This window comes from Aegilops tauschii, chromosome 7, assembly GCF_002575655.3.
Source record: "Aegilops tauschii subsp. strangulata cultivar AL8/78 chromosome 7, Aet v6.0, whole genome shotgun sequence".
NCBI lineage: Eukaryota > Viridiplantae > Streptophyta > Magnoliopsida > Poales > Poaceae > Aegilops > Aegilops tauschii.
Genome location: NC_053041.3, coordinates 529,561,012 through 529,633,100, shown reverse-complemented (window position 1 = coordinate 529,633,100; position 72,089 = coordinate 529,561,012). Strand labels below are relative to the sequence as shown.

Below are 72,089 nucleotides of genomic sequence, written 5' to 3'. Positions count from 1 at the left end.
CACCATACCGAGGATGAAGCCACCTGGGAACGAGAGCAAGACCTACGGAAAGACCACCCACACCTATTTTCTAGCCAAACCGAATCTCGAGGGTGAGATTCATCTTAAGGGGGGTAGGTTTGTAACATCCCAATTTTCAATTTGGATGTCATACTTAGGTCATCATATGCATATCATATTTTTATTTGCATTTTGTTTGTGATCCTAGAAATCTTAAGCAACTCAAGGACCCAAGGAGAGAGTTGGAGATTTCATAAATTTTCATATTTGAATTTTTCCTCAAATTTGAAAGGAGGATCAATTTGGTTTTAATATTTTTCTCTCCGAATATTTCCAATATTACAAATAAAGAGAGGAGTATTGGGGGAAATTTTTAAAATCAAATAAATATTTTATTTGGATTTTATTTGTTATTTTATTCGAATTAGAAAAATATGCATTTTTTCAAAATTGCATTTTTAGGCCAGAAAAATGTTCACTTTGTTCTAAATATTTTATTTAGACGGCGAAAATTGTTTATGGCATTTTTAGATTTTTTTTTATTTTATTAGGATTTTTCTTCAGTGGAACTTATTTTTTTTAAAGGTTTCCCGCCCGACTGGGCCGAAGGCCTAGCCGAGCAGGCCGCGGCCCAACTCCCGCGCCGCCTCCCTTGCCGACTCGGGACGGGAGTCCCGAGGTTCGCCGCTTGCCGCAGACGCCACCGCCTCCCCCCGCAAGGCAAGCCCCCACCCCCCCCCCCCCCCCCCGAGGCCTTTAAATATCGCCGCCGCCCCGCCGTCTCTCCCCACCTTGCCCCGAGCCGCCCACCACCGCAACCACTGCCGCCGAGCCGCGCCGCCGCCACCTGCTGCCGCTGTTGTTGTCCGCCGGAGCCGCCCCGCCTCGTCGTTGCTCGACGCCGCCGCCGGATCTCGTCGGATCCCGCCGCCGCCGGTTTTTTCGTTGAACCGGTAAAACCGACAAAACCGTCCTCGGCTTTTTTTCTCGATTAGATCGGTTTGGTTTGTTTTTTTTTGGTTTCGCTAGTTAGCAAACGTTCACCCGAACGCCTCTATTCGCGAACGTTTTCGTTCGTTTGTCTCTGATAACGAACGTTCGTTCGTTAGTGTTTTTCTTTTTATTTTATTTTTTCGGCCAGGGACCTATCGGCGATTATTTTTATCACAGATTAGCCCCTGATCTTCAATCCCTCGCAACTTTTTAACCGTTTGTCCAAATCCAGTGAAACCAACACCAAAACCTTCGTCTCGAACCCCTCTTTCCAGTTAATCAACTTGAACATGGTTTTGACAAATTAAAATTTGGTTTCAAGCAGATTTGAATTCGAATTTCTTTTGACGTAGTTTGAGTTTCGTAGCTCCGATTTGATTGATTCTTTTTGCAAATCGAAGCACTTCAGTTGAACTTTCAGTTTGGACTTTCTCATCTGAGTTTTACCCTTGTATCTATGCTTGAGTGCTTATATATGCTATTGTTTGTTCGCGATAGAGTTTCCAGAGTGCGAAGCGTGCTACTACGAGTCTCTAGGGTTTGCAGATCGTCAGCAAGGCAAGTAACACTTTGAACATACCCCTTTTATTACCCAGTTTTTATTGCATTAGTTTCAACCCTCAAACACTGCATGAGTAGGATATGATTAACATGTGGGTTGGGAAGTAGTTGATGAGGTAGAACCTATTGTCCTTTATGTAAACCTTGGGAGTTACTTCTACGTTATGCTTATACTGCTATGCTATGCTCGTAGACGTGGATTGGTTGAGTGTATCCATGAAAGATGTGAGAGTTATTAATAATGGTTAACTTAAGGTGACTACTTTAATACACATCTGGTGGATTGGTTGAGGCACCCTGGAGCACCCAGTGGTTGCCTGGGCACTTGGAGCAATCCAGCGCTGTCCTGGGATATCCCGGAGTACCCGTGTGATCATCCTATGGTTCGCCACCCAGGCTCAAAGGGATCATAAGATTATTCATGCTAGAAACTTACGTGTGCAGCCCCTAGCCATTATGGGCTCTGGCATAGTTGAGTATGTTGTGTGACCTCTTTCAGTGGTAGGCTAGCAGATGTAGGGGATGTAGGTGGTACTGTCTACCCAGAGTAAAGAGTTAATGCTTATGAAAGACTGTGTCTCGGTCATCCATTTCTCAAACACTATGTAGTGTGAGAAACAAAATGGAGGAGATCGAGTCTTGTGGGGAAAAGTGCGCAAACCTCGGCAGAGTGTACAAACTAATCATGGTTAGCCGTGTCCCCGGTTATGGACATTTTGAGTATCTGGTTCTTGAATTATTGATTTGATCTCATCACTCTTTTAATTAACTTGTTGGGTTATTAATTACTATTTAATTGGGATTGAGTTGGAGGAACCTTCTCAATGTTTATCAACCAACTTTGTAGTTAAATAAATTATATTCCTTTGAAGTAGGGAAAATTTGGCTTTATGCAAAAATAAACCTAGAGCTTTCCACCAGCCATATATGCATGTAGATATAGTTGTTATCTTGTTCATTACTCTACAGTGTTATTTTGCCAGCATATTCCATGTGCTGACCCGTTTCGGGCTGCAACGTATTATGTTGCAGACTTTTCAGACAAAGAGTAAGGTGCGCTAGGTCGTTGTCGTGCACTCAGCTATGCCGTTGGAGTTGATGGACTCATTTACCTTCGATGCTTCCGCAGTTATCTTATTTAGATGGCCTTAAGCCATATTATTGTAATAAGTTATCTTTTGAGACATTCGATTTAATAACTGTGTGATTGCACTCTGTTATAAATCCTTCAAGTATTGTGTGTGTCAGCATTACTGATCCAGGGATGGCACTTATGCACATAGATTTGACCGTTTGAGGTCGGATCGCTACAGCACACAGACACAAATTCGAAATCGAGTTCGCGTCACTGGACAACCGCCACCGCGTTCGCCAACCGCCCTCCAATTCGACATACAGACAGCCAAACACTGCCCGCGACAACACCAATAACCCCGCCGGCCGCGGCGACCGACGACGAGGACTTCAACAGCGGCGGTGGAAATCGCAACAAAAAAAGAGCAACGACACAATAAGCGGATGGAAGCGAAGAACACCACACAAGTAATTGAAGGTAAATATCATTCTATCCCATTCCATTCCACCGGGTAGATCGTAGCGGTTTTTCCACTTCCAGGGACAGCAACCCTAGCCACCGCTACCAAGAAGTTTTCCAATACCCTAAATCAATTTGTCTAACAAATTGAACAAGAGTAGAGATGCGATTTAATATAAATGCTACTGCTCTCCGCCCTAGAATTTTCGCCAGACAATAAGTGCTCAAAGTTACTATACCTGCAACATCACTAACTAGAATATGTCGGTAAATCCAAACCCCGCAAGCATCCTGAGAGGCCAAACCTGATAACCACACAAGATTTTCTACATCCCTTGTCCCTTGATTGTAACCGTTTTTCAAATTAAGCGCCTCTAGTGTGAAAAAACGTGAACAAAGAATAGGTTTACCCTATGCTTCTAGGGTGAAACAACCCGTGCCTCTCTATCCATACAAATTTGTTTTCACACCACGCAGTTATTTTTCTGTGACACTCAACTATGCTTCTAACACCTGACCATTTTTTATGCAGCAATGAGAAACCCTCACGAAGAAGCTAACACACAGCAAAGTACTGACGAAGACCCTACTAAAGAGCATGCAATACAGCAAGCTCCTGTCAAAGGTTTGAGCAAAGTGTCGACTGTCGACCTACCAAAAACTATATAGAGAAATTAATAACTTAACTGCTCTCCTTGACAACAATAACTTAATTATGTCTACAAATAAAACCACCTGCCCCTTTTTATATATTTCTTTATAGAAAACATTAAAAATGTCCACACACTATCTTATTTTTAATTCAAAAATAGTCTATCTTACCCAGTAAATCTTTGACTCTACTTGATGATATTCCTCCCATTATGAAATATCACCTCGAGTGTGCATTTTTGTCTCAGAAAATACTTCACCGTAACTTCACTTCCTCACCTGCACTTATAACCATAATTAATATATTTTTTCTATCGCCTGATTAGCTCAATCGGTAACAGTAATAATAACCTTTTTTAACCCAAAAAAAGAAACTAAAAATCCACTTTGGGAGTTTCACATTCCTTATGCATAATCGTGGAAGATATATATTTTAAATCTGTATCAATTATTTTCGGACAAAACTATATCCTTTTTTGTTACCTGGTCATTATGCAGGACACGAAGATGGTGATATTGAAATATCAGAAACACACAGCATGTCTCCTCATTCGTCAGAAAAGGACACACAACAAAACATGAAGAACAAAGCACCTGCGGCAGAAATGGTAACTTACACCAAGCTCAACAGGAGTAAACATCTAGCAACAAGCAAAAAAAGAGAAAATCAGATATCAGCACTGTTTTTACTCCTGGAGCAAAAAGGCAAAAGCAAAAGGACAATGCTGAAAACATTGTCGACACTAGTACCTTGCAGCATCAGCCATTACCTCTAATGGTACTCCTGCCAACAGCACCAACCGCCAGAAGAAACAAGGTGAAAGCAAGAGGAAAAACAAATGACAAAGGGTAGAAGAAGAACAAGACGATGCTGCAAGGGTAGAAGAAGAACAAGACAATGCCAATAGCGAAGGTTCAGATACCGATGATGCCGACAATGACAGACAACATGATGCAGATTTCATCCCTACAGTCTGGGATGATGCGGAAGAGCACGACAGTGACGCAGAACAGGACGACGATGTAAAAACGCACTTATGTACTCATTTTCAATACCACTATTCAGCACTCTAGATCTAACGATCCTTTCTAACAAAACCTTTTTTCTTCTGAAACAGCCCAAATCAAGCAAGAAAGGCGGGAAGAGGAGAAAGACTAGCGGAGAAGAATTGGCAGCACCAACAGTTGACGAAGAACAGGAAGCAACAAACGAAGACAAATGCCAAATCAAGGCAGGGGCAGCATTCGCTCATGTCAAGAAGGCATGGAAATTACTCAAAGAACGTCACAAGCAAGATATTAGGACGGCAGGATTTGGCAGCATAGAGAACTGCAAAATAACGGGCTCCATCTGCAGACCGCTTGCAGCACACATCTACGACAACCTGGACACAGAAAGCATGACAATAACCTTCGGTGATGGTACCGAAGACAAAAAAATCAAGATTACCAAAGAAGCTATCCACAAGGTCTTTGGATACCCAAACGGCACGCAAATGTCAGCACCAAGGCCAGGGAGTTGCCAAAGTTCAATGAAAGAACTGATGTCAGACCTTGGCTTCAAAAGTACAGATTTCACGCCAAAACAACTGTTCAAGGAGCTAGAAAAATTGGTGGAAATAGATGACAAAGAATCAAACAGGAAATTGGTTAAAATATTTTTCCTTATTTTTTTCCACAACGTTGTCTGCGGGTCAACCGCCGCTATATTCAGCCAACAAGCTATAATGGTCAAGAACATGAATTATGAACAAATGGCACAGATGGATTTCTGCGAGCTAATCATCGAAAGGATTAAGGAAGGAGCCAAGAAATGGCAGGAGCACATGACATTGGATCAAGAAAGCAAGAACAAAAAGCACCTCAATGGTTTGGTACAGGGACCAGTAATCATGTACCTCGACTCCCTGCTGCTACCAACCGACACCAAAGAAATGCGGAAGATTGCAAAGACAATGGACAAGACCTCATTACCACGAGCAAACCATCTCAAAGAGAGTCACCTAGCGAAAATAGCTAGAGCAGACATGAAAACGGGCGGAAAAGCACGACCGGATGACTATGAATTTGGCAAGATACAGGTATAGCTCTGTTGTACATAAATCAATCCATCCTTTTTAAAAACTATTTCCATTCTAATCAACTCCATTCTACCGAAACGATGCAGACATGGAAGGGAACAGCAAAGAGGATCTTCTATGCCAACACAGCATCAACTTCATCTTCAATTCAGCAGATACCAGGAGAACATCGTAGACAACGGCAACACCAGCACACGACCGAACTGCTACTGCCTCCACCCAAGCGCCGACGCGAACCACGTGTCGGCACCAGTGGAAGCAGGGAACCAAACACAAGCATCAGCACAGGACCAGAAGAAAGATTCCAAAGGATAAAGAAATTGTTGGAAAAAGTGCTCCATTAAGCAGAACGGTTACCCGGAGTAAGCACCAGGGCTGAACACCAATGCAGCGAAAAAGAGGAGAGATTGGATCAGAAAAACAAGAACTTAATCGTGCAACAAACAATTTCCCCGATCGAAGCTGTCGAACAACTCAGAGAATTTCAGGACATAGTTTGCACAAGGTACCTAACAGACGAGGCGACCCTGCATATACTAGAGCAAGCAGATCCAGCAGCCACAAGTACACCAGCCGATGGCAACCGCACGAATGAAATCGTAGCCACAACAGAACCAGGAGAAAGGAGAAAAAGAAAGAAAGAAGAAGAAGACGAAGAGAGGAAGAGAAGAACAAAATCAAGGGACATGGGAATTGACAAGAAGAAGATAAAGTGGCAAAAACTGGTAAATAAATAGTAATGCATGGTGCCATCCGCCCCCTAAAGCAAACCCCTGTTTTCATACCTCAACTGAAAAGAACTGTCTCAATGCTTTCAGGAACGTACCAATAGCACGCCAGGCCAAGACGAACTCCAACAGCAGGATGATGTCAACAACCCCAAAAACAAGAATGAACACAACAAACAAAGCAACCTCACAATAGACAATGCTACAACAACAACTACCCCAACACAAGCACAAGATACGATCGACGTCAGAACCAGTGAAGAGGTTAGTATGAACATCCATTTTTCCTTTCAAAACTGGATAGAGTTATAAGTTAACTGAAAAACCTCCAACAAAATATAGGCTCGGCTGGACAACAATCAAGTCAGCAGTCCCGCCAACCAAGTGCAAGAAGCTAACCCACAATCAACCGTTAGCATAACAAATGACAAAGAAGAAGAAAACAACGAAGAGGAGCTAAACTTCCACAGCCCACTACACCCCACACTGGAAACTCATAATGGCAGGAAAGAAAATGAACTCATATTGTTTGATCTCTAGGTATCACAAGCACTGCAAGACCAAGAGACGACCCGTTTTGAAATTGAACCCAATGGTGAACCTCAAACAGACGAAGGCGTCACAAAACGGGAAGTTTGTGTACAAGAGATTTCCAGTGCCACAACAATGCATATCACCATCATGAATACAAAGGAGAAAGCTTAAGACATCCCAGCCGATGAGAAACTCGAGACTGTTATACCTGACAAAGAAACAGTCGATGCAGGCACGAATAACCCAGTCATCAACACAGAGGTAAAAATTCAACAACACAACCCTTTTTCAAAACATTTATGATGTCTGAACTACCTAATACACCCCGCCACCGCAATACAAGGATTATAAGGGATGACCCACCCTTTTCTCTGAACAAATGCAAGAAACAAACGAGTACGTTGATCTCAAAGATCAAGAAGCAGCACAACCAAAGGAAACTCGAAAACACACAGAACTTCAAACAACAATATCTGAAGAGGTGAGGTTACAAAGCTCATACACAAATAAAGTTCAATCTATAACTTCAATTTCTATTAAAGAGGAAGAGGAAGCAAGCAAAAGGACTGGCATAGACATTCAACAAGAAAAACAAGAGGACAACACGAAACAAGGAGAAGCCGTATTTCCAGTAGTAGACAGTCCTGCCACTGCAGAGAAAGAGGTCTTATAAAAAAATTGCAACTGAACAGTCAGAGATGCACCCATTTCTTAATTATTTTTTGTGTTGGAACAGGCACAAGAAGCTCAAGAGAGCACTAACAATCAAGACCATCAAACACAACCAGAGGAGCCCAATGAACAAGCGGAACATGTTCTTCAAACGGTAGACAGCAATGCCACTGAAGACCAAGGGACAAAAATTCACTCACCGAACAACAGGTACCAGAGACGGCAGCAGCGTCAATGATTGAAAAGGTAAAGTTACGAAACCTGCAACTATGAAATTATAAAATTGCTGCGTGCACACTCAAATAAAATCCAACCTACCACATCTGTATTCACTCAAATGCACTCTCACTTTGCCACCTCTATGTTTGAACAGCTGCAAGAAAAAAACAAGGACAGTGACGATGAACAGCAAAATAAAGAGCAAGAGAAGGACCCAAAACCACCACTCAACGAAGAACACGTAGAACAATCAGCAGTAACAACAACAAATACAGAGGTGAAAGCACATGATACCTCTTCACGATCTTATAGTTCAAAAATACGGATTTGACATTTCACTACTTTCCTGCATCGCAAACAGAGGAGACCAATGAGCAAAAGGAGGCCACTGAAGAAGGGCAACATGTTCTTGAAACGGCAGACATCAACGTCACAAAAGACCAAGCCCCAAAATATTCACTCACCGAAAACACACGCAGCAGAGACGGCAGCAGCGACAACGACTGAAAAGGTAAAGTTACACAAGTTGATCCTATGAAAGTATAGAATAGCTCTGTGGAACCTCAAATGCACTGCCACTTAGCCACCTGTGTGTTTCAAAAGCTACAAGACAAAAACGATGGCAACAGCGATGAACTCCAAAAGAAAGAACAAGAAGATGCCCAAAAACCTCACTCAACGAAGAACAGGCAGAACAGTCAGCAGCAGCAATGAGAACAGTAGCAGAGACAACAGAAGCAGCAAGGACTGAGGAGGTAAATTTACGTAAGCTGATTCTACGAAAATATAAAGTAGTTCCATGAAAACTCAAATGCACTCCAACTTAGCCACCTTTATGATTGAACAACTGCAAGACAAAAACCATGACAGTGACGATGAACACCAAAAGAAAGAACAAGAGGATCCCCAAGAAACTACACTCAACGAAGAACGGGTGGAACATTCAGCAGCACCAACGACAGCTCAACAGGTGAAGTTGCACAAAATGTTTCCACAAAATTACAACTTAATCACAATCAAAATAGCTCAAAGCACGCACCGAACGCTTTGCTATTTTCCTATAACAGCTGCTATAATTAAAATAAAGTAGCAAGTTAAATTATTTCAATGCTTTTTCAATGAAAACGCAGAAACACGAAGAAGGCAACCACGGAGATACAACCAATGAAGCAAACACACAGATTGTTCCAGAGAAAGAACCAGAAACTATTGAAGAAAATCCTACACCGTCGTACGATGGTGATTCCCCAGGCAGAGAGATCAGTGCCAACCAGGTCGAGATTGAAAAACAAGACGGAAAAGACCACCAGCAAGACATGACGGTTGACAAGGAAAAACATGATGCTAAGAAAAGCATGGACGACTCAAATGAGGATGGAGCAGAAACTGGACAAAAGGGTACAACGCAAAAAGGAGAACATAACATGCCGCAAGAAGCAGAAGGAGAACAAGAAAGGAACAACACTAGACAGGACATATCTTCTAGCATCGAAGCAAACAAGACAATAGAAACTTAATTGCTAACTTGTGACTTGGAATTATTTAAATTAAATTCAAAACCATCGCAGGCACAATGGAGAAAGGGGGCAAAGATAGTGATTCCGTCAACAAAGCCATCGAAGACCTGTACAACGCTGTATGCAAGTCATGGACAAAGAAAGAAAGGTAAGTTCATGCAACTAACACAAAACACATTCTTACACACGATCATTTTAACTCTATCATGTGTAAACTAAAACATTTTTGTAAATATACTTTGCAGGGATGAGCTTTTCATTACAACGGACAAGTTTGATGTCAATCTAGGCCATGTCGCCGAAAGCTTCAAGGTCGGTAAACCAGTAAGCAGTGAAGCAATCGAGCCCATGCTAACGATCTTGAGAAAACAACTCAATGACACAGGGAGCAAGATTCTGTCGTTAAGCAACACTGTAAGTAAAGATCACGGCAAAAGAATCACGTTTAAAATGATAAATATGACTTTATAAATAGATAAACTTCCCCTATAACTGAATTGACAAATTCCCTTTGTGTATCTGTGACAAAACAAGCAGCACTCGATAAAGGAAGCCGACGACGAAGATCCAATGTGCTACAAAAATAATGATCAAGAACACATTAGAAAAAAATTACTACCTGCCAGGCTTAGAGCATTTTTCAACATACAAGAAGAAGAAAAACTTCAAGATTATAACATGGTAAGAAGATTAGTTGTTTCAAAAACAAAATACAATTGCGTATATGTTATGCAAAGTTCTCTTTTTTATTTTATGTTTCTAAATATAAGAAGATTTCCAAATGTTTTTTTATTTTGTGTTTTGCAGTTCCTTCTACCATGTTCGTTGCGCGGGTTTGAGCAAGACGAAACTATAAGTCATTACTTCACCATTATAGTTAACATGCAAAACAGCACTTTGAACTCCTTGACTCTTCAACTCCATATCCAGGCACAATAGAATTCTTCAAGAATGTAACCAGCAAATTAATGAAAATCTGGAAGCACGTAAGCACAGAGCTACAACTTTCACAAAAAAGCACCGACCATTTAAAAAAGGTCAAACTGCAGGTGCCACTTCAAGGAGAAGACACGTAAGCACTTCCAACATTTCTCTTCTTTCTTTTTTTCAATGCAAGATTCACTACTACCATTACTGAAATAATTATGTTCTTTCGTCTTTTCAATGCAACAATTACCACTACCATTGCTCCAACATTTCTCTTCTTTCCATTTCTTGAATGCAACAATTTTACTAGTACCATTCCTCTACATGCAGAATGGACTGCGCATTCTATATGTACATGAACCTGAAGCACTACTCCAAAGATGGAACAATAGCAACCTTAGAGCCAGAACAAGTACCAGAGTTGAGGAAAAAAAATTCTATATCAACTAATCAGTCAACACAGATGGAATACTAAACTGTCATTAATCAAGTGTACAACAGGTTAGTCTTTTCAGAAACAAAACCTTACAATTTTTTGACACTACAAGAAGTAATAATTTTTTTAATTATTGTTTTTTGATTCTAACAGATATGCTGAAGTATGAAGTCGATATGGGAGACAAAGAAATGCAACAAGTAGAATGTTGCGTCCTAGAAGAGTTTCCGCCAAATCCCGAGCCAAAAGAACATATTATGCATGCGACAACCATACAAGAGCATGAAGTTATTGATATATCCAGTAAACGCAAAGAGCTTATGCATGTCAGCAGCCACGCCGTCGCCCAAGAATCTTGCACGGACCACAAAGAAAAGGATCCACCAATAGAACCAGATCAACCACCACTAGACGACAAGATACCACATCACCCTGAAGAGTAAATGGACACCACTATCGAGTAAAATATCAACAGCAATATCCCAAGCACAGAGCAACTTGAACAAACAGGCACTGCTTTAAAAGAGGATGACAGAAGCAACGGCGTACCAAATACACAAGAACAGGTTTCCGAGTAGAATAAACAACATGTTCTTCTTCAAGAAGAAACAGGCTCGACAAGCAATCAGCAAGGCACCTCCAGCACCATCTCTTTAGACTTCCTAAAACCCAAAACAACGAAAAAGCATGAAGAAGTTGATGAATTTTTTTAAGCCTTAACCCGCTCCAACTAAAGGAATACCATGAGTTTGTACAGATGGGCACTGAATTCGATGTAATCAAAACATGGGTGAATGACCATGAAAATTATGAATTCGGCAAAGATGTCACGCCATATCTGACAATCTTGCAGCAAGAATCGGGAGAACATTCAATGCCTCAATCATCTGAGAACAGCTCAGACAAGAAAATATCGGTCAAGAAGAGGCCGGTAAAGCCTTCAAGCAGGCTCCATGGAAAAATCATGATTCCTACTTTTGTCCTAGGAGATTTCAAATTTATGAACAAAGCCAGAGCACTTCATGAATACCTATTCAGCGAAGAAGGACGGGAAGAATGCGGAAAGTAAGTACTTTCTCTTGTCACAACAAAGAAACAAAGAAATGTTGCTCCTTTTTAAACCCACCTAACTAATGTATAAAAATTTTCTGCTTGCTGACTAAACGTATATATTAGCTCGAAGCGACCTGATTGGATTACAGGAAAACAAATAATGGAGCAGCTACAAAAAGGAGATAGAGGACAGATGGAGGGCTCCATCGCAAACGCATTGTTCGAAGAATGGACAGGGCAACAACAATACAACACAACTGATAAAGCCATACTTCCCGTAGAATTTGCAAACGTATGAAGTCCAATTTCAAAAAACACTTGTATCATTTCAGTGATTACAAGATTGAACTAAAAAGTAGAAAACTTTTTTGTCGCAGACTGTGCTCGGTGTTAATACTGGAGAAGAAGGAGGACTAGTAGAATTCAGTGAGGATGAAGCATTGAAACAGTTTGCACCCCTTGCAACAGGGAAAGAACTTTTAAAGAAAAAGCTGGTAAGTTAATAGAAATATACAAACATAATTCATTCTTCCTGTAGATTGCACATTTACATGTCATTTAATTCTCCTGACAAGAATGAACTTTAACTCACTCTGTCTCCAAACACTGCAGATTATGATACCTCACAACACAGCTAAACACTTCACATTGTACGTGCTCAACAAGTACACGAGCTCCATCGACATACTTGACTCATTGAATTACAGACACAGAGGAGGAAAAAATACATGGAAAAAACACCATAAGGATCACCCAGAACTGGTACGTCAATTCAACCTTGGTTTTCTAATTGGTTTTCCAATTCTTGCATTCCCTTTCTTAATGGCAAAATCCAACAATAAAACCAAACCGTGATCACAGATTAAAATGATGCACGCACTCATGAAGAAGCATTACGACGAAGCGGAACTACGAGCCAACAGTGAACCAAACTGGTCGAGGATAGCAGAAACACCTAACAGAGTTTGCGTGCCAAAACAACACGGTACCCAATGCGGACACTTCATGGTTCAATTTGCAAAAGACTGGAATGGCATTGATCTCATAAAAGATGATGAGGATTTCCATGTAAGTGAATAGTACGAGAGCAACAATTTTATTTTTAGAAGCAGCACTCCTTGAATACTTCAATTATCTCATCAAAGAAAAATAAAAGAATATCTGATGACCTTCATACAACATAGCAAGGTAGATGCCGAGTGGAAACCAGAGTTCCTTTTTACAGCCATATTTGGTGAAACAAACCAAGTAAAGTGCGAGCAACTACCTGGAAGAATCAAAGAATTCAAGCCAGAAACTTCAAAGTTCTTTTCCACCAACAAAGGTAAGAAAAATGTTTCTGATTATCTTCTTCTTTTTGCCCATGGTTGACCAATGTCTTTGGTATCACGAGAGCTTACATATTACATATCTGCTTTCACTGACAGAAACAGATGAAACAAAAAGGAAAAAAGGACGAAGCACCAATCCATACCCAAAACATTCACATTGCTTCCAACACACAAAGGAGGCGTCTGACCTCTTCCAACTAGTCATGAGCGACAGCTGGCAGGAGGAATTCAAAAATGAGTTGTTTTCTATTGCACCTCAAAATAGTTGGACCGAGGCCAAAAATAATGTAAAAATCTGTTTCTCACTGACCCTGACCTCCAAAATTATTTTATCTCCCTGTCGCAGCAAAACTATATTTAGACGCATCCGTAGAGAGAGTGAAAGCACGCAACTTACTGGAGCCCGACTGAAGGCAGTATTTGGTCCAAGACCAGCACAGACGAACATATCACATCATATGGAAAAGAGGGTGCTCGATGATATAGCAGAAATCTGGGAAAGCAGACAAGATTCAAAAGAGAGTGACAGAGTAATATTAGGCCCAAACTTTGCAGAGGTAAATCTTTTAAAAAGCAAAATCTTGTCTATATTGCAACACCTACTCTTTTTATATTGTTACACAGCTCTTTTTTCTAACAGTTTTTTTCATCATAATTATTGTTTGCAGCATATACTGAAATTAAAGAAACACAAAACTACTATTCCAAAATTTAAAAGTGAATTGCAAAAAACAAAGAATCAGCTGGTTCCCATGTATCTCAAAGAAAATCAATGAAAAAAGCTCTCAACAGCAAACATGGTAACATCCCTTTCCTCCACGACAAAATCACAAAATATGTGTTCTATCAAATTACTTTATATTAAACTGTCAGGAAAGCAACAAGTATTTTGTACGCGGATATTCATTCCAATGGAGAAGGATGACCGCTACGTACTATATATGCTGGACAAATATAAACACAAAGTTCACATTATTGATCCTCGAGAAGCGACTCCAGAGGAATTTGAGAAAGAAAAGATAGACCTGGATGAATTGGATCCACATGAAGCATATCGAGTTCTTCAGGAACATGAAGACGCTGAAAAAGAAAAAGAAACACAGTTTCAGGAATATCACGCTCATAAGTTGGCAATCGTAAGCATTTGTACATAACAATTTTTTTAAGTTTTACAAGTTGCAGTATTAAAACAATTACAAAATGCAATTCCCAGGTACCTAAGATTAAAGAAGTCTTCAACACCATACTTGGACAAATAATGAATCCAAAGAATACAAGATGGCAGATTCATACCATGCAAGATGTTCCAGTGGTAGAAAAGGGCGAATCACCATTTGATGTTTTAAAGCTTGCATTCCTCTACAATGGTGAAAAGTTCATCGAAGACCTGGAAGATTTGACAGTAAGTCTATATATATATGTACTTATATACAACTTTTATGCACCAACTCTAATAATATACTTCTCTTCTCGGTAAAATTTCATAGGATGAGGTCGAAGACTGGAGGGCAGAGGCAATGTACATTCTTTTACGTAGCGAGATGAATCAAGTCAAAGCTAGTGAAATGGGTGACGAGATTAGCAAGACCTTCAGAAAGAATGAAGACTAAAACTTTTGATTTAGCCCACGAGGCTAATTCTATCAAGACGTGACAAAACAGTTTATCAATAACTCACATTTGTATGTAATGCAGTTAGAAATTGCGTGTTCATGTTGAAAAGAGAACATCATCAGAGAGTGCCAGTACACTATAAACAACAGTGCCTCTTCTTATTTGTACGACAGCAGTGACTCCCAAAACGAACTCCTACACATGACTCTGGAGACCACCCTCCCATGCCTCCAGAGGCGACATGGCCCTGTGCCACCAAAGCCTGGGTCACCATGGCCCCGGACAATATCCACACACACACATACCAAGAGCGCCTCAACCGTGGCTAGCTGCTACGCACACGTGACTGCAGATGATTCACACACGCGCCTCCGGAAGCGACAAAGGCCCCATGCCTCCGGACAATACACACATGTGCATGCACGCACATACCTCTAGAGCCTCAACCATGGCTAGCTCCTATGCACACGTGACTGCACATGCTTCAAACCCGTGCCTCCGGAGGCAACATACAAATGCCTTCGTAGGATCCACACATGTGCATGCACGCACATACCTGTGGAGCCTCAACCATGGCTAGCTCTTACGCAGACGTGACTGCACATGCTTCAAACCCGTGCCTTTCCAAGCAAAGGAGCTTGCCTTTTGCATGACCTGCTGTATAAAAATTAAACGAGCCAAAAGCGAGCAGGGCGTTCCCAAGCGCCGGAGGCGCCGTGTCACAGCACGACGGACAACGCGTCGCACGAACCAGCACGTCGCACGAACATCACAGCATGACGGACAACGCGCCGCACGAACCAGCACGCTGCACGACCGAAACACACTTCGACCTATGCCCCTCTTTCAAGATGTTTATGAAAATTAAACGAGCCGAAGGCGAGCAGGAGGTTCCCTTGCGTCGGAGGCGCCGTGTGACAGCACGACGGACAACGCGCCGCACGAACCAGCACGATGCACGACCGAAACACACTTCGACCTATGCTCCCCTTCAAGATGTTTATGAAAATTAAACGAGCCAAAGGCGAGCAAGAGGTTCCCTCATGCCGGAGGCGCCGTGTCACAGCACGACGGACAACGCGCCGCACGAACCAGCACGCTGCACGACCGAAACACACTTCGACCTATGCCCCCCTTCAAGATGTTTATGAAAATTAAATGAGCCGAAGGCGAGCAGGAGGTTCCCTCGCGCCGGAGGCGCCGTGTCACAGCACGACGGACAACGCGCCGCACGAACCAGCACGCTGCACGACCGAAACACACTTCAACCTATGCCCCCCTTCAAGATGTTTATGAAAATTAAACGAGCCGAAGGCGAGTAGGAGGTTCCCTCGCGCCGGAGGTGTCGTGTCACAGCACAACGGACAATTTAGTAAAGTTATAGACCTGTGCCTCTGCTAGTATACACCTGAGCCTATACAGAATTCACAAGATTGAACGATTCTCAAGACTGCCATTTTGCATGAAAAAGTTGCTGTTTTTTCCTTACTTGAAAGGTCACATTTGATAGTGTTGGCAGTCCCCGCCCGTAACTACCCCATAAATCTCCATTACCCAGAAATATAATGGGAACAAAAAGGGAAACGAAAAAGGAAAACAGGGAACCAATCATGCCAGCTGGTATTTTCTTTGTGTTATCGCGCGGAAAGGGAAAACGAAAAATTCTGGTAATTCGAGGGTCAAACTGCAATACGCACGAAACCACAAACTGGAATGGGAAAACCAGGAACCAACCGCGCTAGCTGGTTTTCCCTTGCGGGAACGCTCCGCGCGCGACACTTGTCACGCGCGGAACGCTCCTGAACCGCTCGTTACAAGCGCTCGTTAACTAGTTGCTCTCCCAACCAACTCACACCATTATTAGCTCTTTTTTTTTTAGAATCACACCATTTTAGCTTTGGGGAGAAAGAAACCCAGTCCTAATCGAATCAGCCCAAGACCCCCAAATTGGGCCTATCAAACTCTAGCGTGGCCCATATTTCTTGTCCCCTTTCATCGCCTGCGCCGCCGCGCGTCATTGCCGCGACAGCGACCAGCGCGCCCCGTCAGCGTCTTCCCCTCCCTTCAGCTCGTCAAAGCTCAAAGGCCAGCGTGGGTGGAATGGGCGGACGAGGCGAGGCGAGCTCGGCAGCCATGACGGCCTCCTCAGCGCCTCTCCTCCTCCCCCGCGCTCCGGCGCCGGCGGCGCGGAACGAGGTGCGGCGGCAGGTGGGGCTCGCGGCGCCGCTGGTGGCGTGCAGCCTGCTGCAGTACAGCCTGCAGGTGGTTTCCGTCATGTTCGCCGGCCACCTCGGCGAGCTCCCCCTCTCCGCCGCCTCCGTCGCCTCCTCCTTCGCCAACGTCACCGGCTTCAGCGTCCTGGTAAAGCCCGTGTCCTACTTGTGAAGCATGACAAAATTGTTTCCAGAGCTGAAATTGTTTCCGAAGTTGAAAGGAAGAGCGAGTGGATATGAAATGCAAAGCGAGCATCTAGGAGCTAGTAGTTTTTAATGCATTGTGAGCAAAATTATCAGAAAATTAGTATGCTTATGTGACCAGCAGGCATAAAATTTTTCTTCTAACACTATCAGATGATGCCTACTTTCAGTTGCAATTAGATTTGATGAAAATTTTCACCTGTTCATGTCGTTGCAATGCGCCAGCTGGGAATGGGAAGCGCACTCGACACATTGTGCGGACAATCATATGGGGCAAAACAATATGATATGCTGGGGACGCATGCTCAGAGGGCTATCTTCGTCCTTATGCTTTCAAGCGTTCCTCTGGCCTTTGTATTGGCTTTCACTGGCCAAATTCTTACTGCTCTTGGTCAAAATCCAGAGATATCATATGGAGCTGGAACCTATGCCCGGTTGTTGATTCCTGGTCTTTTCGCATACGGCTTGCTCCGGTGCCTTACCAAGTTCCTGCAGGCCCAAAATATTGTCCACCCACTGGTAGTTTGTTCTGGGGTGACGCTGATATTCCACATTCTGCTGTGCTGGTTCCTTGTTCAAAATTCCGGTCTTGGCTACAGAGGTGCAGCCCTGGCAACCTCGGTATCTTACTGGTTCAATGTGATATTGCTAGCACTGTATGTTAAATTCTCTGAAACTGGCAGAAGGAGTTGGCATGGATGGTCAAGGGCGGTGTTAAAGGATGTGAACTTGTTTTTAAGCCTGGCCATTCCATCGACATTTATGACTTGGTAAGCCTGATATGAGCAACGGCCAAAAAACTGTCTTACTGATAAGTATCTCCGCAATAGCATGTCTTTACAGCTGGGTGAAAAATGATATGTGGTTTACCACCTTTTTTTCTTCGTGGAACTTGTTGTTTGCATTGCAATATAGTTCAGCTTGGAGTACTGGGCATTCGAGATGGTGGTTCTCCTTGCAGGTTTTCTTCCAAATCCAAAACTGGAAACTTCAATTTTATCCATCAGGTAAGGAAGCAGGACTAGAAACACTCTCTTGCATTACAGTACTCAGAATTTTGGACAACCAGATGATTTTTGGTATATCCAACATTGTTGTTCTGTAACAAGACTAGTTACCTGCCTGATATACTCAAATCACGTGGCAGTACTGCAGTAGCATGGTGTTATACACCTTCCCTTTCCCATTTCTTGTGATAATCACGAAGTACAGTACAATGGTAGCTAGCTTGACATATCATGCTTTCAGATGCTTGATCATGTAAACCACTAACTATGTTTAATTTTTCTAGCCTAAACACAATGTGGATGGTTTATACAATTCCAAGCGGCCTCAGCAGTGCAATAAGGTCAGAGGAACACAAATTCAGAATTCCACTCTGTTCCTTTCATTTTGTAAGAATTAACATCTCAAACTTGTACTTAACCAGTTTGAATTCATGATTTATGTTTGTACGCAGTATTAGAGTGTCCAATGAATTAGGCGCCGGGAATTCACAAGCAGCACGTCTATCAGTTCTTATTTCAGGAATCATGTGCCTAGCAGAAGGCCTTCTTGTAGTTATCATCACAGTTTCTGTACGAGATGTGTGGGGTTATTTGTACAGCAATGAAGAAGAGATAGTAAAGTATGTATCCATAATGATGCCAATTCTCGCCACTTCTAACTTCATGGATGGCATACAATGCACACTATCAGGTATGACCTAAATACACATCCTAATATTAATTTTATGTGTCTAAAATACAGCAGTTTTCTCCGTTCTGAGGAAGCCTGAAGCCTCATGTGTAAACAAAATATCATATTGCATAGTCTCTTGACCATTTTCTGTCAATATTAATGCTGTTTGGTTTGCCTCAAGCATGTTACCTTCGAATAGTAGCCATCATATTGAACTTCAATCATGAACAGACATTGAACATAAATTGCTAACAACTGTTTAGAAACAGAATATTTGAGGATAGGTTGAAGTTTTTTACTTGCTTGTACTATTTCAGAAATAATCTCAGAATGTTTTCATATATACACTGATTGTACAAGAAAGCATCAATTTCCCTGCAAGAAATTGCAGTTGATATTTCTAGTTTTGCTCAAACTCTCACAAATAGTCCGTTATTTTTGTTTTTTCTTCCTTTTCCTTCTTTGGATGAAGCTAAATCGCCCTAATTTTCTATCCTAATGTATTGAAGTGCAAATTCCCTCCACGGTCTAACAAAAAGTATAAACATTTCTGAAGTACTCCTAAACATAATGTCCACACTAACTAAACAGGCAACTGTATTCAAGCTTGCTTGGAGATCTCTTCGATCACCAAAAGTCTAGCTCTATGGATTGTAGCAAGGCACAGGCCCACGTGCTCTTCTAGCTCCATGGCCAATCTCCTAGAGCTAGAACAACTCCTCCTCAGCTCCACCACCATCTCCTGCACCGGATACTTCTCATCCACCATCTCCATGCAATATGTTGCCATTGCATTCTCCCGCTCAATACCGTCAGAGAGGCGCACGGCAAGTTGGCTCACCGTATCGAAGTCCCTGCCAAGAACATATGTGCCCTTTGCGGCAGTATCGAGTTGCTCCTGCAACTGCTGCAAAGACTTTGTCTTGGAACGTTTCAGCCTTGTGACCCTTCTCTTGAGCGCAATAGGGCAGAGCCCCATGAGCGCAGATCCAACCAGAAGGCTAAAGACCAGCAGGTGTGCTGCAATCCCGATGGCAACCGCACCACCGGCAATGACGAGGCAAGTCCTTGAGAGCTTCTTGATGATTTTCACTATCTTGAGCTTCTTTGCCACTTTCCTGTGACTTGATTTGATGGTCTGGAGCACGGAGGAGTACCTGTCATGAATCTGTCTGAAATTGCTCCTTGTGGTGGTGCTGAAAGGGTTGCTTCTACCCGGGATTGTTTCCAGTGCAAGGGAGGTACTACTAGTGGCAGTAGTACAGCCTATGCTTGCAAGGAAGCTGTCCATTGATTGGTAGTTGCTTTCAGTGTTCTTGATGTTCCTCAGTAGCTGCTTGCAGATCTCTGAGGCCTCGGCACTGGCATCAAAGTAACCAGTCATTGCGAGCTCAATTTCAGCAGATTTTCTCCGCCTCATGTTGTGAAGCATTGGAAGGATGAGATCTTGCTGAGGCTGAAGAAGGGCTTCCATCTCTTCCTTGTTTGATAAGAAGCGCATGTTAGACTGCGTGCGCATCGCATTGACATACTCTTGCTCTATGTTCAGGCCGTCTTGCACGCCCGCCAGCATCTCCATACCTGAATACGCAGAATTTCAGCTTGCAAACTCTAAATTCAACAGAACTGCATGCCATCGAAATTGTTTTGGGAAGAGAAAACAGAAAACAAGCACATGTAGAGAAGCTCGATCTTACCTGTGGATGCACGCGTTGATTCTTCAAGGCCCCCCAAGCTCCTTCAAGTTCTTGATCCTTCTGAGACAGACTGTTTTCCTCTTATCCAGGCGCACCAATTGGCAACTGCACTAGCGCCTGCCTTGGCTTTAAATGTTCCTCTCCTCAGGCTTCATATACAAGCACGCGCCTGAGGCGATAAAGATCTCGTGCTCTGTCTTGTATTGCGCCCCAAGAGCTTGTGCGGCTTAAGGCTTAAGTTTGGCACTCCCCGACCCTCCTGGATATCTCCTGATCCTGAGGCTGTGGCAGTTCCACGGTGTATTCTTTTCTGGCCAACTCGTGCACTCCACATCACTGTAGCAGCCCCCAACAGTGTACATCTTCATCATCTGTGTCCTTTACCAGCCGCCATACATGCTGGGGCGTTTAGATTGTGTGCAAGAATTCCTGGTGGTTGCTGCTCTAAAAAGCCGTAGAGACACTAGGTATGCTTCAGGTGCTCAAGTTGCCTGAAGTAGCTTCCTTTCTTATGGCTACTTGCCTGCGCCAAGACACATCATTTTCTTTGAAATGTGTATCCAACATCTTCAACAGTCTGCCATGAAGTAAAAACTAAACAATTGAGTGCATTGTGGGCATGCCGTCACATTTTAGAACATGCACTTGTGCAAAGAAACAAACTGGTGGTTTAGATGTTCAGAACATATTAACAGATCAAATGGATGCAAGCCACCAGATCAATTTAAACAGATCAATTGGTAACAGCTTGCTTAAACTACTGGACAAAAAGGAACAGTGACTTAACAAAAATGGGAGGACAATCTCTGTATTTTCAATTTATTCCTATAGTACGGTTGGCACTTTGCCACAGAAATGCACTGCTCTTGCCTCTTGCTTGCACAGGAGGACATCTGTGTCTGATCACATCACCTGAACACGGTATCCCAAACAGAAAGCTTTTAGATGTGAATCACCTCATCACATTACACGTCAATGACATCATATGTGTATATATCATACGCGCCAGCTCTACGATGGTCCTTTTTGGCACATGTAGAAGCTGAATTAAAATTGGTCCTCATCACGTAGTAGGATCGCACGTGCACAGTGCCAACACGGGATCATAAATTAATCCTCAGGTAGTACAGTGTCATTTGCGCAGTGCCAACATGGGCTCTTTCCTCTTAAACTTCGGGCCTTGAACAGCACTACTTCTTCCCTCTTAAACGCTGGGCTTAAACAGGAGACTTTTTACAATACATCATACTACTAAAAATATAAAAAACCGAGTTGATAATAATGGTGTACCTGCCAATAGACCGTCCGATCTATATCTGACGGATAGAAAGCAAATTATGACAATTTTATAAAAGATACCCACACCTCTCTTCATATTTACAGATAAGGCTTTGCCTCGTTCATCCTTATCTCCCACAACTTCATTGCTGAGCAATTAAAAAAGGAAATCTCTGAAACAATCTGGTATGGTGGCCGCTGCCGGCGCCATCCATTCCCATGCCTCCGCCCAGTCCAACCACCAGTCACCACCACGCCCCACTCCTCCTCACCTTATCTCTCATCTTTCTCGAGATATCATTTTTTTCGATGAAATTCTCGAGATACCATTTTTCCGATAAAATTCTCGAGATATCATTAGTTTTTACACATGGGATTACTCCTGCATGGGTCAATCATAAAAGGTGTTTTGTAAAAAATGCATCTTAATGTTCCATGAAATGCACAGGCATCTTGCTAGTCATACTACTAAAAATAGTGGGTAGTATATAATTGATCCAATGGTCATTATTGATCCCTGATTTTTTTTCTTTAGGATATTTTGTTGATAGAGGGTAGTAATGGTCATTATATAATTGGTTTGTCCTTTCTTGATGTTATAACTGTAATGATTCATAGCATCAAATTCAAGCCCCGTATCAGAATTGTTCGTCATTGTTTGGACGCAGCCGCCCAGCAGCCCGACGTCGGCTGCCCGCTCCGTCTCATTGTTTCTTGGACGCAGCCGCCACAGCAGTCTGGCGACCGTCCGCTCGTCTCATTCTTCCTTGGACGTAGCCGCCCCAGCAGCCCGGCCGCCGTCCGCTTCGTCTCATTGTTCCTTGGACGTAGCCGCCCCAGCAGCCCGGCCGCCGTCCGCTCGTCTCATTCCTCGTTGGAAACAGCCGCCCCAGCAGTTCGGCGGCCGTCCGCTCCGGCGCTCCGTCTCCCGGCCATCTGTCGCCGCCCCTGTATCTTCGACGGCGCAGCCGCCCCGCACCGCCGGCCATCCAAACACATAAATAGACGGTCAATATTGATCTGATGTACTGTAAAAGATCTCTTAAACAGTACCAACACGGGCCATGGTCCTTGTAGCTTTTTTCCACTTAAAAATTAGTAGGTTTATCTTTTATTTAATATATGCTTCAGATGGCCACCTCTTTAATATTTTCTTTTTATGAGAAATGGTATATCCCTGTAGCTCGTCGGAAACATTAGTAGTTTGGGGTTATTTTTAGTTGAATATGCTTCAAATGCCCACCCCTTTAACATTAGCTTTGCCTTCATATGTGGAATAATCTACCCTGTGTAGCTCTTTGCGAGCATTATTACTGATCTTGGGTAACATTTGCCAAATTTATTTGTTTATTGTTTATTGCTCTGAAGGTGCCGCTAGAGGGTGTGGCTGGCAGAAAGTATGCTCATTCATCAACCTATGTGCTTACTATGCTTTCGGTATCCCTTCAGCTGTTATTTTTGCATTTGTTCTGAAGATCGGTGGTAAGGTAAGTTGTACTGTATGTTTTATGCAATTCTGGGAGGATACGTTGTGCGGGTTCTGCCTGAATTCTAGCATGAGCCTCCTTTCTGTGGCAGGGGCTTTGGCTGGGAATCATATGTGCCATGGTAGTGCAAATAATAGCTCTGCTTGTGATGATGCTTCATACCAACTGGGATAAAGAGGTAGGCCCGTGGTCTCTGTTGATGAAATTGGATGGTATGGTAGTATTATCTACTACTCCCTCCGTTCCGAAATATAAGTCTTTTTAGACATTTCAAATGGAGTACAACATACGGATGTATGTAGACATATTTTAGAGTGTTGATTCATTCATTTTGCTCCGTATGTAGTCATCTATTGAAATCTCTAGAAAGACTTATATTTTGAAACGGAGGGAGTAAAATTTAAGCTTCATAAAATTGCTCCTGGGAAGCACCAGCTTAGAGCCTTAGACAGCAGGGCAGGGCATAGCCGTAGCAGTGTGGGACCAACGGGAAAAGGGATGCACCGATGGATGCAGCATTAGTAGTCTTTGTAAATTACTGCCTTTTATGCTCTGTGACAAGATAAATGAAATGCAGTTCTTGTTTCCGCTGAACTTACTTTCCACGGACATATCCATATCGATCATTAGCCTTTTAGATTGCTTGGTAAAGTTGGTATGATAACAAAGTCTGGTATGACTGAATCTGCATCACCACCACCATACATGGCCTTGCTTGCCTCACCAGCCCGTCATGCTGTGCTGGGATGATGTGTATGCTCTGTCTATATCTCATCTAGATGTGAAATAATATCTCACATCTAAGTAGCATCTTTTTTTTATGTGGCCACTTTTGTTTGTTTTTTCCTTTTTTGTTTCTCTCGGGCATGTTTGTTTGTCTCAGCTTTTTTGTTAGGTTGTGCAGCTGCTGGGAGATGTGTTTGACTGTCACGCGGCGCACGATGGTGGATAGTGCAACTTACAAAATTCAAAAAAAAAAAGTGATCACTCACAATCGAACACAAGACCTTTGACAAAGGCACTTCTGTAGTTAGCCACTAGACCTATAGCGCGTTAGTTACTCCTTCCCACCGTGAAATACTAAAGACTATTCCGCCGCAGATTGAACAATTCAAAAATTCAAACATTTCATGAAATTGTGATTTTTAATTGAGTCGAACAATTTTCAAATTTGAGATATGTTTTTGCAAAAAAGAGAACAAAAATTTAAAAATTGAGAAACATTTTTTAGAAAGAAGAATACTTTTGCAAAGCTTCAAACGTTTTAAAAAAATGTGATTTAAAAAAATGCGTACACTTTTCAAACAGTTTTTGAAAATTGCAAACAATTTTTTGTTTCAAACTTTTTTATAACTTGTGAACAATTTTTGAAAAATATGAATGCATTTTAGAATTTCCAAAAAAAAATTGATAGACACGAACAATTCTGGAAACTTGAACAAATTTACGAATTTGGAACATTTTGTGAAACTTTTAAATTTACGAAAAAACAAAAAAAAGAATCAGAAAAAGAAAAGATAAAATAAAAATGACAAAAGAGATCAACTTTTGAAAAATAGTAAAACTAAAAAGAAAGGAAAACTAGTGAAGACAAAATGATAAAAGAAAAAAGAAAAAACATGAAGAAAAAAAAGTATCCTAACTACTTGGGTCAACTCGTCTGCGGTTTGCTCGCTGTCGAGGATAGGCTTGCAACTGGGATAGAAAAATGTCGGACCCCTAGTTGCGAGTTGACGGCGGACTCAGAATTGGGACTAAAAAAGGCCGAGCCCCAGTTGCGAGTCGTGTTGGACTTGCAACTACTAAAAAAACGTTGGCCCGCCGTTGCGAGCCGATGATGGACTTGCAACTGGGACAAAAAAATGTCGGGGCCTAGTTACGAGTCGAGAGTGGACTTGCATCTGGGACCAAAAAGGTCTGACCTCAGTTGCGAGTCGAGGATGGACTTGCAGTTGGAAGTAAAAAACCTCGGTCCAAGTTGCAAGTCGATGGTGGATTTGCAACTCTGACAAGAAAGGTTGGGTCCCAGTTGCGAGTCGAGGGTGGACTTGCAACTGGGACAAAAAAGGTCAGACCCTAGTTGTGAGTGGAGAGTGGACTTGCCACTAGGACAAAAAAGTCGTACCCTAGTTGCGAGTTGAGGATGGACTTGTAACTAGGACAAAAAAAGTCTTGTCCCAGTTACAAGTTGAGGGTGGGTTGCAACTGGAACAAAACAATGTTGGGGCCCAGTTGCGAGTCGAGGCTGGACTTGCAACTGGAAGAAAAAAAGGCCGGGCCCCAGTTGCGAGTTGATGGTGGACTTGCAACTGGGACAAAAAAAGGTCGAACCTCAGTTGCGAGTCGAGCGTGGAGTTGCAACTGGACAAAAAAAATCTGGACCCGAGTTGCGAGTCAAAGGTGGACATGCAATTGGTACAAAAAAAGGATGAGCCACAATTACGAGTCGAGGGTGGAATTGCGACTGAGACAAAAAAAAGATCGAGCCCCAGTTGCGAGTCGAGGGTGAACTTACAACTGAGAAAAAAAGTTTAGGCCACAGTTGCGAGTCAAGGGTGGATTTGCAACTGAAACGAAAAACAAATTGGGATGGCAAATATTTTCGAATTTAGATTTTTTCACATACTTAAACTTTTTCCAAAATTTATAAAAAATATTCACACTAATCTTATTCATGAATTTGAAAAGGGAAAAATAAAAGATAAAATGAAAAAATAAAAAGGAATAAAATGAACTCGCACAAAAAGAAAAGTTATATAGAGACAATAGAGCAAAAAAAATGATAATAAAGAAAGGAGAACGGTAGATGAAAGAGAGAGTAATGATAGATAGTGAGAGGAGAGTCGATCAGCCAACTCTTCATTTGTGAAACAAACGAATGAAAAAACAAATCTTTGCCAAGCCCCATAAACAAACAAACGAAAAAAGGGGCCGAGCCTATCCTTCTCATGACCAGACAACGTGCAACTAAGATGAAACAAACTACAGTCCCAATTGCGAGTCAAGGCTAGACTTGCAACTGGGATGAAAAACAAAACAGATGGCTGGTTGCAAGTCAAGGGTGAGCTTGCAACTAGGAGAACTATGAGCCCAATTGCGAGTCAAAGGTGAACTTGCAACTAGGATAACTATGAAACTACAAGTTCAGTTGCGAGTCAAGGGTCGACTTGCAACTAGGACGAAACAAACTACAGTCCCAGATGTGAGTCAATGGTGGACTTGCAAATGAGATGAAAGACAAAACACATGCCCAGTTACGGGTCAAAGGGTGCGCTTGCAACTCAGAGGGTGGACTTGCAACTCGGACAAGTACGAGACCAATTGCGAGTCAAGGGTGGACCTGCAACTGGGACAACTACGAAACTACAAGCCCAGTTGCGAGTTAAAGGTTGACTCGCAACTGGGAGGAAACAAGCTATGAGGAAGTTGCAATCAAAAGGTAGACTTGCAACTGGGATAAAAAAACAAAACACATGCTCTAGTTGTGAGTAGAGGGTGGGCTTGCAACTTGGACAACTACGAGCCCAGTTGTGAGTCAAGATGGACTTGCACCTGGGACAACTACGAAACTACGAGCCAGTTGCGAGTCAAGGGTCGACTTGCAACCGGGATGAAACAAGCTATGGCCTAGTTGTGAGTCAAGGATCGACTTGCAACTAGGATGAAAAAACAAAATACATGCTCCAGTTGCGGGTCGAGGGTGGGCTCTACAAGTCTGACAACTACGAGCCCAATTACGAGTCAAGAGTGGACTTGCAAATGAGACAACTACGAAACTATGAGCCTAGTTACGAGTCAAGGGTCGACTTGCAACTAGGATGAGACAAACTACATGTCCGATTGCATGTCAATGGTGGACCTGCAACTGAGATGAAAAACAAAAACACATGCTTCAGTTGCGAGAGTTGCACTTGAGACAACTATGAAACTACGAGCCTAGTTGCGAGTCAATGGTCGACTTGTAACTAGGATGAAACAAACTACATGCCAGTTGTATGTCAAGGATGGACCTATAACTGAATGAAAATAAAACACATGCAAAATAACCGGGGTCAAATGTCGGTCAGTGAGAAGATGGGGGATAAGCTTCATAGTCGAGCCCCCCAAATGACAACATATATACGCCCCTGTGAAAAATAAATGCGAGAACATGACGACACAAAACAAATGGGATAAGAGGACGCGTGACAAAAAAGAACAAGCTGACACGGACGTACATGATTCAATTTGTGCAAACATTAAATTTAGATGAGCTAAATTTTATCTAGATTAGATTTAGCAGATCCGAAAACGAAAAATCTAGTTACACTCCACTCTAGCTACACGGTCAAACAAAAAATAATAGAAAACAGAGAATGAAAACACACATGTCCCTACACAAAAAAGCTAAGCCCATAAAAAAACAATACACAAAACATAATAACGGTTCAGTAGAAAAATGTCATATCGGCTCTCACTACTTCACGAGGGACAAACCAAAAAAATATGACGCAAGGACGACGAGCATGACTCGAAAGTATGTGTATCTTAGTTAGATGAAACATTGTTAACTCGCATTTAGATGATAATTAGCAAACCAATCCAAAACGGGACCTCTGACCGCGTGGCAAAAAACGGTCCAACAAAGGACACGCGCGCGAACCGGTTGACAAGTAGACACCAAACACAGATTCGACACAAAGCGCACGTGAAAAAATAACCCGCAATCAAGATTTGCACGACATTTCAAACGAACATATGACAGAGTAAAAACAAGTTCATGAATTTAAACGAATAAATAAAGAATAAAGGGAAAAAGAAAAATGGAAATAGAAAATATAAATAAAACAAAAAAATCATGAATATAAAATACTTTATAATTTAAAACAAACAATAAAATAGAAAAAGGAAAACAAAAAAGGAAAATAAAATGAAAACAAATACTAGGTATCAAATAAGAGTGTAGAAAAATGAGAAGAACTAGGACTGAGTGTAGCACAGACTTGTGAAAGAAATGAAAAAAAAGGCAATCAACCTCGCAGTAGCAACGACCTTGAGTAGCATAGACTTGGAAAAACCAACAACGCCCGACCTAGCACTAGCAAGGACCTGGACACATGCAACGCCTGAGACAACGCGCCGCCGAGCGAGCGCAGCATCCAGATCATGGCCTTTTGCACGAATATTAAAGACATACTCCTTCCGTTCCTAAATACTTGTCTTTTTAGGCATTTCAAATGAATATCACATACGGATGTATGTAGACATATTAAAGTGTAGATTCACTCATTTTACTCCGTATGTAGTCACTTGTTGAAATGCCTAGAAAGACAAGTATTTAGGAACGGAGGGAGTATAATCTAATGGCTCTAGACTTAGATGTGAGATAGCTATTTTACATCTAGATGTGAAATAGCAAACCTGATTTTACTATGTTGTCCACGATGAACTCGGAGTGAACTCATCTTTGATACTCACTTTTTGTTTCCTTTCCTTGTAGGCTGAAACAGCCCGGGCTAGGACTATTGTTCAGGAATCAGATGACACCGTAACATTTGCGTGAATGTTGTCATTTCTGATATTTAGAGAAAAGTCCTATGGCCCAGCTTTTCATCCAAGGCCGCGCTTGGAATCGATGTAAATAAATATAGATCTATTTTTTTTACGGGTGTATCTTACCGGCCAGGAACGATTTGCGGGCGGAAACGAAAACGACGGACAGTGGCCTGTATTTTTTACAAGGGTATTCAAAGAAGAAACGACATTCCAAACTGGGCCCAAAGCTTTTCCGGAGTTGAAGAGGAAACAAAGGCCAGGGGTAGCCTGGTAATTAACCATATCACTACAAGTCTGCAGCCAAGAAAAAAAAGGAGATAAACCAGGTCATCATTTCTGATTGTTCCGCCATTAAGGTAGATGCTCCATTGTACTTCATAGTTCAAACTTAGTACCATCTTGAATGTCATCATTTCTCGCTATACCACCAATAAGCTACTCCCTCCGTTCTTAAATATTTGTCTTTGTAGAGATTTCAAATGGACTACCACATACGGATGTATATAGACATATTTTAGAGTGTAGATTCACTCATTTTGCTCCGTATGTAGTCACTTGTTGAAATCTCTAGAAAGACAAATATTTAGGAACGGAGGGAGTAGATGCTATATTTTACCGCGCAGTTCATTCATACCGCGTCGATGCATGGTTGATGTACTTATATTTTATTTTAGTTTCCGAGGCAAATGTATATTTGATATGCTCAAGTGATTGAACATGTTTAGTAACCTTTATATCTGCGAATGAAATTCTATAACTGTGCACATTCACCTGCACAGTTTCCATACTCGTCCTATAATCGCTCCAGCGACAGTAGTACTACAATTAGTCCTGTAGTAGGCGACACTAAACCATCCGAAACGCAAATGGTGGTAGGCATACCGGTAGGTAAGCGAAAGCTGCAAGAGACCATATTATAGTGGTTGGTAAGTAAAAGCTGTGGTTGAGCTTTGCCGGATGAGACGTGCCACCTGTACAGTCTTGCCGGTCATGTCCACGTCCACCTACCGTGCGCCTTCATCTTGAACCCCATGCATGCATACATGAACACTTGAGCACCTGCAGTGCTTGCATATCGAACGCAACAATGCACCTCGTCGCCATGGATATCCCTCTCCCGTTGCTCCTCTCCACCTTGGCCGTTGCCGTGACCATATGCTATGTCCTCTTCTTCCGTGCTGACAAGGGGCGCGCGCCGCTGCCGCCCGGGCCGAGGGGCTGGCCGGTGCTGGGGAACCTCCCGCAGCTCGGCGGCAAGACGCACCAGACCATGCACGAGATGTCCAAGGTGTACGGGCCCGTGCTCCGGCTCCGGTTCGGCAGCTCCGTCGTGGTGGTGGCCGGGTCGGCCGCCGTGGCCGAGCAGTTCCTCCGCACCCACGACGCCAAGTTCAGCAGCCGGCCGCCCAACTCCGGCGGCGAGCACATGGCGTACAACTACCAGGACGTGGTGTTCGCGCCCTACGGCCCCCGGTGGCGCGCGATGAGGAAGGTGTGCGCCGTGAACCTCTTCTCGGCCCGCGCGCTCGACGACCTCCGCGGGTTCCGCGAGCGGGAGGCCGCGTTCATGGTGAGGTCCCTCGCTGACGCTGCTTCCGGCGGCGGGTTGGTGGCGGTCGGCAAGGCGGCGAACGTGTGCACGACCAACGCGCTCTCGCGGGCGGCGGTGGGGCTCCGGGTGTTCGCCGCGGCCGGCACCGAGCTTGGCGCCAAGGAGTTCAAGGAGATCGTGCTGGAGGTGATGGAGGTGGGCGGCGTGCTCAACGTCGGGGACTTCGTGCCGGCGCTCCGGTGGCTCGACCCGCAGGGGGTCGTTGCCAGGCTGAAGAAACTGCACCGCCGGTTCGACGACATGATGAACGGGATCATCGCCGAGAGAAGGGCCGGAGCTGGCACGGCCGGCGAGGAGAAGGAAGGTAAGGACCTGCTCGGCTTGCTGCTCGCAATGGTGCAGGAAGACAAGTCCCTCACCGGCGGCGAGGAGGACAGGATCACAGACACGGACGTCAAGGCGCTCATACTGGTAACAATCTACTTCGTTGCCGGCCGTGGCTGTGACCGCTGACCGGCATGGCAAATCCACAACCTCAGTCGTCGAATGTGCCTGACTAACTCTGCTTGCATGCATGCAGAACTTGTTCGTGGCGGGCACGGAGACGACGTCGACGATAGTGGAGTGGGCGGTGGCGGAGCTGATCCGCCACCCGGACATGCTGAAGCGGGCGCAGGAGGAGATGGACGCCGTCGTGGGCCGGGGCAGGCTCGTCGCGGAGTCCGACCTGCCGCGCCTCACGTTCCTGAACGCGGTCATCAAGGAGACGTTCCGGCTGCACCCGTCGACGCCGCTCTCGCTGCCGCGGATGGCCTCCGAGGAGTGCGAGGTCGCCGGCTACCGCATCCCCAAGGGCACGGAGCTGCTGGTCAACGTGTGGGGCATCGCCCGCGACCCGGCCCTGTGGCCCGACCCGCTGGAGTTCCGGCCCGCCCGGTTCCTCCCGGGAGGGACCCACGCCGACGTCGACGTCAAGGGAGGCGACTTCGGGCTGATCCCGTTCGGGGCCGGCCGGAGGATCTGCGCGGGCCTCAGCTGGGGCCTGCGGGTGGTCACCGTGACGGCGGCCACGCTGGTGCACTCGTTCGACTGGGAGCTGCCGACGGGCCAGACGCCCGACAAGCTCAACATGGAGGAGGCCTTCTCTCTGCTGCTGCAGCGGGCCGTGCCGCTGATGGTCCACCCGGTGCCCAGGCTGCTCCCGTCGGCATACGAAATTGCATAAAAACAGAGGGAAGCGCGCCACTGATTTGTCGTGATGATCTAATGGAGGAGAAAGTCCAGTTGTGCTATGTATTGTTGTCGATGGGGTGTTCCTCACCGTATTCAACTAAAATAGTTCCACCTGTTACTTGTGTACTGTTTTCAGATAACATGGAAAATAACATATTATGTATCAAGGAAATATTGCTTTGCTGTCACAAATTAGAGATCGTTTCACGCAAAAGAGAATAAGGCAATGCAAAAGGTTAAAAAAATGATAAGTGCCACACGTCAGATGCGTAGCACTCCTGCCCTGACATTTTCCATGACAATTCCAGTCACGCAAGGATGGCAAATTCCAGTGACACATAGCGAGTTTCTGTCAAAAATAAACTGAAGCACAAAAGTTGCCATGCTTGACAATTAAAGTTGTCATCCTTGCGTCACTAAACTTGTCATAAAAAACGTTTGGAGCTGTCATGTGCTCGTGCCACTCGTTTGGTATTTATCAGGGTCCTAAAAAGTTATACACCATGTATATTGTTATGCTACTATGTTCTCTACAACCAAATAGTCTTTGTTTTCTCTCCTTGTATGTTGAAATAAGGAAGGCCATTTCCCGCAAAAAAAATATAGAAATAACCTAGGCCATGACTACAATATGGCATTATAAGGGCATATACCGTTGTTTATAAAACAATCTTATCTTGAGCAGTTTTGATAAATAAGAGATGGCAATAAAAACATATGTACAGTTGTTTTTTTCATAGTCTTATATTCAACCAGTAACCAGTTATTCCTAAATATGTGGTGAGACATTCTAAGATATTATCTCTTAATTAAGAGAAGGCAAGCCTTTTTTTCTTCTTATTTCTCTTTCCTCCACCTCCGCATTTATCCTATTTGGCACTCGTAAGATAAAATCATTGTACACGGCCTAACATTTTCCCAAATGCCACCGTTCCTTGTTACGGTGCCTGTTGCTAGAAGGACACTTTTTTGGTGACCATGCTCACAAGCGTAAGAGCAACTCTAGCAAAGTCAACCATATCATTTCGATCGCCATAATAACCACCATTATAGTGATTTTGTTTGAGAATGTCACTCTAGCAGAGTCGCCAGCTCGCTCTCGACCGCCATAATTTTTGGAGGGCGCTACAAACCGAGACCTCGAGCCTCCACATTTGGAGGTTTGGTGAGGCAATGTAGCGCGCTCTCTATCTATACAAATGTTGGCACCATGGACATTTTAGGGCACATGCTCCCTTGCGTTGCCGTCCACATCCTCATGCCGCCTTCATTGGTGGCCACCTCCAAAGCCTGGACCATCGTGATTTGGCCCATGTCACCTCCGCTGGCCCGAGCCATTCATGGACCTCCCACACTTTTTCGTAGCCCCGCCACCTTTTTCTTGTCGTCCGCCTGCCCTTCCACCGTGCGACCTCAAAGTGTTCAATGACTTGTCAAGAGGCAAATTTCCCCAATATTTTCTTGTTGATTTCGCTTAGCATCTCATAGATTCATACTAATGATATAGGATTCACATTATGTGTAGATGGACCCGAGGTTAGAGCTAACGTCTTTGATGATTCACCATCGAATTCGAGCTACTAGTCTGACAGTAAAATCATGGACGCTGAAGAAGACGAGGTAATATTGATGGTCGCTGAATGGATGGCATCAATGGGAATGAAGAGGACGTGTCTGAGATCGCAGGTTGGTCGTGCGACATTTGGCCGGAACAAATTCCAAGGCCACGGGTGGCTCGTGCTCGACTACTTTGTTCTGGTTCCAGCGGGTTACTCCCAGAATAGTTGCTCCCATATGTGCGCTTCACGTCATAATGCCAATAAAAGCACAGGTTTGCTTGACTAGGACGTCCCATTTGCTTTCCATGTTGTAGCATGTTGTTCCTTTTTCGGGGTTTTCAGTCGGTTTTTATGTTGATTTTAAATCCTGATTTTTTTCAAAAAGTGATCCATTTCTAAAATGAGTACTTTTTGAAATAGGCGAACACTTTTTTGAAAAATTGAAAAAACGCAAACGATGTTTTGAATTTTTTTTGTTGAATCTAAAAAAGGAAATAAACAGTAAATAAACAAGCATAAAAAGAAAAGAAAAAATAGATCTGAAACCTTCCAAAACAATATCTCACTCTAGCACTTCTAGATGGGCAGGCTCAGTCACTTGCTCGCTTGGCCAGATTGTGAGATTATCCGAAGGAGGAAGTCCTCATGGTCAACACCAACATGGACAGAGGTGTCGGACTAAAGCCACCGACAGAGGAGATGAACGATCATAACATAGCTCCGCCATTGGTCTTTCCCAAAACCTCACCACGACCAATGCTTTGGTCGACATGAAGAAAATATGCCCTAAAGGCAATAATAAAGTTATTATTTATTTCCTTATTTCATGATAAATGTTTATTATTCATGTTAGAATTGTATTAACCGGAAACTTAGTAGATGTGTGAATACATAGATAAAACAAAGTGTCCCTAGTATGCCTCTACTTGACTAGCCCGTTTATCAAAGATGGTTATGTTTCCTAACCATAGACATGTGTTGTCATTTGATGAACGGGATCAGATCATTAGGAGAATGATGTGATGGACAAGACCCATTCGTTAGCTTAGCATTATGATCGTAACAGTTTCATTGCTACTGCTTTCTTCATGACTTATACATGTTCCTCAGACTATGAGATTATGCAACTCCCGAATACTGGAGGAACACCTTGTGTGCTATCAAACATCACAATGTAACTGGGTGATTATAAAGATGCTCTACAGGTGTCTCCGATGGCATTTGTTGAGTTGGCATAGATCGAGATTAGGATTTGTCACTCCGTGTATCGGAGAGGTATCTCTGGGCCCTCTCGGTAATGCACATCACTATAAGCCTTGCAAGCATTGTGACTAATGAGTTAGTTGCGGGATGATGCATTACGGAACGAGTAAAGAGACTTGCCGGTAACGAGATTGAACTAGGTATGAGGATACCGATGATCGAATCTCGGGCAAGTAACATACCGATGACAAAGGGAACAACGTGTGTTGTTATGCGGTTTGACCGATAAAGATCTTCGTAGAATATGTAGGAGCCAATATGAGCATCCAGGTTCCGCTATTGGTTATTGACCGGAGATGTGTCTCGGTCATGTCTACATAGTTCTCGAACCCGTAGGGTCCGCACGCTTAACTTTCGATGATGATTTGTATTATGAGTTATGTGATTTGATGACCGAAGTTTGTTCGGAGTCCCGGATGAGACCGGGGACATGGCGAGGAGTCTCGAATGGTCGAGAGGTAAAGATCGATATATTGGAAGGCTATATTCGGACATCGGAAAGGTTCTGAGTGATTCGGGTATTTTTCGGAGTACCGGAGAGTTACGGGAATTCGCCGGGAGAAGTATTGGGCCTTATTGGGCCATACAGGAATAGAGGAGGCAGGCCAAAGGAAGGAGGCGCGCGCCCCACCATGGGTCCGAATTGGACTAGGGGAAAGGGGGCGGCGCCCCCCTTGCCCTTTCCTACTCCCTCTCTCTTTCCCTCTTTCTTCTCTCCTACTCCGGGAAGGAAAAGGGGAATCCTACTAGGACTTGGGAGTCCTAGTAGGACTCCCCACACTTGGCGCGCCCCCTCTAGGGCCGGCCTCCTCCTCCTCCCTCCTTTATATACGTGAGCAGGGGACACCCCGAAGGCACAACAGACAATCTCTTAGCCGTGTGCGGTGCCCCCCTCCACAGTTACACACCTCGGTCATATCGTCGTAGTGCTTAGGTGAAGCCTTGCGCCGGTAACTTCATCATCACCGTCACCACACCGTCGTGTTGATGAAGCTCTCCGTCGACACTCAGCTGGATCGAGAGTTCGTGGGACGTCACCGAGCTGAACGTGTGCAGATCGCGGAGGTGCCGTACTTTTGGTACTAGGATCGGTCGGATCGTGAAGACGTACGACTACATCAACCGCGTTGTCATAATGCTTCCGCTTTCGGTCTACGAGGGTACGTAGACAACACTCTCCCCTCTCCTTGCTATGCATCACCATGATCTTGCGTGTGCGTATGATTTTTTTTCAAATTACTGCGTTCCCCAACACGACACCCCTGAGGCATAAGGCCTCCACATGGTGCAAGTCTTTATGAGGGAGGTCGTATAGCCTACAGGCCCTTGACAAATGATCAAGGGTCCAAGGCTATCCTTGAAAAAAAGGAGATGCGAGAGTAAATCTAGGTAATCTTGGGTCCATGAGTCTATGGGCTTCCAATTGGGCTAGGACGAGAGTTGTGAACATGAAAGATATCTCCTGCACCATATGAAGGCTTTCTTGCTTGGCTTGAGATTCTTTGCTCATTCACCTCCAACTTTTACTTGTTTTTTGGGTGCTCTTCGCATTTTGACTTGTTGATCGTGAAAATTTGTTTGGACTTTGGTTAACCGAAATGGCTTGCTCGGACCCACGATGGGTTGCTGGGACTGTTGTTGGCCTTTTTGACTTGTGTTGACTTCCTTTGATTTTTTTTGTCAATTCATATTGATTACCGCGCAGGACTCAGATGGAATTATGGTATAATTTTGGCTATTCCCTCAACAATTTTTGAGCCATATATGTAGTATATTATATATTTGATTACAAACTGTTAGGTATAAACAAAACTATATGATATGTATTTTGTTTATAATATGCATATATCCGGTTGAACTTGGAATCATAGAAAAAAATCCATCATTTTTTCTGAAAGAAGACCTAGGCTCGGCGTTAAATTGATGATGCCCTGATAAACATGAAAAGCGAAAGAACACGGTAAAGGGTACAATGCACTGAATGAAGAACTTACAATACATAAAACAAACCAAGCAAACTAAAAATCCACAAGAAGTATCGCTTGATCGTCGAGGTCCTCAGCCACCAAGCGAAAACACCAAGGCAGATGATGAACACATAGCGAGCACAGTGATGGGGGGACATCACACTCGTCTACCACAATATGGTTGAACTGAGTTGAATTGGCTTCCGCCCCTATCGCTGAAAAGGGCTCACTTGCCCTCTCGCCCTGGATCAAAGGGCGTCGCACCATCGATCGGTACAGTCACTCACCCTGAGGTCGAGTGGAAGCAATCGATAGTCGTCGAGGAAGAAACCCAGCAGAACTACCCACCCAAGATGAGCTCTCCATAGGATCAACACCACCGTCGCCCGGAGAGGCCACTTGGGATGACGTAAGGGACAGTAGTGTCACTTCGGAATGAGTGGTGGCGCGGGAGGGGTGCACCGCAGAAGCAAAGCCCCAAGCCACCACCAAATATTCGTCGCTGACAACTAAACAAACCCGCAACACCAACTTCCCACAACATCACCTCCAAGAAGGGGAGATCACAAGAACGTTGTCGCCGCCAAATCCAAAAAGGATTGTGTCGGGGGAATTACCCACGGCTAGACCCGGCGGCCCAAGACATGACCCGGCTAGACCAGAAGGCCCACGACTGGGTTATCCATGAAATAATTTTGGCCGGCTCACCATGGGTTGGGAGACTGGAAGTAACCCGGCCAGGAATATGAAGACCCGACCGGTGGACCTGAAAATGGATCTGAGTCCTAGCACTAGAAGGGGTCCATCTACCTTGGAAGACATGGAAGGTTTACAAGACTTAGAGTAGGACTCCGACTGTGAGTAGAACTCGGAAACCTATTGTAAACCCCAGGGACCCGACTATTATATAAAGTGGGTTCCTCGGTCGTCCAAAGGACAAGTTTGGGAGACAGACAAGTTAGAAACTCCCGAAAGCTAGGTGGCGAAAGCCATCCTTGTAATCGAGATCATCTTCAATATCAATCAAGCAGGAGTAGGTTTTTACCACCACCGTGAGGGGCCGAACCTAGGTAAATTTGCGTCCCTCGCTTCCGATCAACTCCGTTCAAGTCACTACCTAGTTGCGATGGCCTCACGATTTAGTTCTCTCGCGAGGACATCTGCCGTGACAAAACCACGACAATTGGCGCCCACCGTGGGGTTCGCGCACGGTGGTGTTGTGTTCTTGGAGGGAGCTCTCCAGGGATCGAGAATCTTGCAATTGGCCGGATGAAGACGAGCTGGCGTGGAAGGATCTACGTCGACTACGAGTTCATCAGTTGAGATTGAAAAAGGTTTAGAGGCAGTCAACATCAAGATCTCGCCAAAAATCCGAATATCGGTGCGCGTCCGCAAGGTTAGAGGGTGTTGTGCGTGATGCTAAATGACGAGGAAACAGATCAGTTCATAACGTGCAGTGTGGAGCGCTAGGGGGGTGACTTGTCGAAGCACTAGGGCACTACCTAGTTGCGATGGCCTCACGATTTAGTTCTCTCGCGAGGACATCTGCCGTGACAAAACCACAACAGTTGGCATACTACCTCCATCCAGGTTTACAGGGCCCAAGAGCCAAAGCGCTAAGACCAAGGCATCTACAGTAATTCCCATAAATTTCTCATGCTATGCATCGCATGGCTGTTTCGCTCCTGTAATTAACTGTAATAGTTAAAGAAAGGTGTCCGTTGCGACGTGCATGCCTCGCATGCATCGATGCTCGCTCCTAATTTCAAGGGCTATCGAATTCTCTTCCGTTAATTATTCATTCAACGGATTTACTTCCCTCGAGCGACGCATAAACAAGAGGGATATCGAGAAAAAAAGTTGTGCTTTCAACGTAGCGGCCTTGTAAATATGGACGTCTATTTCACTAGTAGAAGAAGGGTCTAATGTGAAGCACATTAGTCCCGGTTTATAACTGAACCAACACTAATGTGCTCATTAGTGCCGGTTCCAACGGCTATGCGGGCGGCGATCATTAGTACCGGTTCGTGCCATGAACCGGTACTAAAGACGTAATGGCAGGCTTGTGTCAGGCCGGGGCCCCACCAACACCTTTAGTACCGATTGGTTATATGAACCGGGACTAGAGATGCACCTTTAGTCCCGGTTCGTATAACCAACCGGTACTAAAGGTCATCCTATATAAACCCCTTCGTCGAGCCCGAGCGCTCTGTTTTTTCCCTTTTCCCTCTCCTCTGTTTTCTTCCTCTTCCTCTCGAGCTCACACTCCATTTTTGCCAAAATTTATGAAGATTTGAAGCATCCAAGTGATCACAAAGGTTAGCAACTTTGTCCTTTCATCTCTCATTGCTAGATTAGCTCTTGCAATGCTCGATAAGTATAGTGATTTGTGGGTTTTATTTTGGGAGGAATTATATGTGGTAGTATTTGATTTATATGCAATTTGAGGTCAAAATAGCTCTTAGTTTGCATATGTAGGTGTGGTTTACTTGTGGTGAGCCTGTTGTTCTTATCTTTTTTATATTAAAAAATCATGTTTGTGTGATATAGATATATAGTTACTCGTATAATTATCATACCCGTACGTTGTTTGTTATACATAGTGCCATGGTTTTCATATCCATCCCCGTCGGCCCTCGTCCGGGTTATGATTCGGATGTTGTATATTCTCTTTTATAACTATTTGTTGCATTTCGTGTTTATGACAAACTATGCCCATCAAGTTGACATAGTTATTTTTATTTAGGAGGTATGTAAGCCAAAAATTCCAACCGACCCTGTTGTCGAGAGGTTAAATTTAGTTGAAAGAGAAACGAGTATTTGAAAGAAAAAATGAAAAGAATTGAGGGGTAGAAGATGGAATTGGAGTTGCATGTTGCTGATGTCGTCGATGATCACAAGATCAAGATGGAGAAAATGCACTTGAGGATTATAAAGATTAGAAAATATGCCATTGATAGTGAGGCATGGTATCATTATGCTGTTGGATCAATTGTTACCTTAGTTGCGATCTTGATCGCATTTGTTGTTGCATTTAAATGCTTTAGCTAGAGAGTTATTTGTATGTTGCATTTAAGTGTTGTATGAACTTTATGTATGAACTTGTATTAATTTGGTCTATTCGGTGTTGTGTAATGAAGATGAGCCGGCAATGGATGTACGATGACCGATGCTCTCCCCAGTTCGTTAATGGCATGCAAACTTTTCTACTTGCGGCAGAGGCAAACAAGCGGGCAGATGGTTTTATGCCTTATCCATGTGCTGGCTGTAAGAATGATCAGAATTACTCTAAGTCAAGAACCATTCACGTCCGCCTGTTTGAGTCCGGTTTCATGCCTCACTATAATGTTTGGACCAAGCACGGAGAAAGAGGGGTTATGATGGAAGACAATGAAGAAGAAGAGGACGGCGACAGCTATCCTGGCCATGGGTTCCTTGAATACGATGGTACAACAATGGGGGAAGAAGCTGAGCAGGCAATGTGGGAAGAAGTTGAAGAAGAGGCATTAGATGAGCCCGCTGATGATCTAGGTCGGGCCATTGCCGATGCAAAGAGAAACTGCACAAGTGAAAAGGAGAAGAAGAAGTTGCAGTGCATGTTAGAGGATCACAAGAAATTGTTGTACCCGAATTGCGAAGCTGACAAGAAAAAGCCGGGCACCACATTGGAATTGCTGCAATGGAAGGCAGAGAATGGTGTATCTGACAAGGGATTTGGAAAGTTGCTGATAATGTTAAAGAAGATGCTTCCAAATGACAACGAATTGCCCGAGAGTACGTACGAAGCAAAGAAGGTTGTCTACCCTCTAGGATTAGAGGTGCAGAAGATACATGCATGCCCTAATGACTGCATCCTCTACCACGGTAAGTACGAGGATTTGAACGCGTGCCCGGTATGCGGTGCATTGCGCTATAAGATCAGCCGTGATGACCCTGGTGGTGTCGAGGGCGAGCGCCCCAGGAAGAAGATTCCTGCCAAGGTGATGTGGTATGCTCCTATAATACCACGGTTGAAACATTTGTTCCAAAACAAAGAGCATGCCAAGTCGATGAGATGGCACAGAGAAGACCGTAGGAAAGACAGGAAGTTGAGAGTACCCACTGACAAGTCGCAGTGGAGAAAAATCGAGAGGAAGTACCAGGAGGACTTTGCAGTTGACGCAAGGAACGTATGGTTTGGTCTAGCGCAGATGGCATTAATCCTTTTGGGGAGCAGACCTGCAACCATAGCACCTGGCGTGTGACTCTATGTATGATGCCAGTGCTCATCCAAGGCCCTAAGCAAACCGGCAACGACATTGATGTGTACCTAAGGCCATTAGTTGAAGAACTCTTACAGTTGGGGAATGGAAAAGGTGTACGTGCGTGGGATGAGCACAAACAGGAAGAATTTGACCTACATGCGTTGCTATTTGTGACCATCAATGATTGGCCTGCTCTCAGTAACCTTTCAGGACAGACAAACAAGGGATACCGCGCCTGCACCCACTGTTTGGATGATACCGACAGTATATATTTGAATAATTGTAGGAAGAATGTGTACCTGGGACATCATCGATTTCTTGCGAGTAGGCATCCCGTAAGAAAGAAAGGTAAGCATTTCAAAGGTGAGGCAGATCACCGGACGAAGCCTCACCACCGTATAGGTGATGATGTACATGATATGGTCAAAGGATTTGAAGGTAATCTTTGGAAAGGGTCCTGGCGGACAATCTGTTCCGAATGACGCTGACGGATGCGCACCCATGTGGAAGAAGAAATCTATATTTTAGGACCTGCCCTATTGGAAAGACCTAGAGGTCCGCTCTACAATCGACGTGATGCACGTGACGAAGAATCTTTGCGTGACCCTGCTTGGCTTCTTGGGCGTGTATGGGAAGACAAAAGATACACCGGAGGCACGGGAGGACCAGCAACATATGCGCGGAAAAGACGGCATACATCAGGGTCATGCCAGCTATGCTCTTACCAAAGAAGAGAAGGAAATCTTCTTTGATTGCCTGCTCAGTATGAAGGTCCCGTCTAGCTTCTCGTCGAATATAAAGGGAATAATAAATATGGCAGAGAAAAAGTTCCAGAACCTAAAGTCTCATGACTGCCACGTGATTATGACGCAACTGCTTCCGGTTGCATTGTGGGGGCTTCTACCGGAAAACGTTCGATTAGCCATTGTGAATCTATGTGCATTCCTCAATGCAATCTCTCAGAAGGTAATCGATCCAGAAATCATACCAATGTTAGAGAATGATTTGGTGCAATGTCTTGTCAGTTTCGAGTTGGTGTTCCCACCATCCTTCTTCAACATCATGACACACGTCCTAGTTCACCTATGCGAAAAGATTAACGTTCTGGGTCCTATATTTCTACACAATATGTTCCCCTTTGAGAGGTTCATGGGAGTCTTAAAGAAATATGTTCATAACCGTGCTAGGCCAGAAGGAAGCATCTCCAAGGGCCATGAAAATGAGGAGGTCATTGTGTTTTGTATTGACTTTATTCCTGATCTTAAGCCGATTGGTGTTCCTGAATCGCGGCATAAGGACAGACTGGGTGAAAATGGCACGCTAGGACCGGAACAAATAATATGTATGGACGGGCATTCTCTCACTCAAGAACACTACATAGTTCTACAAAATTCCGCCTTGGTGGCTCCGTATATGGAGGAACACAGGAATTTTCTACGCTCCAAACACCCGGAGCAGTCTGACGACTGGATTACACGTGAACAAACGGGGACTTTCGTCGGTTGGTTGCAGACACGTGCCATGCATGACGCCACTATTGAAGATGACATGTACTTGCTGTCCTAGTTACCATCTTCGAATATAATGACTTTCAAAAGGTACGAGATAAATGGGAATACATTTTACACAATCGCCCAAGATAAGAAGAGCACCAACCAAAACAGTGGTGTCCGCTTTGATGCAGCAATCAAGAGGGGAAATGCCACATATTATGGTTACATAGAGGACATATGGGAACGTGACTATGGACGTGGTTTGAAGGTCCCTTTGTTTCGGTGCAAGTGGGTCAATATGACACGAGGCGGGTGACGGTGTCCTGGACTAGGGGGTACTCACCACCTCGTCTCCCATCAGTTGGATTGGGCCGAGGACCCCCATGGCCGTTTACTCATGGGCCAGTTCGGATAACCAATGTATACCCGAGGAAGATTCCATAAGACTTGGTTATCAAGACAAGGACTCCTCTCCACCGACGTATTCGACTAGGACTCTTGTTATCCTAGGCCTCTAGGACATTATATAAGCCGCGGCCGCGCTAGTCGATAGGGATATGCTAGATCATTATGACATCAATCATCATACCCCTAGGATTTATACCACAACATATGATCTCGAGGCAAATCAAATCTTGTAATCTCTATATTCATCAAGATCAATCAAGCAGGAAGTAGGGTATTACCTCCATTAAGAGGGCCCGAACCTGGGTAAACATCGTGTCCCCTGTCTGCTGTTACCCATCGATCCATGACACACAGCTTGGGACCCCCTACCCAAGATCTACCGGTTTTGACACCGACAATGGTGCTTTCATTGAGAGTTCCGCTGTGTGATCGGCAAAAGATCAATGGCTCGCCTGCAGATCAACTGCGACGTCGACGTCTTCGTCGCCGGCTCAACTGGTCACCTTGGCTTGACCAAGGACTATGCCCTGCCTCCAATTGTCATGTTCGGACGAGGGCCTTCATCAACATAAACTCCGATCTCTATCATGATCATGGAGAAATCATCCATGGAGCTCGGGGGCTCAACGTCAACATTGCCCTCGGGTGACCGTGCTGGTTTTTTCAAACATCGAACTTGTAACTGCTACCACCACCTCCTCGAGCATTGCTTTGACAATTCCTTCGGTGGAATTGTGCGGAATTGAGTCTACAACAACACTGTAAAATTTCGTTGCGTTCCGATGGAGCAATCTACGCCGATCTCCGATACACCAGAGCCCTGTCGAATCTGGACGGGAATCTGGATGAGTTTGAAGCATGGTGTCCAGCATCTAGCTCGGACGTCCTTTGGAAGATCCAACCATTGATCGGCTGCGGAATTCCTATATCTACCACCCCTCAAAATTTCAGCTCAATCCGACCGTCCAAACTCCGGGACCCTTCCGATTAGTGCGTCACTTTTCGGATCTGTTTTCTGCGCGAATACGAATCCGACCTGAGTTCATCTTTCTTCATGAACGGGATATTGGACAACCTTTTTGGAATAATCTCTTTGTAGGGTATTGTGTTTTGTTTCCGAACACATGCTCACAAATTTTGCTCCTTGTCGGGGGAAATCAACACCTATGGAATCACTGGGATCCCTTCTACGGTTGGCGGGCGCGGGCTTGTGCAAAGAGCGGGTCTGACAGGAAGCACACCGATCGTTTACCCAGGTTCGGGCCGCGGAGATGCGTAATACCCTAGTCCTGCTTTGGTGGATGTATTTGAGTGTTCTTGTGTTCTTGAGCTAGCTACAGGGTGTAACTTGCCCAAAAGATCCAAATCCTCCTCCTAGTCGCCTCGGGCCTCCTTTTATAGACAAAAGGGGTTGCCACAGTGGCACACAGGAGGTGGAAAGGTGTATAGTGGATGAGTCTATCCTCTGGTACCGTCAGACAAACGCATTTAATGCGCTGCCGACGTGCCCCTCTTGCTTTATCGGGGACGGCAAGGAAGCACGTCCCAGCTGTCGCCGCCTCGCCTGGCTTCGACACGCATCCGAGCTGACGAGGCGTCATGGTGCCACTTTGGCTGGCTGCTGGGCTGGCGCGGTGGTGGAGCCTTCACGAAGATCTGCATGCCACCACGCAGGTGCTTGCTGGATCGGTCGTGGAGGCCGCTCGTCGCCACGCAGGTGCCTGCTCAGCTAGTTGAGCTGGCAGCTGCATGGGGACGGCGGTGGTGTCTTGCAGGCGTGGGCCTGGCTGTGGTCCCGCTGATGCCCTTGGCAAGGGCCTTGCCGGGGGCCCGACAAGGGTCTTGCCGTGGCGTCGCGGTCATCCCCGGCAAGGCGCTGCCGGGGGTCTCATGGATTTCCTCGGCTAGGATCCCGCCAAGGGTCGTCGTCTTCTGGTCCTCATCTGATCTTGTGTGTTTATGATCTTGACGAAGATCTGCATGCCACCACAGAGGTGCTTCCCGAGCCTTGGTTCCAATGTGGTTTGTTGGTGGTGTTGGAACCCGTGGGCTCAAGGGTGGCACACTCTGCTGGCGTCGGGCAAGTTGCCCCGGCAAGGGTCTTGCCAGGGCCGCGGAGGCCACCTCGCCCTTTTGCTCTTTTTGGTCTCTGGGTCTTGGCGTTGCTCTGGTTGCCTTGTGCTCTGGCTTCCCTCCTCTGCCCTGTTCAGTGTGGTCGTGGGGACGGCTCTAACTGCCCGTGCAGAAGTAAAGGGGTCAAAAGGAGAGCCCCTACTTTTGAACACCGACAAGAGCCCCCGGGCCTGGGCCACACATAAGCACGACGCGTTGTTGGGCTGGGCCCAAAATGGTGCGCGGGCATGTGGGGCAGATCTTTTTACCGTAGTAACTTTTCCGTCCGCTGCGCTTCCCCACGACCCGCGTTGAACGCGCGACGTGGAGGGTCGTGTGTGACGTGGGGGTCATGCATGGGGCGGTCTCCACACGCATGTGTCACATCGCGGTAAAGAGGCGGCCTGCGCCTTCCCCATAAAGAGAGGGAGACACAGAGGCGCGACTCATTTACTGAGTGGACTCGGGTCGTGGTCTTCAAGGCGTCCGCGCCCCACGATCACGGGGTGGGGTACGGTCGCCTCACCCGTCCCCTCGATTCTGCTTGCTCGCCACGTGTCCCCCATGCAGGTGGCAGGCGGTGGAGGCGGGAAACTGGGCCGTCGCTGATTGGGGCAGCGGGTCGGTCTCGATTCCCTGCGCCCCCGATGGCCGGATTGGTCGAGTGGGGCGGCCGAGCCCCGACCCCACCCCTTTATAAGAAGGGGAAGGGGGATGGTATCCACCATCTTTTCATCATCCGCCTCCATTCACTTCGGCTTCTTTCTTCTATCTGCCATGGCGAGAGGAGGCGCCGGCCCTTCGACGGTGGCGGCGAGGGTCGCTGCTCGACAGCGCGTCCCTCCACCCCAAGAGCTCGCGGCAGCGGAGCCGGCAACGAGAGGAAGGGGGAGGGGCGAGGCCGAGGTCGCCATGGCGCTCCGGGAAGAGGGGGACGGGGCGGCGCACCGGCCTTGCCTCCGCCGGCGATGCCTCTCCCAGTGGAGGGCCACGTTGGGGACCAGCCTCGCGAGTTATTCATCAGGCTGCGCCGGCCACCGCGCCATCGTCTTCGTCTCCCTACCCCGTTTTCTCGGGAGATGGAGCTCGATCCGCCCCAGACCCTCAGGCTGCACATGAGGGGCTGCGGGAACGGCGGCACGCAGGTCGACGTTGACTTCCCTGCTCCCCACGTCATGTACCCCTATTGTGGCACCCCGATCCGCATGGAGCAGGGGGCCTTCGCACGTCAGCCCAGGATAACACCTGACGCACGACAGGTCCATAATACAGCATTCCAGGTACAAAAATATTCATCAAATACATGTATATGAGATTACATCATTGATGAATACAATTATCTGGCATAGCCCTAAGGCTATTAAATGACAGCAGAAGTCTGATAAAAATGGCGGCGGAAGTCTTGGTTTGGCAGCATAACAACTCTGGCTGGGCTCCACAACTCACAGGACTGGCAAGATTACGGCCTAGCACGACGGATCAAGCGAGCAATACGGGTATGACCTACAAAACTGGCATGACATGCCAGGTCAGTACATTGAATGTACTTGCAAGACAACCAAATACATAGCATCCAAACAAGCTGCAGACAAAGCAGAACCAAGCGCATGCAACACCCTATCTCATATCAATTACTAAACATGGCATGATAAAAATCAACTAAGCATGAACAAAATCATAACATCTACTAACATGGCAATGACATGGCATATCAGAACATGATTATAACATTGTAATAGCAAAACATAGAATTTTATCTCAATCATGGCATAACTTAACATGTCAATCAAAGCATAGCATGGCATCAAGAAACTATGCTGAAAATAAACTACCAATAATATCCAATGCAGACATAGCATGTTAACATTATGCAATCATCTTCTGTTCTATCATGGTTTTTTAAATGCAAATAATGATATATTATTCCAGCAATGTAACCAAACTTGTGCACCGAGTCCCTCGGACTCTCTTATCAATTGTGATCATCTCTGGATCACAAACACACCACCAAAGTGGTCTTTCTCAAGAACAACTCGTGATCCTTACGGCGATCACAACCACGACCAATATTTGGCCCGTGATCCTTACGGCGATCACAACCACTTATCTCATCATCAAAATATCGTCGTGACTCCTCACGACTATCTCATAGTTCAAGTTACCATATTCTTGTTATCACATATTTATTTACCAACTTAATTATTTCGGTTTGTCCTCCATTTCGACCAAGACCTGATAGTGGGACCTACTACGAACTGTTTCTATCGATAGACTTTATACACTCTGGAGAGGTAGCACACTGTACCCACACCACGGAACCCATGGCCTCGTCATCCCATTCGGGTGGACCAACGGCATTCCGACGAAACCAACCTACTGCCATGACGCTCTCCCGGCCACTCCGACCCAATCCCCAACGGGCTGGTCCTGGGTGGCCCCGTGTCTACCAAAGACACCCCGACCACCGTCGTGGTCAACTCCCACTCGGGGACACTCCCACTCGAGGACTGGTACCAAAAATCTCAAAAACGAGCACACAAGGTTATGTCCGCTTACCTGATCAGGGTAAGCACACCCATAACTTTCCTTAGTGGGAGGCACCGGCGAGAGGTCACGACAATAGCTCGCATTAAGGCCTCCCATAAGGCAAATTTGGCTGCACTGAAAAAGTTCGGTTTGGCGGCACTATGACTCGATCCCATCGATGACGGAGGAGGTTTGTTATTATTAAGTCATTTTATTTCCTTCTCCATCATCATGAACATATTTAACATGAGTGCAACATGCCGCATACAAATGCACGAACAAAATATTGAACTCCTCAAGTGCACAACTATAACATAAAGGAAACGACAATAGTATATCAACGGTGCATTACAATCCTCATAACAGTTTATAACGATGACATGTAAATAAAGTAGAGTAGTGGCATGGAATTATTCATAATAACATTCTAATTAACATGGCAAAGGTATCATGAAACACAAGCATGCAAGATAGGCATAAAGAAATAACTGCCGATGAAAACGATAAAAAACAACTGCAACTACACACACACAAGGTGCAAGAAAAGTCAACATTCAAGTTCGGGGCTCATGATAAGAGGTTGGCTTGCCTGGGGGTCGACAAATACTCCGGGAAGAAGTGCGAATGATCGCGAAAAGATTTGCTGGAACAGTTCCTTCTCGGAGGGGGCTGTTTACGGGCAAGGGAAAAAAGGTCATTTTCACTGTGTGAAAATATTATGAAAATGACATCAACGGAACGGGCTCGACGAAACGAAGACGTGGGCTTTGGATTCACCTCATTTGGAGTTGTGGGTAAAAAGATATGACCGTTTAACTATCAGGGACCAATCTGTAAAGAAAATCATTACAAACGGGGCCCTATCAGAAAAGCAGATCGCGTCTTTCTCAGAAATACGCTTTCCAGAAAGGAAAGCGCATTCTAACCCGAAGAAGAGGAAGAATACGCTTTCGGTGATTGAAATCACATTATCCAGCAATACGCGTGGGGAAAACGACTTCGCGCCTGGGGTGCGTCCACTTATCCAACGTGGCGCTCCCCGTCTCGCCGACAGGTGGGGCCCAGAGGCAGGGTCAACGCGGGCGGGGCCCGCCTGGCCTTCTTCTTCCTCACGCTCGGGGTCGAGCGAGGCAGCGGGAGGGGATCGCCCCGACGGCGATCGCCGGTGCGTCCGGCCACCTCTTGCGACGGCCGACCTACCCACGAGCTCAGGAGAACGAGGCGCATCTCCTGGTGGGCTCGGTTGCCGGTGAGGAGCGCGGGAGAAGAAGCAGCAGGGCACGCGGCGGAGAGGGGCTTCAGGCTCTGGTGGGCATGGGGTTCTGGTGGGGGAAGCGGAGGGGCGGCAAGCCAGGGAGGATCGACGGGGAGTGGCGCGTCCATCCATGGGCTCAGACTGGGCAGGGGACGACCGGAGAGAGAGAATGGCCGAGGGGGATCGGCGGCGGCCATTCGGAGGGGGATGTGGAGCTCCGAGGCGAGTGGGGAGGCTTTGAGAGGCATTGTGGCTGCGGAAGAGCTCGAGGGCTCTACTTATAGCCGCAGGAGAGCTCGGGAAGGGGGGGCGAGGTGGCACGTAGCGTGCAACGTGTCCGTGCGCCTGCGAGGGCGCAGGCGTGGCCAAGGCTCACGGGGAGGCACGGGAAGGCGACGAGGGGGATCAAGACGAACGCCAGAGGGTCACGGAGACGAGGAAGGCGTGCGGACGAACGGAGGAAGAAGACATCGGCGAGGAAGACGACGATGCACAGGAGCGCACTATTCCGGTCGTTGGCATGGCTCTCTGGAGAAGAAAATGAAGGGGGCAGCGGTCCAGAGGGAAGACGACGACGAGGGGGGCTACTGGACATTAATGGCGAGGCCAGAGGCGGTCGGGGCAGCAATGCCGACGACCACAGTGGCTAGACCACCGTTTTGGCTGGTTACACGCGTGGTCACCACTGACATGGCACGCTCTGGGGTTTTAACTGATGTAAATTCATGTCTACCGCGTAGTCCTTCCAGCGTGGAGTGTTACCATGGTGAAAGATCGGGCAGAGACAAATGGAGATGAGTGAAACAAGCTCCACAAGTTTGCTGTTGCAAACTTGGCAACATCCTAGAGATTAAACCAGAGAGGGTAAATGGTAAACTTGATGTCCGGGAGGCTTGGGGTAGAAAGGACTACGGTCCTGGGAGTTTTGAGGTAAAATGGACAACTATTTACCATAGTTGCTGTACAACCACCAAAACTGACCCAGAAACTTAATCATGATGAAACACTCACTAGGAGTGATGGATTGGGCTATAACTTGGCAAAGCCTGATGATTTGAACATATCATGATGCTGTAAAAAGTTCATACCAAATGGACTCACCAAAATGGTACCTCCTTCACAGCTATCATTTCTATCCAAAAACTTTAGAAAAATCCTTTGGGCAATTAGTCAAGTGAAATGAGCCACAATCTTGTGGAGATAGGTTATATGAGCAGGAGAAGGCCTGGAAAAATTATCAGCCATAATGGAGCAAGATAAAAATACACTTGCTTCACAAACTGAAAATTTGGACAGAAAACAAGAATTGCTCCTGTGCTCACATAGTTCAATGAAATGAACTGAATTTGGGTGGACGATAATGATTTGAGATACTTGAGAGGATGGAAAAGTTTCATCCCATTTGGAAACACTATGAAGGTACTTCCTTCACAAACTTGTGTTCTGGTCAGAAACTTTGAAAAATAGCACAGGGAGCTAGGGTGAATGGATTGAGTTCATCTTTGGTATCCATGGGTTATTTAACAATGTTAAACACCCTACCAAATTGCAGCTCAATTGGACTTAGCAATAAAGCACTTCCTTTGCAAAATTTCAGAGAAGGCAAAAACTTGCATTGGATCATGTGCCAAATTTTGAACTGTGGAATCATGATATTAGGATGGAACTAGTGATTATATGGCAAGGACAAGCTCCACAATTTATGTGGGAATTTTCTCTGCTATAAACATAGTAGTTCCTTTGGAAATTGGCAGAAATGCAATATTGGCATTAAATAGGAAAAGGCAATTTTCCTTATTTAATTATGGCCAATATACTTGCCAGAGCTTGGATTAGGCATAAGCATAAACTCCACCAATTCTCATGAATTTAGGAGATGGCTAGATATGCCTTTGGATTTTATTCCTCAGAAAGGCAAGAAAAGGAATAAATCATAATTCAAAAATATTGCATTGGACTTAGCAACATTTTTGCATATCCAAGGTTAAGAAAGATAGGATGATCTCTGGGATCAATTGGGAGGATCAACATAACAAGGAAAATGGTGGCTCCTTTGTAATCACAAGGGCATATCCAAATTCCAAAAATTTGGAATTAGGGTTTAAGAGGAATTGAGCTGATGCAAATGAGGTCTTGCCCACTGAAAAAGACATGAGCAGGATTTTGAAAGGTTGGAAATGACAAAATTTTCTCAGGGTCATCCAGCAAACTCAGGAGAAAATTTTGAAAATGAGTGCCAGGAGAGAATAACAGCACAAAAATTGATAACCCAATTTTGGGGCTGTTACAACTCTTCCCCCCTTAAAAAGAAATCCCGTCCTCGAGATTCCTAGGGTTTTAGCACAAACGAAAGAATAACAACTCCGGAGAAAAACCTCGGGGTTAATTTTTAACCCTTTGGTTAAATTCAAACGAGTTGGGGGCACCGAGAAAAAAAATTCGCGGATTCCTCCACGAAAGTAGGTGTCGAGGTAGAATCAAGGGTGAAACCTATATCGGGGTAGATGTACTGGATCGAGTGAAATAAAATTGGCAGTGTTTCTCCAGAAATGAAATCAGGAAAAAGAATTAGAGACGAGGAATTTCCAAGCGGAAATGCCTCTGCGGGGTTTCTAGAGTTGGAAATCCGGCACACGGCGTATGCACAGATAGATAGGGATATGTGACTTTGCATTTCCCCGAGTACTGCCCGAATGTATTCGTGGGTGAACCGGGTATGCGTGCAGTATGCAGAAAAATCTAAACTAGCAAACAGACAGAGGCAATAAACATGCAACGGAAAACACACCAGGCAAAATCATTCTACGGTGTTTTAATGCTAGTGGGTATATGTACTCCTGGTATAGATATACCTACACCAACGCGCATTTTATTATAGACTCGAGATGAGTCAGGGTTAATTTAGTGTATGTGATCTACTAATTAAAATCTTGTTAGCAACACAGTGTCAACCCTGTCAAACATTTCTGCTTGACAGAGAGACAAGCAAAAACAACACAAAAACAAAAGCACAAAAACATACATAGAACACAGCATATGGACTACAACAGAACACGAACGCGCTACGCGCTAAACGAAGCAACTCATCTAGGGATACATAGTTCTACCCTCATATCGAGGATGAACCGACAGACTGATCATCTTACTGCTTGACTGAGGTCATGCGGAGGATTTGCCTTGCTGGGGCTCTCCGGGAGGACGAAGACTAAGCCAATCTCCATCTTCATCATCCGACACTACTATGGGTTGGGGTTCGGCTGCTGGGGGTGTGGCTGAAATTGATCCGAGCAAATGCTGCTGGTGGATCTGTAAAAGAGCCTTATCGAGGGTGACGATGTTGGGTCTAGGCCACAACACAGGCTGAGAGGATAGCATTGGTTCGGATGGCGTTGGGCAAATGACTTGAGATGCGAATTTACGAGACTCACGGTAAGCTTCCTTGACGACTCGTACCACATCATTGTCCAGAGTTCTAAACTCGGCAAGCATCTGGGAAATCATCATCCCCTGGGCGGTGATATACTGCACCAGGCGAGCGATTGCGGGGTCATCTCCTTGGATAGCGGGAGAAGGCTGCATTCCTACTTCTGTCACAATGGGGTAAAAGCAGAAATCCCGCCTCGCTGCCATATGCGGGTACCTGGTTCGGAGGTGAAGCATAGCCTCCACAGCAGCGACCTGAATGGCTAAATCAGAGGTAGGCATAGCTCTCCCCTGAAAAACCAACGACTGGCCATATGCTGCTAGGCTAATGCGCACTCTTGCATTGAAGCGATGAAGGTGAGGGACGGGTGACGATTGGAACACCAGGTAATCGGGGCTAGCCTTACAGCCAAAGGCTTTGGTGAGCATCTCAGTAAGAAGGGGTGGAAAACCAGTGTGGTTGACGGCACCGGTGCGGGTGTAAAACTTGGGAGCTTTGAAGGTGCCAGTCACGGCTGGAGTGCTACTAGCTAGGCTTCTCTGCAGGGACATGGCTGACTGAGGGGCGAGCGATATGGTGAGCGGAAAGGGGGCTTTTATAGGCAGCTATGCCGGACATGCCCGCATGGTGTGGCCCCTTTCCCTTAATGGCGAAGGGTGAGCGGTGCGGCCGACCAGAAAGGATATGGTTGCTATTCGCGCCACGGATAACTAGGCGGGGACAGCGGGGTGAGGATGTGTCGGTCCCGACTGCGCCACCTGTTGATTAACAGTGGCCATGCCGTATGCAGGGATGGGTCAAATCCCTTAGGGCCATTACCGGATAATGGTAGCGGTGATCTAATACTAGGATAACCTATGCCAGCCTGCCTGGCTCTGATACCATGCCCTGTGGCACCCCGATCCGCATGGAGCAGTGGGCCTTCGCACGTCAGCCCAGGATAACACCTGACGCACGACAGGTCCATAATACAGCATTCCAGGTACAAAAATATTGATCAAATACATGTATATGAGATTACATCATTGATGAATAAAATTATCTGGCATAGCCCTAAGGCTATTAAATGACAGCGGAAGTCTGATAAAAATGGCGGCAGAAGTCTTGGTTTGGCAGCATAAGAACTCTGGCTGGGCTCCACAACTCACAGGACTGGCAAGATTACGGCCTAGCACGACGGATCAAGCGAGCAATACGGGTACGACCTACAAAACTGGCATGACACGCCAGGTCAGTACATTGAATGTACTTGCAAGACAACCAAATACATAGCATCCAAACAAGCTGCAGACAAAGCAAGAACCGAGCGCATGCAACACCCTATCTCATATCAATTACTAAACATGGCATGATAAAAATCAACTAAGCATGAACAAAATCATAACATCTACTAACATGGCAATGACATGGCATATCAAAACATGATTATAACATTGTAATAGCAAAACATAGAATTTTATCTCAATCATGGCATAACTTAACATGTCAATCAAAGCATAGCATGGCATCAAGAAACTATGCTGAAAATAAACTACCAATAATATCCAATGCAGACATAGCATGTTAACATTATGCAATCATCTTCTGTTCTATCATGGTTCTTTAAATGCAAATAATGATATATTATTCCAGCAATGTAACCAAACTTGTGCACCGAGTCCCTCGGACTCTCTTATCAACTGTGATCATCTCTGGATCACAAACACACCACCAAAGTGGTCTTTCTCAAGAACAACTCGTCATCCTTACGGCGATCACAACCACGACCAACACTTGGTTTCCAACCGTGATCCTTACGGCGATCACAACCACGACCAATATTTGGCCCGTGATCCTTACGGCGATCACAACCACTTATCTCATCATCAAAATATCGTCGTGACTCCTCACGACTATCTCATAGTTCAAGTTACCATATTCTTGTTATCACATATTTATTTACCAACTTAATTATTTCGGTTTGTCCTCCATTTCGACCAAGACCTGATAGTGGGACCTACTACGAACTGTTGCTATCAATAGACTTTATACACTCTGCAGAGGTAGCACACTTGTAAGGACATATTTATCCCTAAGATGTTTTGGTGATTGATGACAATGCTTTTGCAGACTAATCGTGTGCATTGAGTGTTTTCAGAGATTCATCCTTTTGGCACGAGACGATTCCCTCCCCTCGGAGCTTGAAGCGAAGACGGTGTAATCCTTTCGAATTAGTTTGGTGGACTAGTTTCATAGGGATCACCGTACTATCAAGAGGGGGTCCGCTTTGGAAAGGCTAGGGCGGAATCATCACGTTCACATCCTTTGCCCCCCTCCGAGCCTTTCCGCTTCTATGATGGGCTCGTTCCCCTTCTCAGTGTGCCCTCTCTGGTCCCAGCGGTAGTACCGCGGGCCGGAGCGGTAGTACCGCTCTAGAGCGGTAGTACCGCTGGTAGCTCCCAGCCGTAGTACCGCTGCGGTCTCGTGCTAGCACCGCCTCGATTCGAGGGGTCTTTTTTCGTGTTGGGTTTTACGGTACTAGCCGCGGAAGTGGGGGCCGTAGTACCGCTCGTATGCGGTAGTACCGCCCTGACCACCGCGGTAGTACCGCTCTAGGCCCAGCGGTAGTACCGCCCGGGGGAGCGGTAGTACCGCTGTGATCAGCGGTAGTACCGCTGCCTCCTGCGGTAGTACCGCTCTCTGCGGGGCTGGTGTGGGGGTAACGGTTGGATTGTTCCCCCCACTATATAAGGAGGTCTTCTTCCCCAAAGTTGACCCACCTCTTCCCCCAAAAAGCTCCATTGTTGCTCCAAGCTCCATTTTCGCCTGATCTCTCTCCCTAGCCAATCAAACTTGTTGATTTTCTCGGGATTGGTTGAGAAGGCCCCGATCTACACTTCCACCAAGAGAAATTTGATTCCCCCCACTTATCCCTAGCGGATCTTGTTACTCTTGGGTGTTTGAGCACCCTAGACGGTTGAGGTCACCACGGAGCCATAGTCCATTGTGGTGAAGCTTTGTGGTGTCGTTGGGAGCCTCCAATTAAGTTGTGGAGATTGCCCCAACCTTGTTTGTAAAGGTTCGGTCGCCGCCTTCAAGGGCACCAATAGTGGAATCGCGGCATCTCGCATTGTGTGAGGGCGTGAGGAGAATACGGTGGCCCTAGTGGCTTCTTGGGGAGCATTGTGCCTCCACACCGCTCCAACGGAGACATACTTCCCCTCAAAAGGAAGGAACTTCGGTAACACATCCTCGTCTTCACCGGCTCCACTCTTGGTTATCTCGTCCCTTTACTTTCGCAAGTTTACTCGTGTTATATCTCTTATTTTCTTGCATGCTTGTTGTCATTGCATCATATAGGTTGCTCACTTAGTTGCATATCTAGACAACCTATTTTGATGCAAAAATTTAATTTGGTAAAGAAAAGCTAAAAATTGTTAGTTGCCTATTCACCCCCCTCTAGTCAACTATATCGATCCTTTCAATTGGTATCAGAGCCTTGTCTCTTTATTAAGGACTTTACCGTCCAAAGGGTATGGTTGACGTCGTAGACGGTGTGGAGGAGCACTCCGGTGTGAATCCGGTCTCGTCTACGGGAGATGGGGGAACCGCGGTCTCTCGTGAGGAATTCAATGTGGTGTTGGACACATTGAAAACCTCCATGACGACCGAGGTCGAAAGCATGTTTAATAAATTCTTAGAAGGGCTTAAACTTACCACCGCACCGTTGAAAGTGGGTGATTCCGCTAACAAGGTGACGGATGCTACCTCTGACAAGGGGGAAGCTACTAGCGAGAAAGCTCCTTCTTCTAGTGGTAAAAATGGGACCGACATCTTTGCCCATGTGGAACCTCCACCTGTCTATGGTGGACCGCTCCCTTCCACTCATTTGAATCATGCCGGCCCGGCCCCTAAGATTGAGAAGAATGTAGATTTTGATTCTTGGGTCTATCGTTTTGAGCGTCATTTAAATCATGTGAACACTAACCTTTGGAGAATCACTGAAGAAGGTTTTTATCCGCATGACCGAAGTAACTTCACTCCTAGAGAAGTTGTGGATCATCAATTCAATGAGAATGCTCTCTTCATCATCCAAGAAGCAATCCCACCCGAAGATCTTCCTCATCTCCGGCCTTACACCGTGGCCAAAGATTCTTGGCTACAAGTTGTTTCCCTCTATCGGGGAAGTGCAAGCATTCAACGCTCCAACTATGAAGTGGTGCAAGATGAAGCCGACGAGTTTGCAATGAAAGAAGATGAAGAACCTCCTGAGCTTTTTCGGAGAGTAACCAAACTCGCGGTCTCTCTCCGAGATCATGGAAGTAAGGACACAGATGACAATTGGATCAAGCGCAAATTCCTCAAGGCAATGATGCCCTACCACAAAGCCATGTCCCCCGTAATTCGTCAAAGGCCGGACTTCCACACCTTGTCATCAAGTGAAGTGTTGGATGAGTTTGTTGCTATGAGCATCTTGGACAAGACCGCCGACAATGCGGTTCTTCGCTCTCAAAGAGTAAAGAAGCCCAACCTTGATCTAAAGGCCAAGGTTAGTATGGAGGAAGAGGATGAAGACGAAGAAGAGGAGGGCAACCTCGAAGATACGAAGTATGCCTATCATGAACACATGGCTCTTGCTTCAAGGCAATTTTGGAGCAAGAAGAACACAAGGCCAAACTTCAACAAGAGCAATTCAAGTGGCGCAAAGGGCAAGCAACGAGTGAGGACTTGCTTCAATTGTGGCAATGTGAGCCACTTTGTTGCGGAGTGCCCTTACGAGAAGAGGGAAGACAATGGTGGCAAGCTCATTAGAAAGGACAAGGCCAAGTCGTTCCCCAACAAGAGCAACTTCACCAAGAAGACTCCTCCCAAGGCATTGGTGGTAGAGGATGATGACGATGATGAAGATGGTGAGTCGGTTGCCATGGCCTCCGTTGCCATTGCGAAGACTCCATGGGTGTCTCTCTTCGACTCACCCAATGAGAACATCACCGCCAAGTGCCTCATGGCTAAAGCCACTAATAAGGTAACCTCCAACATCAAAACTACCATCATTAATCATCCTTCTTCGACGGATAGCATTGATGAACATGAGGGGACAAATGTGGAGGAAAATGAGTTTGAGATCTTTATGGGTAAACTCAAGGGTAAATCCAAGAAGCACTTCATTGCTCTCTTGGAACAACTTGGTGAAGCCAATGACATGATCGAGGCTCACGAAGATACCATCTCTAAGATGGAGGGGCATAGTCGTGACTATGCCGATGAGATTTCGGATCTCTCCAATGCTCTTGACGAAGAGCATGGTCTTTGTTTGGCTCTTGAGGAGTCATACAACGATGATCATGCTAAGTTAAAGAAAGATCTTGATCATGCTCTTGTTGTGTCTCGTGTGCTAAACTCCGAGAAGGCAAAACTTGGGGTTGGTCTTGCTAGACTTAAAGAGGAGTTTGACATTCTCGACAAGGCTCACAAAGTCTTGAAGGGCGTTCATGCTAGCCTCAAGGAGTCTCATGATCAACTCCAAGTAAAGCTAACTAAGGAGAAAGCCACCTTTCCTCATATGGTGTTAATTGATAATGCAAATGCTACTAACCCTTGTTGTGAGCATGTGCATCTTGTTGAGGAGAATGCTAAGTTGAAGGAGCAACTTGAGAAAGGCCTTGTGTCATGCATACAAGGTGAGAAGAACCTCAACGACCTTTTGAGAAACCAAAAGGAAGTTGTGGCCAAGGAGGGGATTGGGTTCGCACCCAAGCCCAAGAACAAGAAGAAGAATGACAAGACCAAACGACCTCCTCCTCTCAAGCAAACTTTTGTGAAGGAGGGAGAGGGTGCTTCCAAGGAGAAGAAGAACAATGCGAAGGGTGACGGTGTCAAGAAGGGCAATACCACCCCATCCAACAAAGCCGGCGACTTTAATCCTTCTTATGTGTTATGCCGTGCAAGTGATGGGCATGTTTATGCCAAATTTGTTGGTTCTCCTCATGAGTATATTGAATGGTCCATTTGGGTTCCTAAGACCCTTGTTACTAACATCAAAGGACCCATTACAAAATGGGTACCTAAAACCAAGCATTGATCTCTTGTAGGTGTTTGCTTCCGGTGGGGGATCATGGTTGCTCGATAGTGGAGCTACAAATCATATGACCGGAAGCAAGGACTTGGTGGTGGACGTGCACAAGATTCCATATATGCCCACCAATGTCGAGTGGGGTGATGCCTCGTCTTCTAAGGTATTGGGACTCGGCAAAGTTGTCATTTCTCATGATCTCACGATCGAGAAGGTCATGCTAGTTGAGTCCCTTGCATACAATTTACTTTCCGTTCGTCAACTTGCTACCATGGGCTTTGCCACTTTCTTTCATATTGATACCGTGGCCCTCTTGTGGAGAAAGACTCTTAAAGTAGCCTTTGTTGGGCATGTCGAGAACGGTCTCTATGTGATTAACTTTTCAGAGCGACCCACTAAGACCGCGACATGCCTAATGGCTAAAGTTGACGTGGGATGGCTTTGGCATCGCCATTTAGCCCATGTCAATATGAGATCTTTGTAAAGTCTTCTCAAGGGGGACCATGTCCGTGGACTAACGAACGTTAGTTTTGCTAAAGATCGTGCTTGCAGTGCTTGTATCGAAGGAAAGCTTCATGAGAAGGCTCACCCTCCCACGACTCTCATTTACTCGAAGAGGCCTTTGGAGCTCCTTCATTTGGATCTCTTTGGGCCTCCATCCTTTGATAGTCTTGGGGGTAGAAAGTATTGCTTGGTAATTGTGGATGACTATTCAAGATACACTTGGGTGTATTTCTTCAAGAGGAAGAGTGAGACCCAACAAACCGTCATTGACTTTGCAAATGAAGCCCAACGTCAACACAATGCAAAGATCTTGACAATAAGAAGTGACAACGGCACCGAGTTCAAAAACTACACCTTGGATGAGTTTCTTAGTGATGAGGGGATCAAGCATCAATATTCCGCACCTTACACCCCTCAACAAAATGGTGTTGCGGAGAGGAAGAACCGGACGTTGATGGATGCGGCAAGGACCATGATGGCGGAGTTCAAGTCTCCATACAACTTTTGGGCCGAAGCCATCAACACCGCATGTCATGCTTCAAATCGGCTCTATCTCCGCAAAGGCTTGAACAAGACTCCATATGAGATACTCACCGGTAACAAGCCCAACCTCAAGTACTTTCGGGTGTTCGGGTGTAAGTGTTTCATTCTCAAGAAAGGTGTTCGTTTGTCTAAATTTGAGTCTAGAGCTCATGAGGGCATATTTGTTGGTTATGCTACAAACTCCCATGCTTATCGTGTTCTCAATAAGTCCACGGGACTTATTGAGGAGACGTGTAACGTGGAGTTTGATGATAATAACGGCTCCCAAGTGGAGCAAAGTGGTACTTGTGATGTAGGTGATGAAATTCCTCCCCAAGCCATAAGAAGAATGGGTGTTGGTTATATCCTACCCATTGAGGAACCCCTTGTGGCCGAAGGAGAAGGACAATGCTCCACTCAAGTGGAGCCATCACCAACCCAAGACCCACACGCTTCCGAAGAACAAAGTGAAGGCTCTCAACCTCATGAACAAGATCAAGGGCAAGATCAACCTCAAGATGGTGGTGATCCACCAAATGATGCCCAAGGTCAAGTTCTCCCCCTCGAGCAAGTTCAAGATCAAGGACAAGCTCAAGAAGATGCTCAAGATGATCAAGTAACCCCTCCTCGTTTCACTTCCGAGGAGGAATTGGAGCGTCGTGCCGCTAAGATCGCTTCCAAGCTCACCACCAAAGGTCATCTCATGGAGAATGTGGTTGGAAGCCTAAGAAAGGGGGTAAGCACTCATAGACAATTAGCAAACTATTGTGAACATCATGCATTTGTTTCTTGTGTCGAACCCCAAAAGGTTTATGAAGCGCTCGAGGACCCGGATTGGCTCAATGCCATGCATGAAGAACTCAACAACTTTGAACATAACCAAGTGTGGAAATTAGTGCCAAGGCCAACCGGGAACCATAATGTCATTGGAACCAAGTGGATATTCAAGAACAAGCAAGATGCTCATGGGACCATTGTTCGCAACAAGGCTCGTTTGGTGGCACAAGGCTACTCCCAAGTCGAGGGTATCGACTACGGTGAAACCTTTGCCCCCGTCGCTCGCCTTGAATCTATTCGTTTGTTGATTGCTTATGCTTCTCATCATAATTTCACGTTGCAACAAATGGATGTGAAGAGTGCTTTTCTTAATGGTCCCATAAATGAGTTGGTGTATGTCAAACAACCCCCCGGGTTCAAAGATCCCTATTTCCCCGATCATGTGTATCAACTCCACAAGGCGCTCTATGGCCTTAAACAAGCCCCACGTGCGTGGTATGAGCATCTTATGGAGTTGTTACAAGATCGTGGATTCGAAATCGGGAAAATCGACCCCACTCTTTTTACTAAGAAGGTCAAAGGGGAGTTGTTTGTGTGCCAACTATATGTTGATGATATTATTTTTGGTTCCCCTAACAAAGCCTTCAATGAAGAATTTGCCGCTCTCATGACCTCAAAGTTCAAGATGTCTATGATGGGAGAGTTGAAGTTCTTTCTCGGATTCAAAATCAAACAAAGAAGAGAAGGAACCTTCATCAACCAAGCCAAATACACTCAAGACATGCTAAAGAGATTCAAGCTAAGTGATGTCAAGCCGGCTTCCACTCCAATGCCCACCAAGTACCAACTTGACATTGATCCCAATGGTAAAGCGGTGGATCAAAAGGTATATCGCTCCATGATTGGATCCTTGCTTTACCTTTGTGCATCTAGACCGGATATCATGTTGAGTGTGGGAATTTGTTCACGGTTTCAAGCCGCACCTAAGGAAAGCCACTTTGTGGCGGTCAAGCGAATCTTTCGATATTTGGCTCATACCCCAAACTTTGGCTTATGGTACCCAAGAGGAGCAAACTTCAAGCTTGTAGGTTATTCGGACTCCGATTGGGCGGGAGACAAAGTGGATAGGAAGTCCACTTCCGGAGGGTGCCAATTTCTTGGTTGCTCTTTGGTAAGTTGGTCTTCTAAAAAGGAAAGTTGTGTGTCTCTCTCGTCCACCGAAGCGGAGTATGTGGCGGCCGGGAGTTGCTGTGCACAACTCTTATGGATGAGGCAAACTTTAAAGGATTACGGTGTGATTTGTGACAAAGTGCCTCTTTGGTGTGACAATGAAAGTGCCATCAAGATTTCTCTCAACCCGGTGCAACACTTCAAGACGAAGCATATTGAGATTCGGTATCACTTCATCCGGGATCATATTAGGCGAGGGGAGATCGAGCTCAACTATGTCAACACTCATGACAACCTTGCAGATATTTTCACGAAGCCGTTGGATGAAGCAAGATTTCGCGAGTTAAGGCATGAGCTAAATATCATTGATTCGAGCAATGTGGTTTGAACCTTTGCACACTCCTCACATTCATCATGCATTCTTGTCTAGGTGTAGGCATGGACTTAGGGGGAGTGTTGTTCTCTCAATGAACTCTTCCTCCCCCATAATGCATAAACTAATCTCACTCTTCCACATTAGCCATTTTTGATGGTACTTGTGCTTCAAAGACGAGTTTTGGTCATGGGCCCAAGGATAATTCTTCGCGGTGCCATACCAATTGACTCAAACATAGGTGGCCTCGGCCACCGCCCTCTCGTGTAGAGGTGTGTGGTTCTTGTTCTCGTGCTGGTGCTCTTGTTGCTTTGTGTTGGTTTTCTCTTCTTGCAGTCGTTTCCCTTCTTTTCTTTTTGTGCCATAGGTGTTGAGTCATGTTTTGAGTTGCGCTGGGCGGTACTACCGTTGTGAAGGCGCGGTACTACCGCTGGAGCGGTACTACCGCCCATCACCACGGTACTACCGCTGAGGGGCGGGGCCAGGGGGTTAAGTCGTGGGCAGGGGTGGTTTCCTCCCCCATACCCATTTGCTTCGTCCCCTTGTTCCTCTTCCTCTCTCTCCAGCGCCATCTCGCCGCGGGAGGGCTCCAGCGGCCCTCCGTCTCCTGACCGTTCCTCTCCATTTCCTTCGGTGGAGTCGATCCCCACCTCGTCCTCTTGCCATGGATGCTGGTATTGCCCCCGTTCCTCTTCTCTTCTTGTCTAGTTTTCAGATCTCGCGTTTTAGGGGCAATAGTGGTTGCATCTCTAGAATTTTGGCCAAATCTAGGCTTGAGTAGGTTGGAGAAGGCAACTAGACTCTTTGGATTGATGTTTGGTAGGTTTATTTTTGAATTTGGCATCCCCGGTAGTGCCGGATCTGACCACGGCAGTAGGTATCCTCCGTGCCCCGTCTCGGGCGGTACTACCGCTAGAGCGGTACTGCCGCTGTGGAAGCACGGTACTACCGCTGTTGCGGTACTGCCGCTGTGCAGGCACGGTACTACCGCCGGATGCCCAGTTCCATCGTTTCCTACCACATGTTGATCCATATTTGTTGTGTTTATTTGGTTTTGATCGTTCCTTCTGGTTGTTTCGTGTGTCCGTGTGTTTGGTTCCAGGTGATGAACATCCTAAGCAGCAAGTCCGCCGTGTCAACCCCGGGCGTTCAACGTCAAAGCGGTACCGCACATCTGAGGCTGCAGGTGGTTCTTCTAGTGCTCCACTGCCGCCAGTGGGTGCTTCCTCAAGTGCCAATCCTCCTCTCAAGAAGAAGACTGCCAACAGGCCGAAGCCAAGTGGCAAGAAGGTGACTTAGATGACTAGCAAGGAATTCTGGGACAGGCGTCGCCACAACCCATATGAGGAAGACCAAGAACCCAACCTTGTCAATCGCCCGTTCTGGAACCGGTTTCAGTATGCCACCTACTTTGACGTGATCAAGGCTAAGAAGAACCTCTTTGTCAATGTTCATTCCATCAAGACGGATGCTATGGAGAAGGACCCTGAGTACTTTGGTGATGCACTTCAAATGTGCTCTCAGTTGAACATTCTCAGGATCATGCAGTTCAACAAGGACTTTGATGCAGATTTGCTGGCTCAGTTCTTTGCCACTGTCCACCTAGGAACTGATGAAGACAGGACTCTGAGTTGGATGACTAATGGGAAGGTGCTAGCTGTCAAGTGGAAGGCCTTCATGGGGTTTCTAGAGGTGGAAGATCAAGGGCTCGAGACTCCAGTCGGATTTCGTCCTCACCACAATGTTACCTCCACTCACAAGCAAGCCCTCTGGCCCTACTGTACTCGGAAGGTCAACCCTGAGACCAGGAAGGAAACCTATGAGTTGTCTACCTATCTGGACATCCTTCACCGTATCTTCCGCGAGACTCTCTTCCCTCGTATCGGGAATCTGGACATGGTACACTCTTATCTCGTGGACATGCTTCTCTTCTGCCAGCGTGAGAAGGAAGCAAACACTGGCGAGTCCCTGGACATCTCTCATGTTATGTGGTCTGAACTCTTGCTACTATTTCTGAGCGCAAGTGCCCGATTTATGGTCCGTTCATTATGTTGCTCATTGAGAAGGCCTGGAGACGTACCTATCCTGAGGAGCAGCTGGAAACTGGAGAGTTGGTTTCTCATGAGATCAAGCGTCTGAGGAAGAAGGATAATTGGGGCATTCGTAGATCTGGAGTTCCATCTACTGCTGCTGCCATGGAGACCGAGGGCGAGACCGATGCCGATGATGACGATGAGGATTATGTGACTTCTGGGACAAAGCCTTCTGCGGCAGAGCCCTCTTGGGCAAAGAAGCTCAAACACAAGATGAAGAAGCTGTTCTGCATGGAGTCTCACGGTCAGTACATGACTCATGTGGCTGAGAAGAAGGCAAGGGGGCGTCACAAGGAGCTTATGCGTCAGTTGGGTGCGACAGTCACCAGCGGCTCTGAGGGTCAGATCACTGAGGAGGAGGAGTGGATCCAGCAGCACTGTCCGTGGACCGATTCAGATGCCGAGCAGTTTCCGGCCGAGGATGGCGGTGCAGATGATCACGCAGAGTCCTAATGTTCGAGATCCTCAGCATGCTCTCACCTGGAGCCGTAGGTTAGCTCTTTGCCCCTTTTGGTGTCTCGATGCCAAAGGGGAGAGAGTTTAGGGATTTGCGTCGTTGTGTTGCGAGTGTGTCTTTGTCTTTGTGCTTTCGTTGTGTTTGCTACCTTGTGCTTTGTTTGGTTTTGTGTTCAGTGAGACCTTAGTTCCAGTCATATGGTGTGAGACATATGCTACCTTATCCTTATCATATTTTTATCTATGTCTCTAGTCTTTTGGTATCTCATGAGTTGCATGCTTATTATGTTATATATCCTGCTCTCTTGTATCTCGCTTAGGTTGTTGGTCTCTAAAATACAGGGGGAGTGTTGATCCTAGTATGTGTGTCGTGCAGTCCAAAGCACTTATCTTGATGGCACACATCTAGGGGGAGCCCGTCTATATTTTAGAGATTTGGGGTTTGCTTATGTCCTTTGTCTTTTCCCGTTTGTGCAAATCCCGTATTGTCATCAATCCACCAAAAAGGGGGAGATTGTAAGGACATATTTATCCCTAAGATGTTTTGGTGATTGATGACAATGCTTTTGCGGACTAATCGTGTGCATTGAGTGTTTTCAGAGATTCATCCTTTTGGCACGAGACGATTCCCTCCCCTCGGAGCTTGAAGCGAAGACGGTGTAATCCTTTCGAATTAGTTTGGTGGACTAGTTTCATAGGGATCACCGTACTATCAAGAGGGGGTCCGCTTTGGAAAGGCTAGGGCGGAATCATCACGTTCACATCCTTTGCCCCCCTCCGAGCCTTTCCGCTTCTATGATGGGTTCGTTCCCCTTCTCAGTGTGCCCTCTCTGGTCCCAGCGGTAGTACCGCGGGCCGGAGCGGTAGTACCGCTTATGGCTACAAGCGGTAGTACCGCTCTAGAGCGGTAGTACCGCTGGTAGCCCCCAGCCGTAGTACCGCTATGGTCTCATGCTAGTACCGCCTCGATTCGAGGGGTCTTTTTTCGTGTCGGGTTTTACGGTACTACCCGCGGCAGTGGGGGCCATAGTACCGCTCGTATGCGGTAGTACCACCCTGACCACCGCGGTAGTACCGCTCTGGGCCCAGCGGTAGTACCGCCCGGGGGAGCGGTAGTACCGCTGTGATCAGCGGTAGTACCGCTGCCTCCTGCGGTAGTACCGCTCTTTGCGGGGCTGGTGTGGGGGGTAACGGTTGGATTGTTCCCCCCCACTATATAAGGAGGTCTTCTTCCCCAAAGTTGACCCACCTCTTCCCCCAAAAAGCTCCATTGTTGCTCCAAGCTCCATTTTCGCCCGATCTCTCTCCCTAGCCAATCAAACTTGTTGATTTGCTCGGGATTGGTTGAGAAGGCCCCGATCTACACTTCCACCAAGAGAAATTTGATTCCACCCACTTATCCCTAGCGGATCTTGTTACTCTTGGGTGTTTGAGCACCCTAGACGGTTGAGGTCACCACGGAGCCATAGTCCATTGTGGTGAAGCTTTGTGGTGTCGTTGGGAGCCTCCAATTAAGTTGTGGAGATTGCCCCAACCTTGTTTGTAAAGGTTTGGTCGCCGCCTTCAAGGGCACCAATAGTGGAATCGCGGCATCTCGCATTGTGTGAGGGCGTGAGGAGAATACGGTGGCCCTAGTGGCTTCTTGGGGTGCATTGTGCCTCCACACCGCTCCAACGGAGACGTACTTCCCCTCAAAAGGAAGGAACTTCGGTAACACATCCTCGTCTTCACCGGCTCCACTCTTGGTTATCTCGTCCCTTTACTTTCGCAAGTTTACTCATGTTATATCTCTTATTTGCTTGCATGCTTGTTGTCATTGCATCATATAGGTTGCTCACTTAGTTGCATATCTAGACAACCTATTTTGATGCAAAAGTTTAATTTGGTAAAGAAAAGCTAAAAATTGTTAGTTTCCTATTCACCCCCCCTCTAGTCAACTATATCGATCCTTTCAACACTGTACCCACACCACGGAACCCATGGCCTCGTCATCCCTTTCGGGTGGACCAACGGCATTCCGACGAAACCAACCTACTGCCATGACGCTCTCCCGGCCACTCCGACCCAATCCCCAACGGGCTGGTCCTGGGTGGCCCCGTGTCTACCAAAGACACCCCGACCACCGTCGTGGTCAACTCCCACTCGGGGACACTCCCACTCGGGGACTGGTACCAAAAATCTCAAAAACGAGCACACAAGGTTATGTCCGCTTACCTGATCAGGGTAAGCACGCCCATAACCTTCCCTAGTGGGAGGCACCGGTGAGAGGTCACGACAATAGCTCGCATTAAGGCCTCCCATAAGGCAAATGTGGCTGCACTGAAAAAGTTCGGTTTGGCGGCACTATGACTCGATCCCATCGATGATGGAGGAGGTTTGTTATTATTAAGTCATTTTATTTCCTTCTCCATCATCATGAACATATTTAACATGAGTGCAACATGCCGCATACAAATGCACGAACAAAATATAGAACTCCTCAAGTGCACAACTATAACATAAAGGACACGACAATAGTATATCAACGGTGCATTACAATCCTCATAACAGTTTATAACGATGACATGTAAATAAAGTAGAGTAGTGGCATGGCATTATTAATAATAACATTCTAATTAACATGGCAAAGGTATCATGAAACACAAGCATGCAACATAGGCATAAAGAAATAACTGCCGATGAAAATGATATAAAACAACTGCAACTACACACACACACAAGGTGCAAGCAAAGTCAACATGCAAGTTCGGGGCTCATGATAAGAGGTTGGCTTGCCTGGGGGTCGACAAATACTCCGGGAAGAAGTGCGAAATGATCGCGAAAAGATTTGCCGGAAACAGTTCCTTCTCGGAGGGGGCTGTCTACGGGCAAGGGCAAAAAGGTCATTTTCACTGTGTGAAAATATTATGAAAATGATATCAACGGAACGGGCTCGACGAAATGAAGATATGGGCTTTGGATTCACCTCATTTGGAGTTGTGGGTAAAAAGATATGACCGTTTAACTATCAGGGACCAATCTGTAAAGAAAATCATTACAGACGGGGCCCTAGCAGAAAAACAGACCGCGTCTTTCTTAGAAATACGCTTTCCAGAAAGGAAAGCGCATTCTAACCCGAAGAAGAGGAAGAATACGCTTTCGGTGATTGAAAGCGCATTATCCAGCAATACGCTTTCGCGTGGGGAAAACGACTTCGCGCCTGGGGCGCGTCCACTTATCCAACGTGGCGCTCCCCGTCTCGCCGACGGGTGGGGCCCAGAGGCAGGGTCAACGCGGGCGGGGCCCGCCTGGCCTTCTTCTTCCTCACGCTCGGGGTCAAGCGAGGCAGCGGGAGGGGATCGCCCCGACGGCGATCGCCGGCGCGTCCGGCCACCTCTCGCGACGGCCGACCTACCCACGAGCTCACGAGAACGAGGCGCATCTCCTAGTGGGCTCGGTTGCCGGCGAGGAGCGCGGGAGAAGAAGCAGCAGGGCACCCAGCGGAGAGGGGCTTCGGGCTCTGGTGGGCATGGGGTTCTGGTGGGGGAAGCGGAGGGGCGGCGAGCCAGGGAGGATCGACGGGGAGTGGCGCGTCCATCCATGGGATCAGACTGGGCAGGGGACTGCCGGAGAGAGAGAATGGCCGAGGGGGATCGGCGGCGGCCATTCGGCCATGGAGGGGGATGTGGAGCTCCGAGGCGAGTGGGGAGGCTTTGAGAGGCGTTGTGGCTGCGGAAGAGCTCGAGGGCTCTACTTATAGCCGCGGGAGAGCTCGGGAAGGGGGGGGGCGAGGTGGCACGCGGCGTGCAACGTGTCCGTGCGCCGGCGAGGGCGCAGGCGCGGCCAAGGCTCACGGGGAGGCACGGGAAGGCAACGAGGGGGATCAAGACGAACGCCAGAGGGTCACGGAGACGAGGAAGGCGTGCAGACGAACGGAGGAAGAAGACATCGGCGAGGAAGACGACGATGCACAGGAGCGCACTATTCCGGTCGTTGGCACGACTCTTCGGAGAAGAAAATGAAGGGGGGCAGCGGTCCAGAGGGAAGACGACGACGGGGGGGGGGGGGGGCTACTGGACATTAATGGCAAGGCCAGAGGCGGTCGGGCAGCGATGCCGACGACCACAGTGGCTAGACCACCGTTTTGGCTGGTTACACGCGTGGTCACCACTGCCATGGCACACTCTGGGGTTTTAACTGATGTAAATTCAAGTCTACCGCGTAGTCCTTCCAGCGTGGAGTGGTACCATGGTGAAAGATCGGGCAGAGACAAATGGAGATGAGTGAAACAAGCTCCACAAGTTTGCTGTTGCAAACTTGGCAACATCCTAGAGATTAAACCAGAGAGGGTAAATGGTAAACTTGATGTCCGGGAGGCTTGGGGTAGGAAGGACTACGGTCCTGGGAGTTTTGATGTAAAATGGACAACTATTTACCATAGTTGCTGTACAACCACCAAAACTGACCCAGAAACTTAATCATGATGAAACATTCATTAGGAGTGATGGATTGGGCTATACCTTGGCAAAGCCTGATGATTTGAACATACCATGATGCTGTAAAAAGTTCATGCCAAATGGACTCACCAAAATGGTACTTCCTTCACAGCTATCATTTCTGTCCAAAAACTTCAGAAAAATCCTCAGGGAAATTGGTCAAGTGAAATGAGCCACAATCTTGTGGAGATAGGTTATATGAGTAGGAGAAGGCCTGGAAAAATTATCAGCCATAATGGAGCAAGATAAAAATACACTTGCTTCACAAACTGAAAATTTGGACAGAAAACAAGAATTGCTCCTGTACTCACATAGTTCAATGAAATAAACTGAGTTTGGGTGGACAATAATGATTTGAGATACTTGAGAGGATGGAAAAGTTTCATCCCATTTGGAAACACTATGAAGGTACTTCCTTCACAAACTTGTGTTCTGGTCAGAAACTTTGAAAAATTGCACAGGGAGCTAGGGTGAATGGATTGAGCTCATCTTTGGTATCCATGGGTTATTTAACAATGTTAAACACCCTACCAAATTTCAGCTCAATTGGACTTAGCAATAAAGCACTTCCTTTGCAAAAATTTAGAGAAGGCAAAAACTTGCATTGGATCATGTGCCAAATTTTGAATTGTGGAATCATGATATTAGGATGGAACTAGTGATTATATGGCAAGGACAAGCTCCACAATTTATGTGGGAATTTTCTCTGCTATAAAAATAGTAGTTCCTTTGGAAATTGGCAGAAATGCAATATTGGCATTAAATAGGAAAAGGCAATTTTTCTTATTTAATTATGGCCAATATACTTGCCAGAGCTTGGATTAGGCATAAGCATCAACTCCACCAATTCTCATGAATTTAGGAGATGGCTAGATATGCCTTTGGATTTTATTCCTCAGAAAGGCAAGAAAAGGAATAAATCATAATTCAAAAATATTGCATTGGACTTAGCAACATTTTTGCATATCCAAGGTTAAGAAAGATAGGATGATCTCTGGGATCAATTGGGAAGATCAACAGAACAAGGAAAATGGTGGCTCCTTTGTAATCACAAGGGCATATCCAAATTCCAAAAATTTGGAATTAGGGTTTAAGAGGAATTGAGCTGATGCAAATGAGGTCTTGCCCACTGAAAAAGACATGAGCAGGATTTTGAAAGGTTGGAAATGACAAAATTTTCTCAGGGTCATCCAGCAAACTCAGGAGAAAATTTTGAAAATGAGTGCCAGGAGAGAATAACAGCACAAAAATTGATAACCCAATTTTGGGGCTGTTACACCTGTCGCGGATGGAAGACGTTCGCTCGTGTCCACAGCCTGAAGGCGGGGCTCGTTCTCTCTTCAAGTTAATGGAGAACGACCTGCTCTCCGTCAAGGTCTTTGGAGATCTTGGAACTCGCCTAAAGTGCTGCGGGGAGAGCTCCTCCGACGATGAAGATTCCTCCTCAAGCGGGAGTGACGAGGAGGACAATGACAGCAACGACGAGGGCGTCAGGCGGCGGAACGCTGACCTCGACTCCGACTGACCGTGTCGCCCCTCCTCGTCAAGCTCTCCATCGGCGCGTTCCCCGTTGACCCCTTGGGCGGTTGGCGTAGGAGGGTCAGAGAAGGCGAAGAAGGCGGGTGGCAGCCGTCAAGTCGGAGTACGCGGGCACCGACGCCTTCGTCGCGTATTGCCGGCCCACTGCCTCATCTTCCAGCTTCCCTCCCGGCACTGGGATGTTCTCTTGGTGCCTTCTGCTCCTCGCACCTCGCCTAGGCGCTCTTTTTGCCCTCCTGCTATCTTGTTCCACCTTCTGGGGAGAGGGATAAGAAAGGGATTATGGGCATCTTATCTCTTTTTAGTTTGTAAGCCTGCGGGCACTTGTTGATTTTAAGACTTGTAATCCCCTTGCTCATGTTTTTTCATTCCGTATGAACCGTACCTGTGTGGGATGTTTTTAATGAAAAAGGGTGCTTGCCGGGTTCTTTGTGCGTGAGCGGGGCCATGCCAAGGAATGAATCCTTGTTATTTTCAAGATAAACATTGTCGCCCGGCAACATGCCTTGCCGTCCCTTTACTTTAGTCGACCATTCTCACGCTCTCGGCGGAGGCAGGGGCGAAGTAGAGTTAGGCCCTTCGTTTATTTCCTTGCCACCGCGACTACGACCCGGCTTCGACCTAGGGACTTGGGTACAGGAAAAAGGGGGAGCACGGTGGTCTAGGAGCAAAACGAGGTTTCATACGTCCCAACTTCATACGGAAATGCACAATAGGGGATAAAAGACTTATCTAGATCAGCAGCCCACGGCAACCTTGGCTTGCCGGGGTTGGATCCTCGTGGTTGCATCCCCCGGCAATCTTGGCTTGCCGGGGTCGGAGCGCCGGCTTGTCCTCTTTCTTCCAAATAGCTCAGCAGAAACGTCTATGTACCCTGCGAACCAAAGAGGACGGAAAGGAACAGAGAGACGCACACTCGACCTCTATGCTAGGGGTTAGTCACCGCTAAGCACTATCAACCCTAACCGAGGGAGAGACTTAACCTAGCATGCATGCTAAAACTTAGGGCGCCAGCGCTTCATTTATTTATGTTCAGGGTCTGCGCCTGGCCTTGTACAGAGGGTTACATGCCTCGTCGGCAAGGCTTGTACAAAAGGTGGTTTGCCAGGGGGCCCGGCAACCGCGCCTTATGGGTAAAACTTACGAAGATGTTCGATGTTCCAGGAGTTGCTCACTGGAATAGCATCTTCGGTCTCCAGGCGGACTGCGCCAGGCCTGGTGACTCGTATTACCCGATAAGGCCCTTCCCACTTTGGCGTCAACTTGTTGGAATTCTTGGCCGACTGAACGTGCCAAAGAACAAGGTCGCCTTCCTCAAAGCTTCGGGCATGAACCTTGCGGCTATGGTAGCGGCGCAAGGCTTGCTGGTAGCGCGCTGCTCTCACAGCCGCCCGAAGATGATCTTCCTCGGAGTGTTGCATCATCTTGCCACAATTGCTCTTGCTCAAGCTCGTCATAAGCGAGCACTCAGGGTGACCCGTATGTGAGTTCCGTGGGGAGAACTGCTTCTGCCCCGTATACCAGGGCAAAGGGTGTCTGGCCGGTGGCTCGATTTGGTATCGTTCTGATTGACCAAAGAACCATGGGCAACTCATCAATCCAGCGCCTTCCGCTCTGGTGCAGCCTGTCAAAAGTCTTGGTCCTCAGGCCTCATAGTACTTCAGCATTTGCCCTCTCCGCCTGGCCGTTGCTCCGTGGGTGTGCCACGGAAGCGAAACAGACCTTGCTGCCGAGGTCTTGGATGTATTGCATGAAGGTGTGGCTTGTGAACTGCGTGCCGTTCTCGGTGATGACTCTGTTTGGCACACCAAAACGGCAGACTAGCCCCTTGAAGGACTTGACGGCTGACTGTGCGGTCACCTTCCTCACTGCTTCCACCTCCGGCCACTTTGTGAATTTGTCAATTGCAACGTACAAGTACTCAAAGACCCCGATAGCGCAGGGGAAAGGGCCCAGTATGTCGAGCCCCCAGACCGAAAACAGCCAGGAGAGAGGAATTGTTTGAAGGGCTTGGGCTGGTTGATGAAGCTTCTTCAAATGGAACTGACACGCTTCACACTTGGTTACTAGTGCCATTGCATCCTGGAGGGCAGTGGGCCAGAAGAAGCCTTGCCGGAACACCTTGCCGGCAAGGGCCCTCGACCCTAT

At 46.3% G+C, this 72,089-nt stretch overlaps 3 protein-coding genes across 4 annotated transcripts; 2 read left to right on the top strand and 1 right to left on the bottom strand.

Annotated features, from left to right (window-relative positions):
- The first annotated feature begins 16,820 nt into the window (after positions 1-16,820).
- LOC109773561 (protein DETOXIFICATION 16) lies at positions 16,821-29,375 on the top strand. 2 transcript variants are annotated; one of them, XM_020332252.4, is made up of 8 exons: positions 16,831-17,211; positions 17,493-18,037; positions 18,188-18,274; positions 18,559-18,615; positions 18,727-18,965; positions 23,291-23,409; positions 23,501-23,587; positions 28,889-29,375. In XM_020332252.4, the coding sequence occupies exons 1-8, from the start codon at positions 16,951-16,953 to the stop codon at positions 28,949-28,951; spliced, it is 1,458 nt and encodes a 485-aa protein (XP_020187841.1). In that variant the 5' UTR covers positions 16,831-16,950; the 3' UTR covers positions 28,952-29,375. The 2 variants fall into 2 exon arrangements, with proteins under 2 accessions (XP_020187840.1, XP_020187841.1); XM_020332251.4 differs by lacking the exon at positions 28,889-29,375 and having other exon boundaries at positions 16,821-17,211; positions 23,501-24,003.
- Positions 19,299-23,270, bottom strand: LOC109773562 (UPF0496 protein At1g20180). The gene is made up of 2 exons (XM_020332253.3): positions 20,645-23,270; positions 19,299-20,528 (listed from the first exon to the last, which is right to left on the bottom strand). The coding sequence occupies exon 2, from the start codon at positions 20,524-20,526 to the stop codon at positions 19,549-19,551; it is 978 nt and encodes a 325-aa protein (XP_020187842.1). The 5' UTR covers positions 20,527-20,528; positions 20,645-23,270; the 3' UTR covers positions 19,299-19,548.
- Positions 29,376-29,920: 545 nt separating the features above from the next.
- LOC109773560 (flavonoid 3'-monooxygenase CYP75B4) lies at positions 29,921-31,901 on the top strand. Its single transcript, XM_020332250.3, has 2 exons — positions 29,921-30,967; positions 31,077-31,901. The coding sequence occupies exons 1-2, from the start codon at positions 30,032-30,034 to the stop codon at positions 31,719-31,721; spliced, it is 1,581 nt and encodes a 526-aa protein (XP_020187839.1). The 5' UTR covers positions 29,921-30,031; the 3' UTR covers positions 31,722-31,901.
- The last annotated feature ends 40,188 nt before the right edge of the window (positions 31,902-72,089 follow it).

Excerpts from the sequence above, each read along its gene's own strand:
- LOC109773561 (XM_020332251.4), top strand. The coding sequence starts at position 16,951 with ATGGGCGGACGAGGCGAGGCGAGCTCGGCAGCCATGACGGCCTCCTCA. Across the intron at positions 17,212-17,492 it reads TCACCGGCTTCAGCGTCCTG|CTGGGAATGGGAAGCGCACT; the intron begins GTAAAGCCCGTG and ends GCAATGCGCCAG. Across the intron at positions 18,966-23,290 it reads CATACAATGCACACTATCAG|GTGCCGCTAGAGGGTGTGGC; the intron begins GTATGACCTAAA and ends ATTGCTCTGAAG.
- LOC109773562 (XM_020332253.3), bottom strand. The coding sequence starts at position 20,526 with ATGGAGATGCTGGCGGGCGTGCAAGACGGCCTGAACATAGAGCAAGAG.
- LOC109773560 (XM_020332250.3), top strand. The coding sequence starts at position 30,032 with ATGCACCTCGTCGCCATGGATATCCCTCTCCCGTTGCTCCTCTCCACC. Across the intron at positions 30,968-31,076 it reads ACGTCAAGGCGCTCATACTG|AACTTGTTCGTGGCGGGCAC; the intron begins GTAACAATCTAC and ends GCATGCATGCAG.